General features: G+C 57.6%; 2 protein-coding genes across 2 annotated transcripts; one reads left to right on the top strand and one right to left on the bottom strand.

Annotated features, from left to right (window-relative positions):
* Positions 1–13,357: 13,357 nt before the first annotated feature.
* LOC134387503 (MAPK-interacting and spindle-stabilizing protein-like) lies at positions 13,358–14,293 on the bottom strand. Its single transcript, XM_063109959.1, has one exon. It carries the CDS (start codon positions 14,291–14,293, stop codon positions 13,358–13,360), a length of 936 nt encoding a protein of 311 aa, XP_062966029.1.
* A 20,154-nt stretch (positions 14,294–34,447) lies between these two features.
* On the top strand, positions 34,448–52,016 carry ONECUT3 (one cut homeobox 3). Its single transcript, XM_063108939.1, has 2 exons — positions 34,448–35,630; positions 51,724–52,016. The coding sequence occupies exons 1-2, from the start codon at positions 34,448–34,450 to the stop codon at positions 52,014–52,016; spliced, it is 1,476 nt and encodes a 491-aa protein (XP_062965009.1).
* The last annotated feature ends 3,755 nt before the right edge of the window (positions 52,017–55,771 follow it).

Below are 55,771 nucleotides of genomic sequence, written 5' to 3'. Positions count from 1 at the left end.
TGTGTCATGGAAGCTTGCAGAGGGTTTATGAAGAAGTGTCCGTGTGCTCGAGATGGTTACAATGTGATCTCCAAAACCAACAGCTTTCTGCAAACTGGCAATAACCAGTGCAAAAATATATTAGGGGAAAAAAAGAACTCATCCCCAATAGCCAGGAGAACAAAACAAATGCTCAAAAGGCTTCAAAAAAACCCCAAACCAAACTAAACCTTAAGACATATGCAGGACTGAAAAAAGAAAAATACAGGTATGTTCATTAGCTTGGTTGTGGTAATCAATTCCCCATGTACGAGGGCACTTCAAAAAGCTCATGGAAAAATTTGAATTCTCTTAATTCTGTTTTTCCATGAACTTTCGAAGTACCCTCATATATGTATATAAAAGCATCACATGTAGACCTTAAATATATACAATGTTTATTTCTCAATTATACTTCAATAAAGCTGGAGGGGAGAAAAATGCAAAACTGTTGAAGGACAAAAAAAAGAACACAGAATAAATGGAGACACATCCCAGTTTCTGGTTGAAAAAGACCCGATACTGTAAAAAGGTCGGTTTCCTCTATATTAATCCATAAATTTTTATTTCAATACCAATCAAAATTCCCATCAGATTTTTTTTCACAGAGTGAAAGAGAACAGAATAAAATTATTGTAAAATTCATGAAACAGAATACACATTTGGGGACTTGCCAGTTTTTCGTTTTTTTTTTTTTTTAAGAATAGAGTGGCAGGGACACTTGTTCTTACAAGAATTTGAAATGTATTGTGAAATTACAATGATTTATAAAGTTATCATATTGTTGACCTAAATGCTAACCAACATATATCTTTTTTTGTATTTATCTTATTTTTATTGATTATACATATTCATGGGGCACAGAGCTGACCGTGAGCACCTGTGCCCAGTATGTAACCAGCATATATCTTAACTTCGAGTGTGATTGAGGCGTCTTCTCATTTGCAGCAGGGAGGCTGCTGTTGGCACAGCAGGGTACCATAAAACATATAATAACGTGGGTTGTCTAGTCCCTTTCTTACACCAAAGAAAGCATATTCCTGGGGTCCGAAAACCTCTCTCACAACTGTACAGAGATATTCATAAGATGTCTGCTGCAGCAATCTTTGACTTATTTTTTTTTTTCTTTTTCGTGACCGGCACTCAGCCAGTGAGTGTACCGGCCATTCCTATATAGGATCCGAACCCGCGGCCGCTGGGAGCGTTGCCGCGCTCCCAGCGCAGCACCCTCCCGAGTGCGCCACAGGCTCGGCCCTGACTTATTTTTTAAAATTGGAAATAATCTAAATGTCTGTATCAATCAGGGTCTCTGCTGGGTAAATTGATTGCAAAACTGGCCTTAACTCTTCATGCCTTCCTTTGCAGCAACTTTGCAGTGATGGGGGAGGGATGCTATTTCACCCCTGGGCTCAGCAGGTGACTTGCTCTGGCCTGTGGGATGTCAACAGTTGTATCCAAGCGGAGCCCTGAAATAAACTTTAATGATGCCAGGACCTCACCATGCTCAGGTGTATTTGTTGTGCTTTGCTGTGTCACAGATGACCACAAACTTGGCAGCTGAAAGCAACAACCATTTATTATCTTGCAGTTTCTATAGGTCACAATTTAGGGTACAGATTAACTGCATTGTCTGTAGAGGATCTCACAAGGCTGCAGCCAAGGTGTCAGCTGGGCTGCATTCATTTCTGGAATTTGAGGACCTCTTACAAGCTCGGGTGGTTGTTGATAGCATTCAGTTTCCTGCAGCTGCAGAATCTGTGACAGCTTGATTCTTCAAAGTCAGCAACTGAGAGAGAGAGAATCTCGGCTGCTTGACTCTGGCCTGGTTAGGTCAGGCCCACCCAGGGTAATCTCCCTGTTAATTAACTCAAAGTCAACTGCGTAGGGACCTTCGTGACATCTGCAAAATCCCTTCACCTTTGCTATATTCTGTGTGTGAGAAGCAAGTCCCAGGTAATGCCCACGCTCAAGGGAACGGGGGACCATACAAGGGCGAATCCCCAAGTACAAGGCTACCCTCTAGTCCCAGGAGTGGGTGAGGAAATTGGGTCACCCCAATTGTCCAGAGAACTTCATCTCAATCAGCCAGCAACTCACCAACCCCAGACATGCAAGCCCAGTCAAGACACACAGAGCCAGCAGGTCAACTATCCGCGTCCCGTGAGCAGTGTGTACACCTGCTGTGTGTCTATATTGCTGTGTGTGTACACACTGCTGTATGCCAGCGAGGTTTTGCAGTGTTTTTTATGCAGCATTATTACGGAACCTGATGAAAAATGCATTTTACATCAAATAGGCTCTTAACAAGTGTAATAAACTTCTTAATAAGCTTCATAAAGAGGATTTTTACAGCGATGTGGACAAGTTGAGAAGCCATGGGGATGGCACGGTCCCACAAGGAGAGACACATTTGAGAGCCATTACGCCCTTATCGGAGACTGAAGGGGTCGGGGAGAAAGCAGCTTCCAGAAATTCCCCCACTCTCCTGCAAGAGCTCCTTGTTGGTCAAACTCAACTGGAAACCGGGGAACAAGGAAATCACATAGGTCATCCACCCGGGCACAGAGCAGGGGCTGGGGAGCGGGGAACAGAACGCATCCAGCACAGTGTCTATCAATGCAAGAGTGGTCACATTCTCAAGAGAACGTCAACACACACGTGTGTGTGGAATGTGATAAAGCTGTCAAAAAGAACGAGGCTGCTCTGTGTGTGTACGGGCGTAGAGAGCTGCCCGGCTTCTAGGGCCAAGGTGTGTGTACCAGGCTCTCTGGGCAAAAGCCACACACATCCACAGAATTCTATGGACAAGTAGGAAGTCTGGAAGGATGCCTTCCCAGCTCGTAGCACAGGTCATATGGGGAGTGACAGTAAACACAGACTCAAGGGCAGCACGGCACCTGTGAGCAAAGCTGGGTTCACCGCGTACCAGCTGTGTGACCATGAGAAAGTGGCTTAACCTCTCTGTGCCGGTTTCCACATCTGGAAGATAATGAGTCTGACCCGCACCACGGGGTTGCTATGGAGATGAACTGAGCGATAATATGAGAAAAGGACCTAGAACAGCACCTGACACCCAGCAGGCACTCGGTAAATACGTGTTTACTTCTTACTGAATGCACTTCTTTTGTTTGATATTTTTCATGACAAACATGCAAAAGACAATAAAATGTAGATAAGCACATCCCAGGAGGGATAGAGTTTGCAGCGAAAGTAATGAGGTACAGATGTTATTGGTAGTACAAGTAATAATCTGAAGATCATCAAGTTTATATAACTTGGCGTGAGCAAGACATTGTTAGCAAAAATCCAAAGGCAGAAAGTATAAAAGGAAGATGGATAAATTTGGATCCATGAAAATTAAAATACCATAAGCAAAAACAGAAAGCAAAGAATAAACCTAGAAAATTATCTACAACAAAAATGGCACAATTAATGTCCTCAGAACATAAGGAGATCTTACAAATTGTTAAGGAAAAAACCCAGGCAGGAAAAAAAAAAAGGGCCGGCCGGTGGCTCACTTGGGAGAGTGTGGTGCTGATAACACCAAGGACACGGGTTCGGATCCCAATATAGGGATGGCCGGTTAGCTCACTGGGAGAGCGTGGTGCTGGCAACACCAAGTCAAGGGGTAAGATCCCATTACTGGTCATCTTTAAAAAAATAAAAATAAAAATAAAAAAACCCAGGCAGACTAATTGAAAAACGGGCCAAAGTCTCGACAAGTAATTCACAAAAGCTATGACAAATGGTCAAAATGAGATAAGGTGATAAAAATGAGATACTATATTCTACTTAGATCAGGGAAATTAAAAGAATAGTAATACCCATTGCTGGAGTCAGTGCGGGTGTCTCCTGCTCTCTGAGAGTATACATTGGGCCACCTTTCAATAAGGGGATTTGGTGACAAGTATCAGAAGGCTTCGTTTCACGTGACTATTCTTTAACTTACGAACAATCAGTGCCCAAAGATTTGGTGCAAAGTGTTCATCACAGTGTTGCTCATGACAAGAGGAAACTGTAAAGACTTAAATGATAGGTGGTTGACTAAATAAACTTGGATAGTCAAAAAGTTAAACATAGAATTACCATAACACCCAACAATTCCACTCCTGGATATATATCCCAAAAAATGGAAAAGAGGGATTCAAACAAATACAGGTACAAGCACGTTCATAGCAGCACTATTCACAATGGGCAAAAGGTGGAAACAGCCTGAAAACCTATCCACATATGAACACAGTGTGGTCCATCCACGCAGTGAAATATGACTCAGTCATGCACAGGAACGAGGCTCTGACACACGCTGCCACGTGGATGGACCTTGAACACATCACGCTCAGTGACAGGCGCCAGACACAAAAGGCCACAGAGTGTGTGACTCCATTTACATGAAATGCCCAGAACAGGCCAATCCACAGAGACAGAAAGTGGATCTGTGGTTGCCAGGGGCTGGGGGAGGGGGAATAGAAATTGATGACTAATGAGTTTCTAACTGTTGTGATTAAAAACTTTTGAGACTCGAGAGAAGTGTTGGTTGTACAAGATTATGAATGAACTCAATACCATTGAATTACACACTTTAAAATGGTTAATTTTATGGTATGTGAATTTCACCTCAATCCCCAATCAAAAAAAAAAAAGAAAGAAAAGAAAAGAAAAAGAAAAAAAAGCTCAATTATATTGACAGACACTGTACAGCTGTCAAAAACTGTGGAAAAGGCACATATCCACTGACCTAAAAATGTTCACGATATGACTTTAAGAGAAGAAAAATGCAGGGGGGTTGAAAACAGCCTTTTGATCTTCTGTTTATGAAATAGACACATTCATATCTCTAAGTACATCCGCATGAAAAAAGCCTGAACTCTTATGGATCAAAATAAGAGATATTCATGCAGTGTGGAGCCTGGAACAGAAAAAGGACATTAGTGAAAAACCCAGTGAAATCCAGATAAAGTCTGTAAGGTACAAAATAGTGTTCTGCCCATGTCAATGTCGTAATTACGACTGTGTACTGCGGTTTTATGAAACATGACCAGGAGGGAGAGCTGAGTGAATCAGAAAGAACTACTAACCTTGTGCTGCAAATCACAACTAACGTATTATGCTGTTTTTGTAAACATCTTCAATATGTAGGCGTCATCATTTGACACGTACGTACTTGTTGGCATGCAAGAAACATCAAAAGGTTTCTCTCTGGAACAGTGCCATGGGTATTTTTTTGCAGCAGTGTTTGATTAATTTCATTTTGCTACACGTTTACCACCATAGACATGTATTGTTTGTGTAATAAGAAAATAATAAGGGAATTAATTTTTCTACCCCCTAAACTTCCCCCATGGCCTAGTGTGAATTTGCCCAGTGACCTTTTCCAACCCCCACAATAATTGATCCTTAATCAAATATTCAAATGGGGGCTTTGAGGAAAGCTACAGTGATTTGGCAACTTTTATGATAAATAATATTTCTTTGCCTCATGCCACCCCTATCCCCCCTTTTCGCAGCCCAGGCCCAACATCACCCCCCACCCACCCCACCGCCCCACTGGAGTCTTGCAAATATCTTTTGGTTTTAAGAGTTCCCCGGGGAAGCCTTGTTCTAAATGAGGTGTAAAAATCTAAGCCGCACAAAAAAAATAGCGCGAGCCTGAGATCAATATTCTCTTCACAGCTCCATCGATTAACAACCATATTCTTCATTTATTAATTATGAAGGGGGATTTCAGAGCCTCCGTCTCCTTCTTTTGCTGTGACATGGCGGCTTCTCCCCCTCTCAGTCTCCCCAGGTCTGGGGCCTGTGGTACCCCGATGCTGGGGAGAGGACGGGAGGTGGCTTTCTGCCCTCACCTGCAGTCCCGCCAGAGAGCTGCGTCTGGCTTTGCAAACTGCCTCACAGTGATTGATTCTATTTCTTTGCTTTGGTGAAGCTGCTTCCTGTCTCCCCCACTAGAACATAAGCTCCATGCGGGACCCCGCCTGCTTGCCCCTGGCTGCAGTTCTAACGCTGGGCACACATGCTCGGGAAAGCTTTCCTCAGTGAGAGATGCAACACCAGAGACCCAGAGAGAGGGCAGCCCAGGAAAAGAGCTTTAACCATGGTCAATTCTCATGGGCTGGCTCATGGAAGTCTTGCCCAGGCTACCACGGAAGTGACAGCTGACTGTGGGGCCAGACCATCCTGGTGTCCCCCTCCCTCTGTGGGCTGAGCCTCTTTTTTTATATGGGGGTGAAACGTCTTTGGTCTGGGAATTCGCTGGGTCAGAGGCGAGGTTAGACACCTTTACACCCAGAACAGAGCATTGGGATGGCCCAGAGTGGCCACAGAAAATGCTTGCGGGAGGATGAATAGGTGATAAATCCATAGATAGATGGGTGGGTGGGTGGATGGGTGGATGGGTGGGTGGGTGGGTGGATGAGTGAATGGAAGGGACGGATAGTGGTTAAATGGATAAATGGATGGATGGACGAGTGGGTGCATAGATGGGTGGATGGGTGGATGGATGGGTGGATGGATGGTTTTATGGGTGGATGGATGGGTGGATGGGTGGATGGATGGGTGGATGGGTGGGTGGATAGGTGGATGGATGGGTGGGTGGATGGTTTTATGGGTGGATGGGTGGATGGATGGGTGGATGGATGGGTGGATGGGTGGGTGGATGGGTGGATGGGTGGGTGGATGGGTGGGTGGGTGGATACGTGGATGGGTGGATGGATGGGTGGATGGGTGGATGGATGGGTGGATGGATGGGTGGATGGGTGGATGGGTGGATGGATGGGTGGGTGGATGGATGGGTGGGTGGATGGATGGGTGGGTGGGTGGATGGGTGGGTGGATGGATGGGTGGGTGGGTGGATGGGTGGGTGGATGGGTGGATGGATGGGTGGGTGGATGGATGGATGGGTGGGTGGGTGGGTGGGTGGATGGATGGGTGGATGGGTGGGTGGATGGGTGGATGGATGGGTGGGTGGGTGGATGGGTGGATGGGTGGATGGGTGGGTGGGTGGATGGGTGGATGGGTGGATGGGTGGGTGGGTGGGTGGATGGGTGGGTGGGTGGGTGGGTGGATGGGTGGGTGGATAGGTGGATGGATGGGTGGGTGGATGGTTTTATGGGTGGATGGGTGGATGGATGGGTGGATGGGTGGGTGGATGGGTGGATGGTTGGGTGGATGGGTGGGTGGATAGGTGGATGGATGGGTGGGTGGATGGTTTTATGGGTGGATGGGTGGATGGATGGGTGGATGGATGGGTGGATGGATGGTTTTATGGGTGGATGGATGGGTGGATGGGTGGATGGATGGGTGGATGGGTGGGTGGATAGGTGGATGGATGGGTGGGTGGATGGTTTTATGGGTGGATGGGTGGATGGATGGGTGGATGGATGGGTGGATGGGTGGGTGGATGGGTGGATGGGTGGGTGGATGGGTGGATGGATGGGTGGATGGATGGTTTTATGGGTGGATGGGTGGATGGGTGGATGGATGGGTGGATGGATGGGTGGATGGGTGGGTGGATGGGTGGGTGGGTGGGTGGGTGGGTGGATGGATGGATGGTTGAATGGGTGGATAAATAGGTATGTTGGTAGATATATGGCTTTTGACTGTGTGGGTGGATGGGTGGATGGATGGCAAGTCTTGGGAAAAAGGCATATGGACGCATAAGTTGGTGAGTGTATCTATGGGTGGTGGATGGATGAATTCGTGGACGGGCATGTTGGTGAGCCATGGATGATTGGGATTACACAGGTGCATGAATAAAGGGCTTAAGTGGGATTATTTTGCACAGGTTACCTGTGCAGAATTTAAGCTTTCTGGGACTTTCTAAGTATTTCTTGTACTTGTGCAGGTGCTATGGGGGGAAACCTAGTCCAGGCTCAGGAGCAAGCCCAGGACTACACACATGGATCTGGGGAAGGCAGGGAGCACTATGGGAGAGTCTCACAGCAGCAGAAAGAGCTGCTGAACTTGGAGCTGAGGTCAGGCCACCTCCTGGCGTGGGAAGAGCAGGATTCTGGGCAAGAAGGGACTCTTGGATAGGTAGGGAGCCCGGAGACCTGGCCTCTGCCCTCCTTCATAAGGGACCCTCCAGCACCGGGAGCTGGCCCCTCTCCTCCCTGCCTGCCACCTCCCAGGGCTCCCAATGCCCTCTGCCCATCCCTCATCCCAGCCCACCGCCCCGTCCACACCCCACCTGCCCCCTCCCTTACCCTGTCTTTGCCTCCCCCACCCCCCTTCTCTCCGTGGCTTCCTGGGAGGAGAGGGGGCGGCTCTGTGCGGGGCGCCGGGGGCGCAGGGCCGGCAGCAGGAGCTGTCAGCACCACGGATTGTGGGGAGGGGGCTCCTCTGCCCGAGGTCGATGGGAGCGGGGGCCCAGGCTGCGGTTTACACTGAATCCACAAAAATCACCGAAGCTTGAAAAGTGCTCAATACGCCATCGATCGCTCTCTGCTGATCGGTGCTGGCCGCCACAGCGGGGCTGGGAGGAAAGGGGGGTGCGCAGACCCGGTCTCCCCAGCCTGGGCCCCACGCGGGGGGCGGCCGGGCACCTGCCCCCACCCACCCCAGGCTCCAGCCCCAGGGGCCTGGGGAATTGCATCCCCATCGTGTGCATGCAGGCTTGGGCTCTAGGCACAAGGGGAGGAAGGACGCCCCCTCCTCTACACGGCTGCTCAAACCCACTCCCTTGGCCCTCCCAGTGTGCCGTGTGGCCCTGGGCCTTCAAAATCCTCTCCCAGCTGTTTTGGGTGACCTGAAAGTAAGACAGAAAACCTGGCTGGTCCACTGCTGTGCTCTGTGACCTTGAGTGCATTTCTTAACCTCTCTGTGCCTCCATAGCCCTGTCTGTAAAATGGGTATTGTGGTGTTTACCCTGGATGGAATTCTTGGCTTCCCTAGTGTCTCTCCTCCTCACTTTCTCCTGCCTTTTGGGGGCGCCTTCTTTTATTCTCAGCTGGAGGAGATGTCTCCCAGGCAGAGGAAACAGCTGTGCAGAGATTGCAGGCTGGACACAGCACAGGGCATTCAGGGAACGTGAGGACAAATGGCCTCGACACGTATTTGGAAGGAGGTGCAAGGGGACAGGTGAGATCAGAGGGCGGGCCACAATGGAATGACTCGTTTGGTGCAGCATTTAGCTTTTCTTTGCAACTGGCCAGTTCGGAGATCTGAACTTGTGACCTTGGTGTTACAAGGCTGCACACTAACCAACTGAGCTAGCCGGCCAGCCAGTATTTGGTTTTTAATCCCAGAGTAGTAGGGAGCCATGGGGGCATTTAGAGTAAGGGAGTGACCTCAGTCGGTTAGCATCCTTCCCCAGAGCTCTGTCCTGGTGTGGCATCGGTGTTGACCTCTCCTCCTTTTCCCACCCCCCACGGCCCATTGGTCACTGCTTCCTGCCTTTCGCACTCTGGGGTCTTTTCTGGCTGACCCCAGTCAGGCCCCCCTAGGGACCTTTCAAGTCCAGATCTGAGCTCACCTCTCCCCTGCTCTAAGCTTTCCCATAGCTCCCCACCGCTGATCCGAGCCCTGGGCCTAGTGCTCCATCCACCCCGTGACCTGGCCCAGGGCAAGTCTAACCCACGCTGGAGTTCTATTCCCCTCACATCTCATCTGCTAAACCCCTCCTCGTCCTCCAAGCCCCTTCCCCAGGGCCCCCCCAGGCAGAGTCTCCTGGAGACCCCCAGCCCTGGGGCCCTCCTTTGGGCTCTGTCTGGCTCCATCTCCCCCAGGGCAGATTCAGGGACTCCCTGGGGCTGGACATCATCCTCCGCAGGGTCAGGCGTGTGGGGCGATGAGCTGCGAGTTTTGGGGGATAATCAAGGATGCAGAAGGTACAGGCACGAAGCATTTGTAGCAGAGGCTGGGACAGGGCCCAGAGAGACACGACGCCAGAACCTTCCTCCAACACCTGTGGAGACTGAGGCCCAGCTGGGGGGTCTTCTGCCTCTCTCACCTCCCTCTTGCCTGTGAGCCCAGTCCCCAACCCACAGCCAGAAAGACACACCCCCCCCCAGTTCCCAAAGAGAAGGAAAAAAGAAGAGAAAAAGGTAAGGTCAGCCATTTGCCTCCCCTCCCCCTTTCAGCCCCCTTTGGACCCCTCCCCGCAGCCCCCCCAGGCCTCCCATCTGACCTGCACCAGGGGAGGGGCCGGAGCAGAGGAGCCCCCGCAGACTCAGCCCCTCCCCAAAGGTCAGGGAGCTAATTCCATTCCTGTGTATCTCTCACCTCTATGATTAATAATTGAAGAAAATGTATTTCTTTGGGGGCTCAGGATAAATCAGAAATAACTACAGCATTCGCATGCTGCCGGAGCGTTGGGGACGCCCGTGGGCAAGGAGGAGCCAGGAGAGGGGGCCCGGGCTGCTGAGGGGTCCCTGGTAGTGCCAGAGTCATCTCAGAACCGTAGTCACAGCAGCCACGGCAAGAAGGGCTGGCTGAGGGCTTGCTGCGTGTCACGGGGGCACTGTGCGCAGGCTTTGCAAGTAACTGATCTCACTGTCACCCTTTTACAGATGGGGAAACTGAGGCACGAATGGGGGAAGTGACTTGCCCAAAGTCACATAGTTGGGATGTAAACAAAGACTGCCCCCCCGCTACGGCTTTACACTGTTCACATCACCGGTCCCCACTTCCTGCACCCAGGTCCCCTGCAGTCCTGCAGCAGGGAAGCAGAAACGGGGCTCAGAGATGCCTCCCTCCTGCACCACGTAACCTGCTGTGCACACATCCTGGGCCTGAGTCCCCACTACCCCTGAGTGTCTTGAAAATCTCAGGTCCGCTCTTAAGTTCTGAGTGATTGCCTGATGTTTAACCAGAACAACACCTCCCACCCCGCCCCGGTTCACGAATAGGAAGACTGAAGCTCACACGTAGAGCTGCCTGCCCAGGGTCCCACCTACAGTGATAGAAATCCAGGTGAGCCCCCCACACACCTGGGGCTCCATCCACAACCCTCCTGGCATCCCTCCTCGCTCTGGGATCTTGAGGCTCAGCGCCATGTGAGGAAGGGGATGGAGTTGTCTGACCCTACATGGGACCTGTCCATCACCCCAAGATCTACTTCATGGAAAGTGATGAGGTCAAAAGACATTGAGGGACACACACGTCCACAAACGCCAAAAAGAGGACACAGCCCAAGTGCCCACCCATGGACAAATGGACACACACAGCGTGGTCCATCCACACGCTGGGACATCACTCAGCCATGAAAAGGAACGAGGCTCTGACACACGCTGTGATGTGGACGGAGCTTGAACACATCACGCTCAGAGACAGATGCCAGACACCAAAAGCCACACAGTGTGTGACTCCATTTACATGAAGTGTCCAGAACAGGCCAATCCACAGAGACAGAAAGTGGATTCATGGTTGACGGGGCGGGAGGGAGGGGGTGGGGAGAGACTGCTGATGGGAATGGGGCTTCATTTTAGGCTGATAGAATGTTCTGGAACTAGACAGTGGTGAAAGTCACACAGCATTGTGAATGTAGCAAACACCACTGAGTCTCACTTTGAAATTGTTACTTTTGTGTTATGTGAGTTTCACCTCAATGAAAAGGAAGAAATAGGAGGAGAGAGCAGCAGCCCATCCCTGTCACCGGGTGTCTGTCTGAGTTTCGGGGACGCTGGCTCCCATCAGGTGGGGTAGCAAACTTTAAATGCTTTTTATCCGGTTGTAGGCATGCAGGCGCCCGCCTTCTCATCCCCAGCTGACTTCAACGTGTTATCTCACCTCGTGCTATTTTGCTGTTTGCCAGAACAAAATGCTCTGGGCCTAGCCTTGCTGCCCAAGCGAGGGGGATTGATAAACAGCAGATACCTTTTCCTTGGGTAGAATGCTGGGTGGTCATGAAACACAATGGAGAAGAAATTTTAATAACATGGGAAGTTTCCCATGTAATAATGGGAAACACAAACCACAAGACAGCTGGAGATCATGTGAGCCCATTTTGGTAACCTCCTTATCTGTTGGGTTTTAAAGCCCCAGGCGTCTTCCAGCGTTTTCCTGGAACCTGGCCCACATCCAGCTGTACTGAGCAATATGCTGGGATCCTGGATAAGTCCATCCACTATCTGCTCCTTCCTCCACGCCCACCCCCGAGTACTGTATAGTGTCCCTCCCAAAGTCATGTCTACCAGGTACCACAGCACGGAGACTTTTTTGGAAATATAGTCTCTGTAGATGTAATCAAGTTAAGATAGGGTCATCCCGCATCAGGGTGGGCCCTAAATCCAATGACCCGGGTCTTTATAAAAAGAGGAGAGGAGACACCGAGACACAGAGATACGAAGGCCACAGGAAAACAGAGGCAGAGATCGGAGTGAAGCTGCCACAAGCCAAGGATTGCCGGCAGCCACCAGAAGCTGGGCGAGGCAGGAAAGGTCCCCCCTTGACATTTAGGAGGGAGCGTGGCCCTGCTGATACCTTGATTTGAAATTTCTGGCCTCCAGAACTCAGGAGAAGAAACCTCTGTTGTTTTAAGTGGCCCAGTTCGTGGCACTTTGCTATGGCTGCCCCAGGACATGAAAACATCACCCCAACTGGGAAAAAGAGAAGGGCAGAGTGGGGCAGGAGGGTGCAGGCTCCTGGCATCTCCCGCCATGTGCCCACCTCCTCAAGACCCTTCATTCAACAGGTGTTGCTGCCCCTGTTTTGAAAGGCGGAAGGCCAGAGGTGGATCGGAGGGGGCGTGCGGCAACTCAGAGCCCACAGCAGGCTGGGGCAGGCCCGGAAGACCTTTGCGGTACTGGTGGCAGGTGCGGGGGCTGCAGGGGCACCGCACAGACCCTGCATCTCCTCCCCATGACAGGTAGGGCTGCCCCCATCCTCGGGGACCTCACCCCCCAGCCATCTATGGCTGATCTGAAGTTCAAGGACTTTCTTCTTTATGCCACCCCTGGAACAATCTCCTGGCTTTAAAACCCAACTCAGGTGAATGAGTAGAAGGGGAGCTGGACCGAGGAGAGAAGACGGTGGAAGAGTGCGGGGCACGGGGCAGAGAGGAGCCCAGGGCGGTGAGCAGGGGACAGCAGAGAAAGCCCGCCCCCGTCAGCAGACATCGGTAAAATGGGGATAGTTACCCGATTCACAGGATTTTGAGGGACCCACGAGGGAATGCGTGCGGGACAATTAGCACGGTGCGCAGCGCTCGGCAGCTACTCAGTAAATATGAGGAAGGCGGTAAATCGGGGGCAGAAAGAAAAAGCAAAAAAAAAAAAAGAAGAAGAAGAAAAGCGAGGAGGAGAAAGAACAGAAACCACCCTGCTCTGTCCCAGCTGCGCGTCTCTGAGCCCGCGATGCCCCTCTGTGGGCCCTGGTGGCCTCATCTGACAACAAAGTGCCCTCAGGCCACTGGCTGCCCGCCATGGCCCCACGGGGTAGGTGTCGTCCTGGCCCCACGGGGCAGGTGCATCTTGGCCCCATGGGACAGGTGTCCTCTCGGCCCCACAGGGCAGGTGCCGTCCTGACCCCACGGGGCAGGTACATCCTGGCCCCACGGGACAGGTGTCCTCTCGGCCCCACGGGGCAGTTGCCGTCCTGGACCCACGGAGCAGGTGTCCTCCTGGCCCCACGGGGCAGGTGTTGTCCTGGCCTCACGGGACAGGTGCATCTTGCCACGGGGCAGGTGTCCTGTTGGCCCCACAGGGCAGGTGTCGTTCTGGCCCCACAGGCCAGGTGCAGTCCTAGCTCCACGGGCCAGGTGCATCTTGGCCCCACGGGGCAGGTGCATCTTGCCACGGGGCAGGTGTCCTGTTGGCCCCACAGGGCAGGTGTCGTTCTGGCCCCACGGGCCAGGTGCATCTTGGCCCCACGGAGCAGGTGTCCTGGACCCACGGGGCAGGCGTCCTGTTAGCCCCGCGGGACAGGTGTCCTGTTGGCCCCACGGGGCAGGTGTCCCCTGTTGACCCCACGGGGCAGGTGCCGTCCTGGCCTCACGGGACAGGTGAGGCTCAGAGGCAGCAGCCGGGGGCCCGGGCTGGTGAGGGGTGGGCGCAGGATTCGAGCCGGGCGACCCGGCCCCTGCGCCCCCCCCCCCCGGGATGAAGCTCCCGGGCCCTCCCCCGGACGGAGGGAGACTTTCCGCGGATTGGCGGGTCGCTGGCATCGCTCTTACGGAAAGGAGCGGGAGGGCGGCGGCGGGGTGCGCGCGGGCCCCTCCCGCCAGCCCCTCTCCGAGCTTCTTAAGCGCCTCGGGCCGCGGCGATCGATGGCCCCCGGCCGCCGCCGCAGCATCTCCCGGCCGGCCGCAGCCTCCTGCCCCCGCCGCGGGCCGGCGCATGCGCGCGGGCGCCCCATTGATCCCCGCGCCGCCGGTCCCTCGCCGCGCCGGCCCCGCCCCTCCTCCCGCGCGCGTTGCCCGGCAACCGCGGCCCGGCGCGCTCCCATTGGCGGGCGGTGCGGCCCCGGCCGCGCGTGGTCAGCCGGTCAGTGCGGCCGCGGCGTGGCCGGGGGCCTGGCTCCGGGCGCGGGTCGATGCCGCCTCGCATCTGACCTTTCCCGGCGCGGAAAGCCGGACCGTCTTGGAAAAAAAAGAAAAAAAGGGTATCGACCCGTTTCTTATCTCGGGGACGCACGGCTTCCCCGACGTGCACCGGCCCACCCTGCCAGCTCCACCTGGCCACCTCCCTGGGCTGGCTGGTCCTCACCCCGCAGGCGGGAACAGCACGCCCCGGGGACCAGTGGGCTGCCCAGGTCACCCAGGATGGACCCAGGGGTGTGGCTGGTCCCCCGATGGGGTGGCTCGGGGGCGTCGGATTGTCTCTGCCGCCCCAGGCTGACCGCTGCACCCCCAAAGAAAGCCAGAACATGCATCCGGCCGTGCTGCAGCCCACACAGGCGCTGCCCGAAGCCCACGGCCCTAGAAGGAGGGGTCATTATTTAGATCAAAATGCTGTGTTGAAATGAAAGGGCTTAGGGAAGCTGGGAGATCTTCGTGCCCAGATGACACCCCCACCTCATGGAAATCCAGAGAGCGGGAGGCCCCGACTCCAGGCTCCAGACTCCAGAAAAGCCACTGGTTATTTCGAAGGGGGTGTGGTGGTGCCTTAAGTCTTCCAATTTAGTTAAAGTAAATAAATTAATTAATTTAAAAAATTAAAAACCCCCAAAGCCCCAAACAACTAATTCGATTTGTTAAAACAGGACCTGGGTTTTGTCAAAGGAAGATTTATTGTAAGAATAAAGGTGCTGTTTACAAAATGTTAGGATTCCCAGGGTGGAGTCAAAATCTTCTTCTTTGACGGTGAAAAATAAGACTATTTAATGCAAATGTATATATTTTTAAAATTTTCGCATGCAATATAGTTTTAATATGCATGCCACGCCAAGCCCAGTGCTGAGAGATTTGTTTAAATGATCTCAATGAGTCCCACACACCCCCAGAATTGCTGTGGTTTTGCAGAGGAAGAAACTCGCAATGTAATTCTATGACCGCCTTAAAGAAAATAGAAAAGCACAGAACAGCCGATCACATCCTCCCCCAGCTAAACTCGACTGTGGTCACCCTGCTCGGGCCTCCCTGGCCTCTGTCCCCTGCACAGACATACTTTACAGAGCCTCGGTCTTCGTGCCTGCCCCCCCCCCCAATATTAGCATTTATTTCATATTTTTCGCACAGCACCGTGTGCGATATCTGCAGTTTCCTTCCTCGGCCTTTGCGTTTCTAATTCTTAACAGCGGAGGAAGGTTGCATTGACCGGCGGATCGTGTGGGGGTTATTTTTGAAAGCAGATGCTGGAATCCAATTTTTATTTTAACCTGGTTATTGAGTGGGGAGGGGGAGGGAGGCAGAGGTTGGCCGATTCCTGTGCAAGATGAAAAAGCTGGATTTTATCAAAGGATGAGCTATCTTGAAAACGGCTGCTTGGGTTTTAAATGTGTGAATGGCTAAATGACAGCCCTGAGAGAGACAGTGCGTGTGTGAGTGTGTGTGCCTCAGTGTGCGTGTGTAAATGGATCGCCAGAGTGCATGTGGACAAGTGTGCCACGGGAAAGTGCTCGTCTGTGTGCGTGTGAGTGGGTGCGTGAGGTGGCTGTACACGTGTGTGTGTGAGCACGTATGTGAGTGTGTGTATTTTTTAGTGTGTGACCGGCTGTGTGCGCGAGTGTACACATTCATGAGTGTGTGTGTGTCGTGTGAGTACATGTATGTGTGTGCATCTGTGTGTGTGCATGAGTGGGTTCGCAGTGTGTGCGCATGCACGTGTGCGTCTGTGTGTGTGAGCGTGTGCATTTGAGAGTGTGAGTGTGTGTGTGGGAGCGGGTCTGCAAGAGTGCATGCCTGTGTATATTTGTGTGTTTGTGTGTGTTCGTGCGCATGTGAGCGTGTGAGGGTGTGTGAGTGGGCACACACGTGTGTGTGCATGTGTGAGCATGTCAGAATGTATTAGTGTACATGTGGGTGTGAGTGTGTGCAGACGTTTGTGCATGCATGCAAGAGTGTTGCGAGTGTGCGTGTGCACCCTTGTGCCTGCATCTGTAGTGACACACACACACACACACCCCGGTGCTCAGCCTCCCGGCCTCCCCACTGCTGCAGGGACACCGGTTCACCCTCCCCCCAGCTCATCTCGTCACCCGGTGCCATCTCCTCGGGAGCCCTCCCAGATCCACCAGCCCCACGTGCTTCTTCTCCTTGGGAGAACGCACCCCAGACGCTGCTTCTGCATTTACTCCATAAATGCTGGCCTCCCTTGGGAGCCATACTAGGGCAGAGGCCTGTCTGCCTTGTGCATTGCTTGGTCCCCAGAACCTAGGATGGAACAACTGAGGGAGACATGGCCGTGAGGATATGGGGTGCCCAGGACAGTGCAGAGTGGAAACCCCCTGGGCAGGTGAAGAAGCTGAGACCCAGACAACAGGTCCCAACCGTGTGTCCCCGCCCAATCCAGGCAGGGACCCTGATGGGCGTCAACTGTGTCCTGGCACGTTGTCCCCATTGGACATGGCCGGGAGTATGGATTTCCGAAGCCATCTCTCCATCTGGCAGCTTTATTAACCCAATTCGAAGGATCGAGTGATTGACGTGTTTGCTTATTGGCTCCTCCGCCTCTCCAGGGACCTGGGCTGAGGTGTCCCCACCACAGTTCCATCAGCCCTGGAGGAGAGGGGGCACCAAAACCCCTCAGAGCCATGGGATCAACACGCACACATGCACACGCACACGCGCACACACATGCACACACACGCACGCACGCACAAGCGCACGCACGCACACACGTGCACGCACGCACGCACGCACACGCACACGTGCACACACGCACGCACACACACGCGCGCGCGCACACACACAAGCACGCACACACGTGCACGCACATTCACAATTACTTACAAGTATACACTCTCCGTGATTGGATCAATTCAAGTGGATCTTTCCAGAAATGGATGTGCCAACGTCTAACAAAATTTGTAAGTGCAGACTTAAAATTTGAGCTCGGTGAGGGCCAGATCTTTTATCTGTCACCTTCCCCATGGTGTCTGAAGCCCCTTAAAACCATGCTTGGCACGCAGTAGGTAAATTAATTCCCATGGCTCCAGTGTTCCCACAGCTAGAAACATAACATGTGTGTACACACAAAAGTATGCCAGTATTCACCTAAAGAGATGTTCCTCGTGGCATTCATAGTTCCGGAAAAAAATCTGAAACATCCTAAATACCCAACAATGGAATTCTACCTAAATAAGCTACACACCGTCCATACTGCAGAGCACGCCACAGCCGCACACCAGGAAATCTCTCTCCAGGTATCAACATTAAATATTCCTAAGATCTAGGGCCGGCCCGTGGCTCACTTGGGGGAGCGTGGTGCTGACAACACCAAGTCAAGGGTTAAGATCCCCTTACCGATCATCTTTAAAAAAGAAAAAAAATTCTATGATCTATTCAGTGAAGAGATTAGGTGCCCCGAATGGGTTGGCAACACACATCCACCCAAAACTCTGCGGGCAAATACTTCTAGCAGTTCTGTGCATAACTGCCCAAATCTGGAAGCAACCAAGATGTCCTGCAACTGGTCCATGGATGAATGAACCATGGTGCACTCAGACAACGCTGTATTACGCCATCATGAGAAGAAATGAGGTCTCCAGCCACGAAAAGATAATGAGGAAGCTCAAACGCATGTTACTAACTGAAAGAAGGCAATCTGGAAAGGCTCCACGCTGTGAGGTTCCCACTACAGGACCTTCTGGAAAATGCAGATCTATGGAGACAGCAAGAGATCAGTGTTGCCAGGGGCAGGGGGGAGGGAGGGAGGGATGATGGGGGAGCTCAGGGGGTTGGGGGAGGGGAAACTACTGTGTATGATCCTATAATGTGGATGTGTGACATGCAATTAGAACCCCTAGAATGTGCAACACCAGGAGTGAACCTTAATGCAAATTATGGACTTTAGTCAATGTATTAGTTTTCCTGGGGATGCCATGACAAAGTGACACACACCGTGGGCTTAAACAACAGAAGTTTATTCTCTTACAGTTCTGGAGGCCAGAAGTCTGAGATCAAGGCAGGGCAGGGCTGGCTCCCTCTGAGGCTGAGGGAGAATCTGCCCCAGGCCTGTCCCCAGCTCCTGGTGGCTGCAGCACTCCTTGGCTTCTGGAAGCATCGCCCCGATCTCTGTCCCTGTCTTCACACGGCCTTCTCCTTGTGCACATGTCCATGTCTAGATCATCCCTTTTTATGAAGACCTCAGTCATACTGGATGGGGACCCACCCTAAGGACCTCATCTTACCTTATCATCTGCAAAGACTCTATTTCCAAATAGGGTCCCATTCATAGGTACCGGAGCTTAGGATTTCAACGTCTTTTGGGGGGATGCAATTCAACCCCTAACAGTTAGTGGATTAACATTAACTTCAGCAGATGTACCCCACTGATGTTAATAGCACAGGAAAGTGTATGTGCTTGTGGGGGGCATAATGTGGAATTGCTTAATTTTTCTGTAAATCTAAAACTATTGTAAAAAGTAGAGTCTATTTATTTATTTTTTTTAAAAGTAATTACTTTACCTGATTTAAGAAAAATAATAAAAGCTTATTATTATTTTTTTAAAGATGACCGGTAAGGGGATCTTAACCCTTGACTTGGTGTTGTCAGCACCACACTCTCCCAAGTGAGCTAACTGGCCATCCCTATATAGGGATCCGAACCCGTGGCCTTGGTGTTATCAGCACCGCACTCTCCTGAGTGAGCCACGGGCTGGCCCAAAAAGTAGTCGATTAAAAAAAAAAAAAGTTGGGTGCGGAACAATGAGGAGAGAGAATGATCACACTTGGGTGAGAAGTAAGCACACATGCATGCGAGCGTGTCTATGCTCTTTACGATGTGCAGGGAGACCTGGGAACAGGTGTCAGAGGCCGCAGGAGGGAGCAGAGTGCCCAGGTGGGTGGGGAGGAGGCTTATTTCTCACTGGGGCTGCTGTTGTAAGGCTTGTCTCCCATGCATATATGACTTGCTCCAATACACATGGAAAATGTAACAGACAGTATAGATGTCCCTATGTCGTAACTCAGCTTTTCTGAAGTTTGTCACGACAGAGGAACCTCATCCTCTCACCGGGAGGACGGGGCTCCAGGTGACTCGGATCAGAGCAGGTGGGTGGAGTGCGCGGCTCATGTCTGCACAACTCAGTCCCCCTTCTACGAGGTAAAACTACACCACCAATGTCACCAGCTTGTCCTGAAAACAGTGCTCATTTTCATTTAAAAAAAATCATGTCCCACCTTTGCTTACAGCCCTCCTCGCCCGGCTGCCCCATCCCCTCAAGATCATGACGGAGCCCCTCGCCAGACCCCGGGCCCTGCCTGACCCAGGCCGCTCTCCTCACCGCCCGGCCTCTGGACATGCTGTTCCCAGTGCCCGGATGCTGTTCCCGCAACTCATCAAACAAGCTCCTGCACCACCTACAGCTTTCAGGACAAATGTGCCCTCCTCAGGGGTTCCCAGCCCCTCTCCCAGCCATGACTGAACGTCTGCCACCCTTAGACTGTGAGCCCCCCGCTTACTGCTGGGCATTGCACACCCAGCTCAGGCCTGGCCCACGGTAGGTGCAGGAGAAGGTCTGTTGGACAATAGCACGTCTAAGATATGGCTCATAAAATTAAAATAAATGGAGACTGCACAGCTGCAGGCAGGCAGCAGGAGCCCAGCGCAGGGAGGACTGCTGCAAGGGTTATTACCAGACGCCTGGAAAACGCCCCCCAGCCCCCCAAAGCGGGGGAGGGCGGCAGAGGCCCTTTTAAGGGCCCAGCGCCACCTTCTTTTCTCAGCCGGCTGGGGCACCCACCCACCTGAGCGAGACTCAAGCAGCCCATTAAGCGATTTTTTTCTTCCACTTACAGCTAGCGGCATCGACAAGGATACTCGATATCTGACGAGGCGCTGGCCTTGGAAGAGAACTCACAGCCGCCTCGATAAAATATTCCCTCTTGTCAGCGCCTGCCCCCGCCCCAGCCTGACGCTTCGTGTTTGATCCCCCCCGAGTGAGTTCGGTTCTCTCCCTCCCAGGCCGATGAGACGCTGCCCCCACCCTCAGCCTTTCAAGTCCAGCTAGGCTGACATTCAAGGTAGGGGTGGGGGTGCAGGGAGAATCATTTCCAGGTTCTGATGGGGTCACCTCCCCCCAGGAAGTCCTCCTGGATCACTCCGGGCCGGGCTCAGAATTCCTACAGTCCGGTGGTCCTGTGCATGTAAAGAGGGAGGGGTTGGGGTCCAGAGAGGAACTGGGACCTATGTCCAGATGCTGAGATTCTCATCTGTCCACTCATTCAACGGAGGGGAGGCAGAGCTGGGCACAGGTCCTCCCAGCCCCGCGGGGCCGGGACTGAGCCAAAGCGAGGGGCTGGGCAGGATGGGGTGGGGGGCCCAAGGAGGCATCGGGCCGGGGAGGGATGAGACAGCTTGCAGGGCTGGAGACGGACCACCAAGATAAAATGGTGGCAAACAGGATGGCAGACAGACACAGAGTGACCGGCCCTGGCTCATCCAGCCTGCCCAGAGATGGGGGACATGGAGTCTGCCCCTCGTCAGGGGGAAGGGGCTCAGGGCTGGCAGGTGGCTGGGTTGGGAGGGAAGCCCCCTTTCCCAGACAAGAGACCCTTCAGTTCTGGCTTCAGCACCAAGAACAGTTCCCGCTCCTCTAGGGAACTCCAGAGGAGCCCATTAGTCAGGGCATCTACAGCCGGGGACCCCATGACAGATGTCTCCCAGATAGACACAACTTCCTCCTGGTGGGGACTTGGGGGGCTCCTAGGGCTTCCTTGGGCTCCCATATCTTCAATAAAATGAGAATAATGCCCCGCCCTCGGGGTGGGTGGGGCTGGGGGTGAACATAGACGCCAACGCTGTGTGTAAACTGTGAGTCCCTGGGCCCCACTGGCGACTTTTCTTGGTATCTGCGTTGCAAAGTCTGCCTATAGGAGGCACTCGGCGAGGGCTGGGGGGATGCGTGAGTAAATAAATGATTGCAAAATGTAAAATCCGATCCAAGCCCCTTGTTTTACAAAAAGGGAAACTAAGACCTGAAAAGAATGTGGTTTTGCCCCTCCCGCCAGCAGATTCCAGAATCTTCTCTCCAGGACTAATGGCTTAATGGGCCAGGGGACACAGGGGAGGGAAGGGCCCCCCCCAGAAAGACTGCTGCCAACAGAAATGAGCCTCATTATTCAAACAATAATAACCCACCGTGTGGGGTGGTGCTGGGGTCCTGGAGGAAGTCTGGAGCTCTCAGGGAGCGCCCTCCGCACACCCAGGCTGGGGGAAGACAGAAAGGGCACACAGGGATGAGCCAGAGGGAGGGAACCAGGGCTAGGAGAGCCCCCGGGGCAGGGAGAAGCCAGGACACTGTGGTGGGTGTGCTGGGGACAGGCAAGGAGGGGAGGGCCAGCTGTCTAGAGGAGGGGACACTGGAGCGGGGCTCTGCAGGTAGTGTAGGAGTTTCCTGAGGAGAGGTGGCAGAACAGGGCCCGTCTGGGCACAGTTGGGAGGGGCTCAGCAGGGGAGCACACCCCCTCCTCAGAGTGGGGGCGGGTGGGTCGGGAAGGTGCAGACCTGGAGCCAGGCTGGGGGCTCGGCCAGGACAAGGAGCAGATGGTGGCAGATCAGACACGGGCTGGAAGGGCTGGGCGTGCTCAGAGGGACCCAGGCACCCACCGGGGGGGAGAGCAAAGCCCCATCCCCCTCCGCTCGCCAGACACCAAACCCCATCTCCCCCCTTCCAGGTTATTAATTTTTCAGAGAAGAAAATGCTTTCTGTATTTTTTCCAGGCAAAATATTGATAATGGGCTTAATGTGCCTTTCCTGCTTTTGTGTGTGGAGAGAGCTTTTCTGTCCTGGTTGCCGCAGAGGCAGCCCCCCTCCCCGCGACCCCGCAGCCCCCCATCGGCAGACCCCACGCTCGGCTGCTGAGGCCCAGGCGTCTGCAGGGACGGGCTGGCGCGGCCCCCTCCCCACCTCGAGCCCCCACCTCCGCCGCCACAAAGCCAGACGCCCGCCCGCCGCACCGTGGGTCGATGCGCCCTGCCAGGGCGGCCGGCGCTTCCGGCGGCTCAGGCTGAGATACGTCTTCCAGTTGCTCGAAATCTTGCTTCCTTTCTCTCCTGGTGATGGGGAGGCAGGAAGGTGGGGGCCCCGCGCTTCCTTCATTCATTCACTCACTCATCATTCATTCACACATCCTCCAGCTACCATGCACCTATTACGCACCAGGCCCTGTGCTGGGGCCACAGCCACCACCAAGACAGACCTGGCTCCTGCCTCCTCGGAGCTCACAGCCTGGTAGAGCAGAAGAACAGACACTGTGCGAATCTTTCAGGGAAAAATGCGTCAGATCCCTGTAAGATCCGAGACCCAGAAGTGTGAGACAGCAAAACAGGGGAGAGTCTGGATACTGGGGGACTTCCCTGAAGCAGTGACCCCAGCTGAGACATGAAGGATGAGGGTGAGTGGGGACCGTGCCCTTCCTCGGGAGGAAACAGCCTGTGCAAAGGCCCAGAGGCACGAAACTGCACAACCAGCCCATTCTGTGGCTCTCAACCTTCAGCGGGCATCAGGATTCCCTGCGGGGCTCGTTGAAGTAGTTCGCTCCCCCACCACACATTGGGAGGCCCCCCATCTCAGGAGGCACTGATTCAGAGCAGGTAGAGTCTGAGAATTTGCATTTCTGACAAGTTCCCAGGTCATACTGAGACTACTGACCTGGAGACCCCACACTAAGAATCACTGAGCCACTGTCTTGGCAAAATGAAGACACCAGCCAAACTTAGACCTCGGGGGGCAGACAAGGGGGCTGGAGCGCTGGAGCCAGACAACCCCAGAGTCCCCACTTATCCTCTGTGTGCTCTGGAGGAACTCACTTGACATCTGGGCCTCAGTTTTCACATCTGGAAAATGGGCATGATTGGCTGGGTGCCTGAGACTGGTGAGGGAATGAGATGTCACAGGTGGAGTGCTTAGTGCAGACCCTGGCACATGGTAGGTGCTGAATCAATGCGAGCACTGAGTACAAACGCCCGTGATGACCACATATGTGGTTGATCAAGGGGTGGGAGGCCTTTGCTGAACTGATGGCAGGTCAAAATGCAGAAAGCAAGGGCGTGCCACCTCTCGTGCCAGTCATCTACAGCTGCACAACACACGACCACAAGTCCGCTGGCTTCAAACCGCACACATTGATCATCTCACCATTTCTATGGGTCGGAGGCCAAGACCTCTGCTCAGGGTCACACAAGGCTGCCATCAAGGTGTTGTCTGGGCTGAGTTCCTCTCTGGAGCCCAAGGTCCCTGGCCAACTTCAGGTGGTTGTTGGCAGAATTCTAGTCCCCACAGTTGCTGGACCAAAGTCCCTGTTTTCTGGGTGGCTGTTGGCCAGGAGCTGCTGTCAGCAACCAGAGGCCGCCCACTGTTTCCTGCCATGTGGCCCCCTCCAGGGACCCACTCAGCAGGAGAATCTCACTCCAGTCTGCTGGGATGGAGTCTTGCATAACAAAAAGTCATCGTGGAGGGACACACACACCTCTGCCATATTCCACTGGCTGCAGGCAACTCATGGGTCCTGCTCACATTCAAGGGGAGGGGATTACACAGGATGAAACACCAGAGGACTGAGGTCATGGGGCCACTTTGGAATTCTGCCAAGCGTACTGCTTGGGCAGGCACACGCGTGCACACAGGCCAAGGCCCACACTGACAAGTGGTCACAAAAGTGTGCATGGCATGTATATGTACATACTCACACTTGCAAGTACTTCTCTTTTTGCATTGCCTGCTGGGGAGCTCAGAGCCAAAACTGTGGCCCGTGCACAGCAAGGGTTTAGAACCACCCAGTGTGGGTTTTAGGCTAACTTCTCTTTCAGCCACATCTCCTCTCCACCTTGATTCTAATGTATCTTCTCTGGTTGCCTTGTTTCTTTGCAGTCCCTGAACCCCAATCTCTCTGGATCCCAAACAGGCTGATAATGACAGCTCAGCATTAGGGTACTGTCTTAAGGGCTTTACAGAGAGGTTGTGAGAATAAGAGGTGGGAGGACCAGGATTAGACCCTGGGCCCAGTTCCAGGTGACTGGGTTCAAGAACTTGGGCTGTTGGCCTCTGCACACTGTACACCTCAGATCAAAACACACACAAGGAAATGAGCCAGCAAAGCAAACTCTGAGCAAGTTGTATCCTCCAGCAGGAGGCCTACACACGAGCAGCCCCTCGCCTGATTCTGAGCCCCGCGTTTGAATGTGGGGCCGTCACAGGCATAAATAACCATTTACAAACACGCCCCACCACACATTGATCCACCGGCAGGACAGAAAGTGCTGCTTCAGGGAAACATGGTCCCCTTCAGCCACTGCACAACAGCCTGGCTCAGCTCTGCACCCATCCCAGACTCCCCCAAAGAGAAGATCAGGGGCCCAAGACATTATCACAAACTCAGCAGGCCCCAGGCTCAGTGCTTTAGACTTGATTGCATAGATGTTTTCTGCATGGGTCCCTGAGTGTCTGCTGGCCTGAGCTGGGTGACAGGGACACCAGCTCATCCTAAACTCTGTGTCTTCCAGGGGCTCCCAGGCTGGGAGGGAGACAACAGGGTGCAGGAGAAGCTGTGCTGTGAGCATGGGCACATAGTAGGTACTCAGGCAGGGCGAACAGGAGAAGACACCTCACGGGGCAGAGGAGAAGCACAGTAGGGCCCCCTCAAGGATGCCAACCTCTGACTCAGTTCCTCATTCGTGCAGCCTTTCTGTGGCTTTGCTCAGGCCCAGGGTACTGCGGCTCCGGAACACAGATCTGAGTCCACCACTGGCCGCCCTCATGTTAGAAAAACAGCCAGCATGGCTGAGCCCCTGCTGTGCCATTGTGCCAGGGCCTGGTCCTAGCACTCGACATATATTAATTCATGATAATTCAATGAGATCTCCAGTCTACAGAGGGGGAAACCGAGGCACAAATTGAGTGAGCTGCCCAGAGTTCGTCAGCTGGGGAGTGAGGCCAGTTGGACTCCAGAGCTCTGGCCCAAACAGTTGCAGACCCCACGGCCCAAGTCCACACCCCAGGGCTGTAATTGTCAAGGTAGCCAGGCAGCTGGAGCCTCCGTTTGCTGACCTATAAAATGGGAGTGATTTCTCTTGGCCTCCCCACCTGCCTGGAGTTGGAGGAAGTGACCCGAGGCCAACATTCTGAGGATTCTCAAAGACACTGAAGCCGGGCTCCCTGCCCTCGGTGACCCCCAAGAGATTTTGACTCTGCCTCAGTTTCCCCCATTCATGCCTCTCTGGCAGCTCTGCCATTTTTCCCTAGTGAGAGGAATCAGGAAAGAAAGAAAAAGCCCCAGCCCTGGGAAGGTCTCAGGAACAGAAAATCAAGGTATTGGTGCACAGAGGCCAACCCAGGGGCTCCAGACAAACCCATAAAACCAAAGCTGGTTAACCCCAGGCCGCCTACACCCACCAGCCACGGAGTCCCGGGCCTCAGTTTGCTCAGCTGTGAAGTGGGAGCCTGTATTGTCCAGTTCAGTTGTTTCTGCAGGGACTGGCAGGGACCTGCAGGGCCTGGAGGGAGAAGGGGCCTCCCGCTCTCTCTGTCTCCTGCCTCCTCCCGGCCTCGCCGGCTCCAGCGCCCCCAGGATCGATGTGAGGATCAATCCCAGCTGCAGGACGGAGGCTGGGTGGGGGCTGGGTGGGGACCTTCCTCTGAGGAGCCTCCTCCCCCTCCCCCTCGCCCCTCCCCAGCGACGTCCTCTCGTCCTCAGGGCCCTTGCTCAGGGTCTCTCAGCTCTCCCAGCTCTCCCTCCCCCCACCCCGCTTTGCTCCTGCTCTTTGAGGGGGTGGGCAAAGCTTGGTGGCTCCACCTGCCACGAGACTTTCCTGAGCACTACGAGGTGTCCTTGAGTGTGAACTGCATGTGTGTTTTATCCCCATTCCATGGATGGGGAAACTGAGTCTCCAGAAGAGTCAGTGATGCAGGTAAGGTGGGGGTGTGGCAATTCAAATCCAGAACCCGAACATAACCTGGTGGGGTCAAAGCTCCTGACACCAACTAGGTGCTCAGGGATAAGGCAGCCACAGGGGGATGGAGCCCAGGAGGCCAGCTGCCCACAGCCAGCCCCACTCAGAACAGCTCTGAGCAGCCCTCGTGGGGCTCAGTCTCCCCACCTGTGAAATGGGCCCGTGTGGAGGCCATCCCTCAAGGATGCGGGAGGCTTCCTCATCTGTAAAACAAGCAAGGTGTCAGCCAGATGACCCCTCAGTCCGTCCCCAACTCCTTCCTCTTCCTGCCGGTGCTGGGACCCCCAAGGAAGCCCTGTGCCCGATCAGCCTGGCAGCCTCCCAGGGGACCCTCCTAATGGGGTCTGTGACATGAAGGACAATGTCCCTGGTTTCTCACTCCCCACGGACCCCCGTCCAGTCTCATCTCCGGGCTGAGGGTGGGGGTGAGGAGGGGGACAAAGGAGGTCACCCCCCAATTCCCTAGGGAAATGCTACCATCTTAGCCCCCAATGATGCACGGGGAGTGCAACTAACAACAGAAAAGCCTTGTTTAAAGCGGGGACGGGACGAGGAAGACACGGGGGTGGCTCCTCCCCAGCCAAGGTGCAGGGATTTATGACGGAGGCGATTCCTGAGTGGAGCCATCGAGGACGGCTGGGAAGGCCGGGTGCTTGGCAGGGGGGTGGGCCGCGCAGCAATTACAGCTGTGAGCACCGAGCCTAGCCCGAGGCCAGGGGAGGCGGAGGGGACGGGAGGAGCGGGGGGGGGGGGGGGGGGGCAAGGAGGGGGGACGGGAGGGGGGAGGTCTCCCAACTCACCCTCACCCTTAAAGAGCATCGCGTCCCCCTTTCCCAGTGGGAGAAACTGAGGCCCGGAGAGGAGCCCCAGCTCTGACCTCCCACAGTCGGTCCTACTGAGCCACCCGTCCCCTCTAGGACTCCCGCTGGGCCAGGCCCTGGCTCCCGCAGCCCCTCCCCAGCCCCACGGTGCTGTCCCTGCTCGGGGCCTGGGAGCTCCCAGAGGCTCGGGCCCTGGAGTTTGGGGTGCGGAGGCCACAGCCAGGTTCAGGAGGCTGCCAGTCCCCAGTGCCTTTAATGATTAACCAGTGTGGGTTGGAGCGAGGCGAGGACCCAGGAGCTGGTGCCTCAAATCCCTTCCACACTGAGAGCAGCCCACTGCCTAGTGGCCGGGTCATGGCCCGGAACAGGGGGTGCCCCTCAAGGGCAGGCTGAATGGCCCTTCCAGTCTCCTTGTCATTGCCCCCCACCCACTGCTAGGGGCTGGGGGATCCTGGGTTCCCTGGGATTGCCTGCAGGGCTGGGTCGCGGGGTGGGGAGGGAACCCTGGAATCCCCGTCATCCAGCCAGGGATTCAACCAAGACTTCAGCATTGCTGACCAGCCATCAGCAGCCAGAGACCGAGTCCACCGCTGGCCAGACTGGACGCACGAGCATGTCCCTGCAACACACGCACATTGGACGCATGTGGGACTCAGGTGGAGGCCACCCACCCCTGCAGATCTGAGCTCAGCTTACTGGCTGGGGGCCTGGGGCAAATCTCAGAACATCCCATGCCTCGGTTTCTTCAACTGAAAAATGGGACTGGTTAATTGCTCCTTCATAGCGCACCCCCCCAGCTCACAGCAGGCATAGCGAGGGGCGGGGGACCTACTGCGCACATCCTCCCCCCAGGGAATCGGGACTCCCGCCCGTTGGGGAGGAAGAATGAGGCTGCTGCTGACTGAACAAAGAGAGAAAAGCAGTTTCCTTCCTGCACACGGTGACTCACCTGCTGGGCTCAGGAACAAACAGCCCCCCCCAACGTGCACACGCAGACACTGGCACACGCATGCCTGGCCCCACAGCACGGGGGGAGGGGGTTTGAGGCAATCCACATACTACACTGGGGGTGGGATTGTTGTAAAGGCCACCTGGGACCCTCCCCAGTTTGGCCTCCTAGCCAGGGAAAGCCCAACCCTCTCTTAGCCTGGTATTTGGGGCCTGGTTTTGAAAACCCACCCCCCAACTCAGCTCTGTTCCCAGCTTTATCTCATTGACTCATTCAACAAATATTTCCTTAATGAAGGCCTATGAGCTTCATTAATGCCAGACTCTTGCCCCCTCCCCACCCGCTTCTCCCTCAAATTACAAGCAATCTTTTCACCCTTTGGCTTAGGTACCTGACCCGAACTCCTACGCATCCTACAAAACCCAGCCTCAAGGTCCCCTCCTCCAGGAAAGGTGAGACTAAGCCCACCCCCCACCCCTGTCCCGACCTCAGGGGGATGAGGGTGACAGTGCAGTCTTTGTCTTCGCCCCCCCACCCCGGGCGTGGGAGCTACAGAGGCCGGTGCAGGGGTTGAGGCCCCAGCTCCAGGGAGGGGGGCACAGAGAGGTTTGTTGAGTCAAGCGAACGGCCCCGCTCCCTTCCCGCACCCTCTGCAGGCGGATTCTGCCTGGGAAGGCTGCGCCCCCGTCCTCCAGTCCCAGCAATCCCCACTCAGAGGTACAGAAGGGACAAGGATGTGAAGGTTGGTCGGTCTTGGGGACAGAGGGCTCTCCCCTCCCCCCTTCCAGGTGAGCGGAAAGGGCGCGGTGTGTTCAGATAAGTGGCTTGTTCATGGGGCGCCAGCCCCGCCCTGAACGCGCCGGGCCTAGGCGAGGCTCCCGGCCAGATGCGGCCCAGGGTACCCTACCTGGGCTTGCGCTCGTCGGTCCCTCGCCGGGCTGGGACCTCGGTCTCCACGTCTGCTAAGTGGGCGCTCTCCCAGGCCTCTGTCGTCCCGTCCTGGGCTCGCACGGTCTGGACAGTCCGGGCTGTCGAAGCCGGCGAGTTCGGGTCCCGCAGAGCCAGCAGCCGGGACCGGGGCGAAGGCGGCGCCTGGAGACGCCCAAGGACAGCCCCGCGGCAGCGTCGCCCGGGTCCCCCAGCCTGGGGCCTCGCAAACCCACCCGCCGCGTCGCGTCCGACCCGGCTCCAGGATCCGCGGGCGGCTTTTCTGCGAGGAGAGCCCTGAGAATTAAACACACAGATTTCCATTTTTAATTGTCCAAGGCGCCTCCCTTCCAGGAAGGGCGCAGGGGGGCACTCGGGTGGTTGAACGGAGGGCCGCGGCCTCGAGGAGGAGCAGCCCGGGGTCTCGCCCAGCTGCCGGGGCCGCGGACCCCTCGGCGGGGGCGGCGGCCGGGTCCCTGCGCAGCACCGCGCGCCACGCGGGTTTCGTTGCGCCGGGGAAGTCCGCGGCCTGCGGTGCGCGGCCAGCCGCGTCGGGGGTGGGGGCGTCCTCCAGCCGCGCCACCTGCCCCCACGCCGCCGTCGGTCCCGTTCCCCTCCCGCACCCTCCAGGAGGCCGCAGCCCCGCCCCACCTCGCCCGGCCTCAGTTTCCCAGACTGCCAACGGCAGCGCGAACTCCTAATTTTCCCATGAGCGCGCGCTGCGGGGAGATGATCTCCATGGAGCCAACAGAGGAGGGGTCTGGGCCTGGAGGAGGGGGCGCACGTCTGTCCCCAGCCACATCTGGTGGAGCCTCAGACTCGGCCTTACCACAGTGACAACCTCGGCGTCCGAAGTTCCAGCCCCAAGCCCAGCTCCGGGACCCGCCGCGCACAGGCCGCGCGCAGAGGAAGCGAAAGCAGGCGGAGGTGCAGGCGCAGAGAAGGCGGACCTCGGGCGTGAGTCCAGACCCTTCTGCTCCCCTCGGATGCACCAACTCCAGCGTGTCATTTTCTAGATGGGGAAACTGAGGCGCCGGCTCAGAGGTACCGGTTGAAGCCCCGCGGCCCGAGCGTCCCCGCGCCTGCCCAGCCCGGAGTGGAGGTGGCGGGGAGCAGCATTTCCTCTGATTGTGTCTCTCGAACTCCCTACGACGGAGGCCGAGCTGCTGAGGGAGAGGGGACAAGGACGCGGGGCCCCAGAGACCCCGGCCCAGCACAGCCACCCAGCCCAGGTGCCCGCTCGCACGCCAGCACGGTGTCTGCCCAGAGCTCGGCGGAGCCGCGCGCCGCGGCGGGGGCAACGGAGCCCGGGCGGGCGCGGGGATCGATCGGGAGCAGCTGTCGCCGAACAGCCCACGGGAGCATCCCCCCCCGCGGGCCAGCGGTGCCCGGGCGCCCCCCAACTGCGGGCAGGAAATCTCGGGACTTTGGGCCCTGCAGGAGCGAAACCCCAACGTCACAGGACCCCGAATCCGGCGCTCGGGACCTCCCAGCGCCCAGCGTCCCAAAGTGGCACCTTCGGGCGCCGCGTGCTCAGCCCCGCCGGGACCCCCACCAGGCCGGAAAAACCCAGCCCCTTCCCCCCAATCTAAATAAAGTCCCCTGACCCCGCCAGAACGAAGGCGGCTGGAGTCCAGCGGGAGGACATGGGCCGTGCCAGGCGCGTGCTGTCCGGGATTTGGGGCGTCTGCAGGTTTGGGGGGCTCGGGGAGGGGTCGCCCCGGATCTTGGGCTCGGGTGGGGCCAGAGAGGGTGTTAATTGCCATCATTTATTAAAACCTCGCTCTAATAAAATGGGGGAGGGGTGCTCAGCGGCCAGTGACTTTCATTTCCGTGGGAGACAAATCGAATCTGAGAAGCAGTTGCGGACCGTGCAGGGACCTGGGGGAGGCCAGAAAAGGGACAACTTTGGGAATCTTCCCCGTTCCCAATACGTTTAGTTGCGATGGAAGAGCCCAGAACAACCAGAAAGGCAGCGTGTCCAAAACCAGCAGGGGTGGAGGATACTGATTAAAGGGGGCTGGGGGCTTGGGTTGGGGGTGGCTTATGGAGGTTGAGGTGACAGAGGCTGCTTGACCCCCCGGGGCAGGGTGGGGGGAGGATGAAACTCGAGCCCGAGCCTCCAGTCCTCCCCTCTGCCTGCCAGCCTCGCCAAGCCCTCAGGTTAGCGGGGCCGGAGGCTGCTCTTCGCTTCTCCCAGGCCCGGGCTGGGCACCGAGAGGGTGGGCATGTGGCCTGGGGCAGCCCAGCGCGTTCTGAGGAACCCGGAGGCGCAGACTCGGGCTCTGGGAGTCAAACTCCAATTTTCCTGGAAGGGATACTGAGGCCAGAGGGCTCTGGCGACTTGGCCAAGTTCCCGGCTGGGGCAGGGATGGGGGGTGCCCTGCCCCCATCCAGCCCACCCCTCCCCCTCCAGCAATTTGCCTAATGACCCGAGATCGATCAAGGCCCGAGCAGCCAACCTGCCCCGTGGCTGGCTCAATCCTATTTTACTAATTACTAAGGCCGCTGGTAGGGGGAAGCTGGCTCTGGGGCTCGAGGGGCCACATTTCCAATCCGGGGGCCGGCAAATTTCTGGTCAGTGTCCCAGTGGGAGCGCAGCCTCTGCGAGAAGCCCGATCTCCATCTCTGGGGGGTCCCTGTCCCCACCAGCCTAAGGGAGGGGTGGGGGCTGCGCACACATGGATGGGGTCGGTTCCACCCAGCTAGGCGGCCCCTTCTAAGTATGGGAAGCTTGGGGGAGCCTGTGGCCGCCTGAGGGTGTCCTGAGGCAGCAGGGGGGGGGGCTTCATCTTAAAGCTGATGACACACCTCTCTTCTTTCAAAATGGACATTTTCCCCATAAGAAAATCCACATGGGCTTGTTATAAAAATGAAAATGATAATCGAGCTGTAGAAAATATACAAAGAAGGAAGCCCGCAGAATTCCACATGCCTGGCACCCATGGAGCTCCCAGCAGTTGGCATTCAAGAGAAATTCCTGCCTCCTCTGTTTTCCCACCATACAGACCCCAACCCCGGCTCCCCAGCCCCCACCTGGTCTGCACTTCCTTGAGCACGGCTGCTATCATTTTATGGTGGCTGATTGATTTTTAGATCCCACGATTATTTTTAATTATGTGTGGTTGTTGGAAGGTGGGATTGGGGAGCCCAGGTGCAGCCAGACTCCCCCGCGCCCCCCACCCCTAGACTCGGAATCTGCGTGGGGCGGAGGATACTTGGTTGTCCAGACCTGCCCTCTCCCTACCTCTGTCTTCCCACCTGGGAGATGGGTGTAATTATGTATATAACCTGAGATTAGACATAAACCCTGGAACTGAAAAGTCCAAGGACCCAGACTTGGCGGCGCAGGGTGGGGTGGGAGCTGGGTGTTAGCACTAGCATGGGACATAGGAGCGAAGGGGACAGCGCCACCAGCCCCTACCTCAGGCCTGAGGCATATGCAAACGCGGTGCAACCCCCTCCCTGGGGTTGGGTGAGGAGAGTGTGTGTGTGGTAAACAGTAGGCACTTACTAAATGCTGAGTCCTAAGCACCAAGTACTAACAGGGGTCCCCTTTATACCCCCAACACTTGGATCAGAACACTCTCCTGTCTGCTCCTCCCAGGCTGGGGTTCCAGATCTTCCAACCACCCCCCACACACGTACCCTCAGACTCAGAGACAGACCCCCTCCACCTCCGGCTATTGTCATCAGAGACACAGAAAGAACCCAGCCTAGTCACAGTGCAGAAAATCACATCTCCAATGTGTAGCCACGTCTGCAGGAGCCCGGGAATCGTGTTGAAGGTCCAAGGCGGGTTGGGGAGTGGGGGCAGCAAACGGTTTGTGGGTGGGGGAGTGGGTCCCTGAACAGGTCCTCCCTACTGTCAGCTTAGAGCCAGCACTTGGCTCTCCCCTCTGAGATGGGGTGACTGGGGACTCCAGAGAAAGTCGGGATAACTATCCGTCTCCCTTTCCTCTGTGGAAAATGGGCAAGGCTTACCCTGGGGGCAGACGGAATGGGGAAGAAGGAAGGGGCCAGGGCTGGTGACTCTAGCCCCGACATGGGAACATCCTTTAGAGTCTGGCCTGGCCACTCTGGACCCACCGCCCTGATGTGCATCTTAACCCACTGGAGTGATCTTGTCCTCTGGGGGTCTCTGGCATTATAGGAGGCTGCCCCCATTCATCCCAATTCCCGGGGGTGCCTGGGCCCCACCTGTCTGCAGGTTATGAGAAGTGCCTTGGCTCCCCCCATCCAAAGGAGACACAGACAAGGACGAGTTTGCAACAGGGACTTCTCAAGGACCGAGAGGAGAGGCTTGCTCAGCCAGGTCCTCGGGCTCGAGCGAGCATGACGGGGGCTCCTTAACGGTCACCCCCAGGCTCCTGGCACACTGAGGCTGGAGGGTGGCAGAAGGACCCCAGAATTGGGAGGGCCTTTGCACCCCTGAGGCCAGTCACTCCATTGTAAAGTTGGGGAAACTGAGGCTCAGGTGTTCACATATGGGGCAGATCCTGACACCTGGGGCGAATGTAGGCTCCGACCCAGCCTGAGGATCTCTCTCTTCCCCCCACATCCCCCCCCCAAGAGGTCGTGTGAGGGGGACTGTGGCTCCCTATATGAGCTTGCAGAGGGGACCCACCTCCTGGGGGGGTCTGTGTGAGTGGGGGGGGGCGGGGGACACTTGGATCTTAGGCGCTGGTCCAGCCGCACTCCCTGGGGATTGACTCGGGGTCGCCAGGCAGGAAAGTAACACTTGGGACTCTCTGGAGAGAACCACAAAGACAGACGCGAAATCAGAGACGCAGCGACAAGGCCCCCAGCCCCACCTAGCTGGAGTCTGTCCTCGGATCCCCGCCCGCTGTCCCCCGGGTACGGCCAGCCCCAGGAGGTACAGGCACGCGCAGAGGCAGGGGACCCCAGAGCCCCCGACTCCGGCCACTCCGGCCCGCCTGGCGCTCGAGGGGGCCGGGGCGGGAGAAGAGCTGGGCGGCGGGAGGCAGCGGCTACGGGAGCAGGTGGGCGGGGGCGCTGACGTCAGACCCGGGCCCGGGCGCCAGCGGCCGCTCCCCCGCCACATCCTGGTGGCCGCGCTCGCAGCCGGGCCGGGCCGTGCGCCGCGCAGCCGAGCAGCCTCGCGCGCAGCCACCGGGGAGCAGGCGGGGGCCATGCGGCGGCCTTGAGAGCGCCGGGCCGGCGCCGAGGAGCGCGCGGCGGGCGGGCGGCCGAGCCGGCGAGGGGCCCGCGCGCAGCGGCCGAGCATGGAGCTGAGCCTGGAGAGCCTGGGGGGCCTGCACGGCGTGACCCACGCGCAGGCGGGCGAGCTGCTGAGCCCCGGCCACGCGCGCTCGGCGGCGGCGCAGCACCGAGGCCTGGTGGCGCCCGGGCGCTCGGGCCTGGTGGCCGGCATGGCGAGCCTGCTGGACGGCGGCGGCGGCGGGGGAGCCGGGGGCGCGGGCGGCGCGGGCGGCTCCGGCGGCGGCGCCGACTTCCGCGGGGAGCTGGCCGGCCCGCTGCACCCGGCCATGGGCATGGCCTGCGAGGCGCCCGGCTTGGGTGGCACCTACACGACGCTCACGCCCCTGCAGCACCTGCCGCCGCTGGCGGCCGTGGCTGACAAGTTCCACCAGCACGCGGCGGCCGCGGCCGTGGCCGGGGCGCACGGCGGCCACCCCCACGCGCACCCGCATCCGGCGGCCGCGCCGCCCCCGCCACCCCCGCCGCAGCGCCTGGCGGCCAGCGTGAGCGGCAGCTTCACCCTCATGCGCGACGAGCGCGCGGCACTCGCCTCCGTGGGCCACCTCTACGGGCCCTACGGCAAGGAGCTGCCCGCCATGGGGTCGCCGCTGTCGCCGCTGCCCAACGCGCTCCCCCCCGCGCTGCACGGCGCCCCGCAGCCCCCGCCGCCACCGCCTCCCCCACCGCTGGCCGCCTATGGTGCGCCGGGCCACCTGGCCGGGGACAAGCTGCTGCCGCCTGCCGCCTTCGAGCCGCACGCAGCGCTGCTGGGGCGCGCCGAGGACGCGCTGGCCCGTGGGCTGCCCGGAGGTGGCGGCGGCGCGGGCGGCGGCGGCGCGGGCGGCGGGGGCGCCTCTGGGCTGCTGGCGCCGCTGGGCGGGCTGACGGCGGCCGGGGCGCACGGGCCGCACGCGGGCAGCGGCGGCCCCGGCGGGGGCGGCGGCGGCCCCGGCTCGAGCGCGGCGGCCGAGGAGATCAACACCAAGGAAGTGGCGCAGCGCATCACGGCGGAGCTGAAGCGCTACAGCATCCCGCAGGCCATCTTTGCGCAGCGCATCCTGTGCCGCTCGCAGGGCACGCTCTCCGACCTGCTGCGCAACCCCAAGCCGTGGAGCAAGCTCAAGTCCGGCCGCGAGACCTTCCGCAGGATGTGGAAGTGGCTGCAGGAGCCCGAGTTCCAGCGCATGTCGGCACTGCGCCTTGCAGGTAGGAGCGCGGCGCGCAACGCCAGCCCCGGGGGCGCTAAGCGCGGCGGCGGCCAGGCGCCCCGGTCCCCTCCCCATGCCCCTACCGTGCGCCTCACCAGCCCGGGACCCCCTCGCAGGCGGCTAACCGTGATCTGCGCCCCTGACATTTGTACCGTCGCCAAAAGGGAGAAAGGGGTTGTGCCTTCTCCCCGCCTCCTCCAGTCGCCACCCCTGCCCCTTCGGGAATGGGTAGAGGGCCCTTAGTGCCTTTTAGACTGTTGGGAGGGTCGGGCGCTCCCCGAAGCAGCCCTCAAGGTAGCTCATTGTGCGTGTGTGTCTGCGTGTGTGTGCGTGTGTGCGTGTGTGTGCGCGTGTGTGTGCGTGTGTGTGTGTGTGTGTGCGCGTGTGTGCGCGTGTGTGTGCGTGTGTGTGTGTGTGCGCGTGTGTGCGTGTGTGTGTGTGTGTGTGTGTGCGTGTGTGTGTGTGTGTGTGTACGCGCGCATGGAGGGGGGGTGTTGAGTCCTCGGACTAGCGGCTGCTATCAGCTCCGGGTGCCATTATTCTCCCCCGACCCCAGAACAGCCGAACAGCCCTGGAGAGGGGCCGCGGAGCCTCCAGTCCCGGGCCACGGAGCGTTGGGACCGTGCGCCGGGCGCTGCGCCGCAGCAGCAAAGGCCCGGCCTGCGCCCCGCGCCCGGCCCCAGCGCGCGCTTCTTTGTAGCTCGGCCCCGCGATCGATAGCCCCCTCCCCCGCTCCGGCCGCTGGCAAAGGTCACCCGAGAATGGGCGGGGGAGGGGCGGCCCGGGGGACCCTCGGGCCGCGCTGCCCGGAGGCCTTCACACCCCGGCCGCCTCCCGCTCCGCGCGGGCGCGCGCCCCGGCCAGCCTCGCTTCTCGGCTTGTGTTTCCCTCGTGCCGACTCTCTCTGTCCCGACAAACTGGGATCTATTTTCCCCTCGCTCTCCGTCCCCCCCATGTTCCTCTCTATTCTTTCTTCTCTCTATTCGTCTCTTGGCCTCTGTGTCTCTGTCTCTCTCACCACACTCAGCCACCAGCCCCCTGGGGACCCCGCTCCCTCCTCCGTCCCAGCTGACAGCAGCTGGGTTCACACCTGCCCCCAGCGAGGCAGCCCCACCAGGCCCCCATTTCCTGGGGGGCTGCGGGGGGGTGCAGGGGAGCCCCTGGACTTAGGTGGGGGGGGTATTTCTCTGGCTGTTCTGGGGAGGGGGCTGTGCACCCCAGCCACAGGGACAATAGCCGCCGCTGGCGCCGATCGATTGCTTCTCAGAGCACAAGGGCGAGGAGGGAGGGGGCTGGCGGGGGCTCGAGCAAGGCGCCCCACTAGCAGGGAGGGGTTTGGCTTGTCCCCAGCTGGCTCAGCGAGGCAGGGGGGCTGGGGAAGAGGGGTCATCAGTTGGGGGATGGAGAGGGTTCCATATTGTTCCCCCCGCCACGAACCACTCCCTGCCTCCACCCCAGGCAGACTGGACAATGTCCAGGAGCCTGCACCTGCAGATGGGCCTCGGTTTCCCACTTCTGCCGAGCAAGGTGACAGCCGGAGGCTCCTGTGGGATTCTTAGATTCTGCGCTTTGGGGCATGGGAGATTGTCTTTCGCATGCGGCGGGTAACTGGGTGCCCAGCGAGGTCGTGTGGCATGTCAGAAATGGCTACCTGAACCTGGACAGTTTCATGGAAGGAAAGGAGCCGCTCCATTCTGCTCCCTGTGACACACGCTATGATATTCGTGTGCTCAACGTGGACACTCAGTCACCAACACTCAGCCTCGGCCAGCAATGTGCAGAGTAGGTGGCCTCAGGTGGCAGAGAGCACCCCCATGTGCTCGAGCTGAAAGCATAGCTCTAAGCCCTTAGGTACTAAGTGGCAGTCACCAGATGGGCAACCCCGGCCTTTTTCCGTGTCGCCATAACCACTACCTGCTGCTTTCTCTCCAGCGCACATATTTGGGGGACATTGTGTCCGCCGTGGGTGTACCCTGAATCCACACCACTCTCCATTTTTCTCACTGTAATATTATGTAAATAATATGACCCATTAGTGGTATTTGAATCGCACATTTCGGGAACCATGGCTAGAGCGACACCGAACGACAACCTAAGGCGAGAAGTCCCGTGGGGGGTGCCGATTGCGGGGTGAGCAGCGCCACCCGGGGGTGGAGACCCTGGGGCACCGGGTGCCCTCGGTGTGCGCTCGCTTCCGCCCACCCCACGGCCGCGCAGGCCTTAGTGTTCCCCTTCCTGGAGCCAGGATAGTTCCCAGTGGAGAAACTGAGGCCCCACTCACGTGCCAGCTTCGCCTCCCTGACTTCTGCGACAATGAGGAACAGTCTCACCTGTCTGAGCCTGGGTTTTTCCATTTAGGAAACGGGAGTTAGAATAGTCGCGGTCTCAGGGGAGCGCGGGGGATCGGAGGGGTGAGCACGAGGCCTGGGACACACTTAGCCTCGGGCGGGGCGCTGGCGTGTTGAGGGTCACGGGCCGGGAACGCCCGGGTGCACCTCGCTCTGGGCCCCTGCCGCGCCTCCTGCGCGCTCCGGGCCTCGTCTACACCTGCGGACTCCGCCTGGGATGTTAGAGGTGGCGGGGCCAGGGCCCCAAGGCCAAGGCCTTCAGTTCCGGTCGCTGCGCAAATGAAAAGCGGTTAAGTGGCAGCAAATCGCGGTGGCCAAGGGGAGGCGGCGGGGTGCGTCCCCACTGCCCAGCGAGCCGACCCGCACAGCGACATCCCGATGTTCGTGCAGGTGGCCCGACCCGCTCGCGCTCAGAACGAGAAACCGCCCCTGTGCACAGCTCACACCGGCGGGGGGGACTGGCAGTCCCTCCTCCTCGGCTCGGTCTGTCGCATCCCGGGCGCAGCGAAACCCGCCGGCCACCCCTGTCGCCGCCTCCCCACGCGACGCCCAGAACTTTCCGCCCGAGTCCGCCCCTCGCGCGCTTGCCCGCCTCGGCCTCGACACTCGTCCCAAAGCTGCCGGGTGTCCCTCCCGACGCAGAGGACAAGAGGGACAAAGACACGCGTACAGACAGACAGCGAGACAGAGGCAGAGACGGGGAGGGAGAGGAATGGAGAGAGAAAAAGAAACCAGAACAGGAAAGTAAAGACAAAAGGAGAGAGAGAGAAAGGGACAGACAGAAAGGGACAGACAGAGCTCCCGTGGCTGGAGGACCCTCTGCCCCATGAAGTGCGACCCGGGGCAGGGTGGGCGAGAGAAGGGAACTGATGGTTTCTTTGTTTCACCAAATCACCCAAGAAATCTCACCACAGACCTCAGAGTCCCCCAGCTTGCTGCGTAGTCTGTGTGCCTCAGTTTACCCATCTGTAAAATGTGTGTGGGGAGGGGCAAGCCGGGCTCTGGTCTGACACTGGGATCCTGGGCCCTGCTTGTGTGGCCAGGCCAGGTGCCTTCCGCAGCCCGCGACCCCACTCAAGGCCTGGGGGCCTCACCCACCCCCAGCCCGGAGTGCGCAGCTTCGGAGCCGCCTCCCCGTCGAAACCCCTCCCCCAGCCCCGTCTGAAACAGTAATTATGGGAGAGGGGCTGGGGGAGGGGCTGGGGGAGGGGCGGGCGGGCGCCTCGGCGGGGGTGGGGGCGGTCGATGGATTCGAATTACCGTCTCTAATTCATCACCGACGCCGGGTCGATAGCTTCGGCCGTCTTCAAATATTGTTTAAATTGCAACTCCGGAGGAAAAGTATTTTTTGTAACTGATCAGAAAAAAATAGATAGATAGATAGATAGATATAAAATAAAATATCAGATGGAGGCGGTTGAAAGACTGGCCGGTCTCCTCCTGGGCCCATGGTGACGTAGAGGCCCAGAAGCCCTGAGGGATGGTCCCTGGCCCAGAGCCCAGGAGACCAGCGTAGGGGAAACTGAGGCAGGGAGGAACTCAGGGTGCATGGGGGGCTTTGTCCCTAAAGGCAACGAATTGTCCTAAAGACAAAACCCGGAGCTGATCGTGGACCCGGATGCTTCTGGCCTGGTACAGTAAAGGCACACGTCCGGTTGGGGGGGTGGGCAGAGCAGTGGCCAGGGTCCGGGGTTTAGGGGGGTTGGTGATGGGAAGGAAAAAGAGGTGGAACGATCTCCAACACCATCCCCGACAGGGGCTGAAATGGTGGTGGGGAGTGTCTGAGGCCGAGGGGACCAGCCCATGAGGCCCAATCTGGGAGTCCCACTTGGAAGAACAGCTGTCCGTCCCCCCATAAGCACGCTGTCCTCACTGACTCTTAAAGACCCCTGTACCTTTGCAAAATCCCCACCTCCCACCACAAGAGGCCTACACCTCGTCCAGACACCCCCAGAAAAGACTCCCAGGCCTCCCCAGGCAGTACAGAGAACTGATGTCAGGGGCTTGGAGACCTGGGCTTGACCTGGGCTCTGTCCCTGACTCGTCCTGGGCAAAAGGGTCTGAGCCTGTTTTCTCACCTGAGAAATGCACAGAATTAAATGATACCTAGGACAGTGGGTAGAGGGTGGGGGAGGGGGCGGGGTCAGGAGGGGTCACCGTGGGTCCCCTCAGAGATGCACAGAGTCGGGGGAGACTGTGTCCAGGGCTGTGAGTGCCAGACCATGTGGAGTTGGGCATGATGCCCAGGGTGACTCTGGGTGACCCCCTAAACCAGGCCCCCTCCATGTAGACCACATGACCCTGATCAGGGCAGCCCAGGACCCTGCCCAGAATCAGTGAGCCAGGCTCCTTGCTTCAGGAGCAGGTGGGAGGGGAGAAGGGGCCAGGCTCCGAGATGGGGTGGGGCCAGCTGGGATGCCCAAGGCCTCCTGTTCTTCTGGGCTCATCCACCAGGAATAAGAGATGGAATTATCTAGAATGACTCTTTATTTATTTGTTTGTTTGTTTATGTATTTATTTATTTTTTAAAAGATGACTGGTAAGGGGATCTTAACCCTCAACTTGGTGTTGTCAGCACCACACTCTCCCGAGTGAGCTAACCGGCCATCCCTATATGGGATCTGAACCCGTGGCCTTGGTGTCATCAGCACCACACTCTCCCGAGTGAGCCACGGGCCGGCCCTACAATGATCTTTTAAATGATGTGGTTATTGTGCCCACTTAACAGATCAGGAATCTGAGGCTGAGAGAAAGAAAGGCACTTGCCAAAGCCACACACCATTCATGAGCCGACAGCAGGACAAACAGCCTCGGCTTCCCAGGCAGGAAGGGGGCGGCCAGGCGTTTCAGCCCCTAACCTAGACCAGAGATGCCCTGGCTCCCGCAGAGATGTGGGGAGGGGGTCACATTCCAGACAGGTGGCACTGCAGAGACAAAGGCTGGGAAGTGGGAAGCCCAGTGGATTAAGGCCAAGGACAGCAGCCGAGTGCCTCTCAGAGTGGAAGGGGCAAGGAGGTCATACCCAGCACTTTCCAGTTTACAAGTGGCTTGGGTGACCCTTGGGTGGGTGGAGCTGGTGACCAGCTCGCTGTTCCACCTTGCAGGAGCCGCACGTTGCAGGCGCTGCAGGTTTCTCCTTCCAGCCCCTCCAGGGCTAACAGTATTGTGGGCACGAGTGAGCCCCCCTGCCCTGTCCCCTTGGAGACTACCCCTGCCCCTCCCCTGTGACACCCTCAGGGAGGGTGGGTGGGGGCCAGGTTCCAGCTTCCTCACGTCCAATTCTGAGCAACCAGGATCTCCCCAATTCTGCTTTTTCTGGGGGACCTCTCCCTCCTGGTGCCAGCCCCCCCCAGGGTGAGCCTGGGCCCAGCATTGGAGGTCCGGTCCCCCCACCCCACCCCATCCCCCCATGCCCAATAATCCCTTTCTGTAATCATATCAGAGCTTGAGAGACAGGCAAGATCGCCCCCACATCACAGATGAACCCACAGAGGAGTCTGGGGGAGTCGCTCGCCTGGTGAGGGACTGGGGCTGGCATGGGGCTCCTGCATTCTGAAGTCTGCTTAGCCTACCGTCCTAGAACTAACTCAGACCCATCCGTGTCCCTCCCTAAGTCCCTCTCCCACTCCTGTGCTTTCCTATCAACCATTCCCACTCTAGTCTGAACCAGCTGTCCCTGCACTGCCGTGGACTCCTTGCTTCTCTTCCAGCTCCACTCCCACGCCTTGCTGCCCTCTGCCCCGGCCTAAGGGGGCTTTTTAGGGTCGCTTTGGAGCTCGTCCCTGTTTAGCACCCTGCCTCAGAGGCTCCTCAGAGCCCTTAAGATGTAGGAACAGCTCTCTGTGACAGGTGACAGCTCTAACTCCGCATTCTCCTCCTTCGTGGGTGCAGGAGGGTTCTTCTGGCTGTTGGGAACGACAGGGACAAAGACTGAGAGGTGAGAAAGTCCAGAGCGGCGGGAGGGGTGAGGCTGGGCCCCCGCGGTCTCTTTGTATGTAGCCGGCAAGCACCCAGCTTAACCGGGGGAGCCCGAGCTGCTGTGAATCAAGTTTTTAATTAAATATGGACCCTGATCAATGAGGAAGCCAGCTCCAGTGGGGGGAGGGGAGGCTGGGCGGGGAGCCGGGGGCCTGGGAGACCCACAAGACCCTGGGCAGTCCCTGGACACCAGCGGCCTCAGTTTACCCTCTGCAAACTACATGTAGATATGGGTGGGACTAGGAAACAAACGGGACCCTCCTCCCTTTGGAGTCTTGCTGCGTGGGCAGATGTGGGGAGCGGTGGGGGAACCACTCGGACCTACGGGGTCACTCGCACAATGGCAGATTCATACAGAGGGGGACAAACACAGAGAGATGCGTCCATGGTCGGGAGCAGCCCACCATGCCCCGACCCTGGTGCACATTCACCCTAGGACACGTACGCGCAGACCCCGACTCGGGACCTGCGTCCACCCTCGGCCCGGGTCTGACACTTGCGAGGTGGCACAGGGGCGTGAGGACATCTGGGAGAACGGCCTCTCTCTCCCAGCGCGCAGGGCCGTTTTGGAGACCTGTGCTGGCGGCTGGGGGTCGTCCGTGTGGCCCGAGCTGCGCCCGCCAGGCCACCTCTCCAGGCATCTGAGTAGATACCGCAAGAGCCTGCTCCCTAGTGCTGGGGGGTTGGAGAGGGTCGCGCCTGCCCACGGAGAGAGGGGATGCGTGAACAGAGAACGCTGGGTGCAGGGGAAGAGGGGTCCCCGCGCCTGCAAGCACTCTTGTGCCTCCGCCGGCGGGGTGGGGGGATGTCTGTGCCCCAGTTTCGGGAGAAGCCACCGAGTCCAGCTGCGGCTGCCACGTTCCTCGGTCCACCCTTGGGAGGTGTGAAGATCCCCAACCCGAAAGCACCCAGCGCGCACCGGCCCTGCACAGTCTGGCGGGACCCGGGCGCGCACGGCCTGACACCGAGAGATCCGGGCCACCCACCCGCACTCCCGCGGCCCCCGAGCCTCAGCGTGGGGTCGAAGGCAGAGCGCAGCCCCCAGCAGGCGCCCACATCCCAGCGCCGAGAAGCCACAGCTCGCCCGGCCGGCGGGAGCAGCCTCGGGCCGCGGCGCCCTGGGGCGCGCTGGCTCCTTACGCAGCAGCAGGAGCGCGACGAACGCTCCTGTCCTCTTCTCACCTCCCTTCTGTGTTTCTCTCCCCCGTTCGTAAAAGACTCCACGTTATTGGTTTTTTTCTCTACATTTATTTTTTGCTTTGTCTTGTTTGCGTCTGGCCGGTTCGGGGAGCCGGCACCGCGCTCTAACCAGTGGGCTCGCCGGCCCGCCCTGTGCGTGGCTTTTGTGTCTGTCTGGTTGGGCGGTTGGCAGGTGCAGGGATCTCAGGCCTCCGCTATGTCGCTTTAAGACAGCTGCCACATTCACCCGCTTCTGCAAATGAGTTTTCACTTTTCCTGCAGGGAGGCCGCACCTCAAGCAGCTACAGGGGCAAGTTTTTATTTTTCTTGGCCTTGAAATAATTTTTTAACATAAGCGAGAGCCCCTGTTCTGCGTCCCCCCACCCCCGCCACCCCCGACCCAACCATCCCACCCCGGCCCAGGGGCCGTCGTTGCCACCTGCCGAGTAGTCCACGCTCTGGTCGTTTCATTCTTTCTTTGACGACGTCCCGGCCCCACCGACATTTAAGTTGTTTTAAATTGTTTGCGGTCACCATAGGGCTGCGGCGAATACGTCAAGGGGGCGGGTCACTTTGCCTGTGCGAGTTTATCTGTGGATTAATGTCCCGATAATTGAAATGCTGGGTCAGCCCCTCCCTTTTCTGGGTTGGCCTCTGTCCTTTTTCTTATCCCTGGTTCCTTTCCTGTCATCTTTTTCGAATCCATTTCCAACCACTGGCTGCTTTGTCTCCTGCACATTTTTTGAAAATCAGAGCTCTGTGTGTGTGTTTGGCAACTCGGCTTGCCCCTGTTTGAGGGGGCCTGAATGGGGGTCTCCTTAGCTGAATGTCCCAGCTGAGAGCTGTCCCCGGACACACACACACCCCCCCCCAGCGGTACAACCTCCAGATGGAGCCACTGGGGAGGGGCGGGCTCGGAGTCGAGGTGGAAACGCTCATTTCCCTGATAAGTCTTTGAAAGGCTCAGAACTAATTTGAAAATGCGGCTATTAAAATCCCATCAGGGGAGGTTGGCGGGGAGAGACGGAGACAGAGGGGGAGGGAAGGAGGGAGGCGGGCAGGGACAAGGTGGGGACCAATGAGGGGCTCTGGAGGCCTCTGGGGGTCCTCATCTGGGGGCCGCGTCCTCTCCCTGGAGAGGACTCCGTGGACCCCACCTATGGGAACCTCTTTTCTGGCACCCCCTGGGGTGCAGGGTGTAGACAAAGAGGATCCAGCTTTGTGCTCCAGCCCTCCCTCCCCCACTGTGACTCGATGTGTGACCTTGGGCAAGTCACCCACCACCCACCATTTCTGGTCTGTAGAGGCCACTGGGGATGCTCAGAGCAGCCCAGGCCAGCGGGGACAAGATACCAGGGCGGGTGAAGGCATTGGTGTTCCCCACATCTGGGGCCAGGCTGCTGGTGGCTGGGGCAGGACGTGTTACCAAGGAAACCAGTCATCATCCCAGCTGGGGACCAGGCTCCGTATTGAATTGTGTGCTCCGTGATGCCAGAGGCCAGGGCCAGGGGACAACCGGCTCCAGCTATTGCTCCTGCACCCGCACCCCGTGTCCATTCCTTAGCCCACCTGGGAGCATCGTCCAGCCATTTTCCTTCCCTGCAGGCCCAGCCTTCAGGGGCTTGGTCCTCCTGGTGCCCCCCAGGCTGACGTCTCCCCTGGCTGGGGCACACCCACTTCACCAACCCTCCCCCAACTGTCCCCAATGCCTGTGCTTGGTCTCCAGTTCCATCCTCTGTGCCCAGGCGTGTCCCCACATGGAGGCCTCCCCCCACCTCAAATACCCCTCCGAGTGCCACGTCCATACCCCACCTCCGTGTTGGGGAACTGAGTCACAGTCCTCGCTTTCCACTTACCCACGATTGTTAGAGGGACGCCTCTTCCCCGCCGGTTCTGGCTGTGAGAAGCCAGGGCTGCCTCTGACTTGCCTCGCACACAGTAGGTGCTTGATAAATGTGGAATGACTGAGTGAGTGAGTGAGTGAGTGAGCGAGCGAGCGGGCTGCAGGGCCCGAGGCTGGCATTCATTCACAGCTTGCTTCACAGATGCTCCTGACCCCTGTGTGCTGGCACCATCACCTCCACTTACAGACGGGGACACCAGGGTCCTGGGTCACTGCGTCGACTTGATAAACTGGGAAGTTGATGTCCACAGAGACCAGGTTGTGGGTTTAAGGCCACTCGGCCCACGGAGCCTGGCCTGGTGTCCCCATTGGCCAGGAGTGGTGAAGGTGGCCAGGCAGGCAGACAGGAGCTGCATTCCACGTGCTGGGACACGGCAGCGACATCCACACCCGCACCGAGACTCTCCTGCACCCCACCAGGGCCAGCCGCACATGAATGACACGCTGCGGTCTGCTGGCCCTGGGTCTTCCCCCATTGCTCATGGCCACATCCTCGGAGCCACTCCCATCCAGCGCCCCTCCAGGTCCCCATGCAGCCACCCATCCCACGTGCCATACGAATGGCTCTTGCTGCAGTTACAGGTTCTCCCGGTCTCTCACACGCATGTGGTTTGCATGTGCGTGGCCGCCTCCTCCGCTGCAACCAGCGCGACGGCTCGTGCGCACACAGACCCCCACTGACCCGCCGCGGGACCCGGGGGAGGCAGACACCCCCGTCACACGCCCAGCCGTGGGAGGGCTTCTGCATGGTGAGGGGATGGGAAGTGGGGGGGGGGAGAGAGAAGGGAGGAGGGGGGAGGGGAGAAGGGGGAAGGGGGAGGGGCCAGGAGGACAGGTGTCTTTCAGAGGCCACCTGTCAGAGGATGATGCGGGGTATCGGGTGCGACTCCAGCTCTGGCTGCAGCCACTGAGGGGTGACTGAGCCCAGGGGCTGCTCCCTTGCTGACTCGGATGTGTACTCCCTGCTGAGGGTGCTCCGGGGGTCCTGCTGTCCTGCCCAGCCCTCCAGGTCATGGCCACCTGGTTCTCCCTCGGCAGGGTCCTCGAGTCTGGGCCGAGACCCTTCAGTGCCCCACCACCTGCACAGGGGGGTAACCCAGGGGCGTGTTAGTCATTGGACAAACACACTCAGCCACTGCCATCGACCTGTGCTGTGCTGGGCAACAAGGGGTCTCAGGCCCGATGGAGTCAGGGCCAGAAGGAGGAACGTGGGGCAGGGGGTGTCTCAGAGGAGAGAGACAGGGCTCTGCTGTGGGTGAGGGAAAGGACTTCCTGGGGAAGGGGCCATTGCGGCTGGGCTTTGAGGGATGTGTAGGAGTTCTCTGGCTGGGGCAGTCCAGCTCCCCACTCCTGACTTCAATTTCTCCTTCCCTCCTCTCTCCAGGAAGATTCTGGAGAGGTGCTGAGGCTTGAGACGTGCCCGGAAAGGGAGGGGTGCTTTATGGCCACACAATAATGGGGCCCAGAACCCAGCTCGCCTCAGGGACCCCCAAAGGAGCTCAGGAGCCTCATCTCAGCTCCTCTATATTCAGGACTTTTGTGGCTAAACCCCTTTCCACATCCTGGCAAGGCAGAGACCATGATTAAGACCTTCTTACAGCTGAGGAAACTGAGGTTCAGAGGGTCCTACACCCAGCAGTGATCGGGGGCAGCCAGTCTGACCACCCTCTTGGGCCCCTGGGTGGTCTGCAGGCCCCAGCAATTTTCTAGGAAGGGAGGAAGCAGGAGGGAGGGGGTGCTGTGGGGCAAGTCCTGGGGGTTTTGAAAAGGGTGGGCTTTCATCCTGAACTTGAGAGGCCCCCCAGTTCACCTCCCTTTGCTGTCCCCACCCCCAACACAGCCCTTTCTGGGCTGGGGCAGAGACGGCTGCCCCCTGCCGGACACCGCGGGAACTGCAGGGACAATTGAGTGTTCCCCATACTCCTGGGGACACCTCCCCAGAGATTTCCTGATCCTGCGCCTGCAGAGAATAAAATGACCGGCTGCACTGGTGTTAGAGCTAGTGGGACAGACCCGGGGACAACCACTCTGGGAGGTCAGACACTGCAGAAAGGCCCACCATCAGCACGTTTGCTGGGTGCCTTGCGCACGGGCTCAGGTTTGGGGATGGGGTCTCAATCTCTTCTGGATGGCCTTTGATCTCCTCCCAGGGCCTCTGGGACACTCCCTTGCAAGAACCAGCCTCGGATCCTCCTCATCCCTCGACTCCAAAAAACACTGATCACGGTGGGGAAGACAGGCTGGGTGGGGGCGAGCATCCTGGGATTATTCGTTCTCAGTAGCAGAGCCTCAGGCCCTGGGGTCGTCAAGGAAGGGGGGCAGAGTGGGTAGAGAGTGGGCATCTTGTCGGACACAAACCGTCCCTCGGTGGGGCCCCTGGGTAGAGCGGGTTAATTGTTGTATGTGCTGTGGTGAAAATAAAAAGAATGAAGGTGGGGGGGGAGGGTGCAGTATTAAACTGGGGGCGGGGTCAGGGTTGGCCTCACAAGGAAGAAGCTTGAGCAAAGACCAGAAGGTCAGGGAGCCAAGAGGAGGCTCGGAGAAGAGCGACCGGCAGGGACAGCACCAGTGCAAAGGTCCTGGGGTTGGGCTGTGCAGGGCGAGGCCAGCCTGGCAGGGAGGAGGGATGACAGAGAGGGGCTGGGTGGGGAGGGGAGGGCCTCCCAAGATAAGGAGCTGAAAAACGCTTGAGGGAGGCAGGCCTATTGCCCCAGTTTTGCAAGAAAAGGGACTGAGGCTCACCCAGTGTCCTGGGAAGTGCGATCCCCCCACCCCAACCCAGTCCCAACAGTCCCACAAGCCCACCCAGCCGGATGTGGTGGGAAGGGTCTGTGTCTGGGGCCACCCTCCACCCCCACCCCCCCACAGGCTGGGAGCCCCTGGTGATGAGACCCGGGGCTGTGTCCCCCCATGCTGGGCACATCCGCGGTGGAGCCCAGGGTAGGGTTAGTACATGGGGACAGTGGAGGAGTCGGACGCCGGTGGAGGTCACGGTGAGAGAGGTGACCACGGGTGTCCTGGCTGTACGAGGCTGGTGGTTGGTGCTGGGTGACGTCCAGGGCTCTGCGCCCCTCGGTTCTTCTCTCCCAGCCTCAGTTTCCACTTCAGCGAAAGGGGCCCATAGCCGGCTTCTCGGGCTGGCTCGGGGACCGCGGTGGCCCTCAGGGCGGGCGCAGGGGTGGCCATGGGGGCTCACGGAGGGGACGTTTGGGCGGCTGCGGGGGATGGGAGCGATGGCCCGGGCGGCTCGTGGTAAACAGCTCCGACTGGAGCCCGGATCGATTCGGGCTGCGAGGAGCTGTAATTAGATTGAACGCCGGGAAGGGGGGCGAGCGGAGCCTCTTTTTGCTGCGATCGACAAAATGCGAAGTTTTTTTTTTTTTTTCACGACTCTGCTTCGCCGGCTCCTCCCCCAGCCTCTGCCTCTGGGGCCCCCATTAGGCACTTGATTGGGGACGGGGGCGTGGGGGAGGTGGGGTGAGAAAGGGACGACCCTCGTCTTTCCCTCCCCCCTCTGTCTGGGCCATGCAGCTCTGGTTGCTGTCCTGTCCCTGGCGGGACGCGCTGGGCAGCCTTGGGCAATGGGTCATTGCCCGGCGGGAGACTCAGCTTTCTTTTTGAAAGAAGGAGGTCCTGGTCTCATCCCGTGACCCTCACAGGGTGGCCAAGTCCCAAAGAGATGGGAGGTAAAGGCAGTTCCTTATTTTCTTCTAGTGTTTCTTTATGCACACAAAGTATGAATATATGTTCTTGTCGCCCCTTTCGTGCACAAAAGGCTGCCTGGTACACCATTTATCCTCTAGGCTTTGCTTTGCCGGCTTTCTATATCCAGCTCTCTTTTGACTAAATCAATTTCCAGTAATTAACATTATCGTGGTTTGGGGGAATAGTGTCCCCAGCTGAGCCCTGTGGAGTACTAGGATTGCATTTCCTTTCTTGCACAACTGTCTGATTTTCCAGGAGTTACTAGTTGCCAATCACGAATTTTTCCCATACTCCCAAACAAAATGCAAAAACAACTCTATAATATTTTCCACACATATCAGGTCATCTCCCCTTAACACTTCCCTTGGTGCTCCTGCACCCGTCTGGGTGGACTGCCCTCCATGCCTTCAGTGCCTTTGTCTAGCTGTCTTCCAGGGTCTCCCCTTCCTCATCATTTGGGGAACCCCTTTTCTATTTCTCCTAGGTTGGAGAACATTTCCTGAATCCCACCATTCCCTTTTTTGATTTAACTCCTCATTTGGATGGAGCACATCCTGCAGAGGCCTTCTGAGAAAGGGTGTGCAGAAAGTCAACATTTGGAGTCCATGAATGTCTGACTCTATTTTTACTCCAGCTTCATGCTTGGTGTCTGGATATCTGGTAATTCTAGCTGAATAAAAATTTAAAAAGCATTGCTCCACTGTTTCCTAGTTTTTGAGAAACCCAAAGCTGCTCTGGTTCTTGATCCTTCTTATGACATCCGTCTTTCTTCTCTGGAAGCTTTTAGGATCTTCTCTTTATTCCTGGTGCTCTGAAATTTCACAAGGAGGAGCCTCACCGAGTCTCTTTTTTCGTTCATTGAGCTGAGCACTTAATGAGTTCTTTTAACCTGGAAACTCATGTCCTTCCATCCTAGTTCTTTATTATTATTATTTATTTGACCATCTCTTCCTCCAGTTTTGGATTGTCCCTTGATCAGATGACAAACCTGCTGAATTCATTCTCTAACTTTATTATCATCTTTCTCTCCTTTCCCATATATACTTTGTTCTGTGTTCTGCGATATTTGCTTAACTTTATCTTCCATTTCTTACATTGAATTATTTTATGCTGGCTATTAGATATTTAAATTCTAAGAGCATTTTTGTACTCTTTGTTTATTTATTGGTGACTGGCCAGTACAGGATCCAAACCCTCGACTCTGGTGCTTGGTATTATCAGCACTGGCTCTAACCAAGTGAGCTAAGCAGCCAGCCCTTTCTTACTCTTTAATTGTCCCTTTTAGGAGGCTGGCCGGTTACTAAGTGGTTAGAGCACAGTGTTATAAGACCAAGGTCAAGGGTTTTGATCCTAGTACTGGCCAGCTGCCCTCCCCTCCCCTCAAAAAACCTGTCCCTTTTATTTAACAGCACCCTGTTCTTGTTTCATGGGTGCAATATGTTTTTCTTACCCTTCTGGGAATATTAATTATAGCTTTGCCTCCTTTGTTGGTTTCTTCTCAGTTTTTATCCCCCCTCCTCCCCCGCTCTCTCCTTCTCTCTCTTTTATGTTAGATGCTTTTCTAAGAGTCCAGTAACCTGAAGACATCACTCTTATTTAATCATAAAACCTGCAACAGCTGATTAGAAGCTCCACGCATCCCAGGTCAGAGGGAGTGAAGTGGTATGTCAGCTCACACACTAGACAGGGGGCCTGTTGTCCCTGAGAAATGAGTCACCTCACAGGAACATTCATTTATTTTTGCAGACGTGTATGGTCATTGATCTAGTATGCCACCTGGTCCGGACTGTTTGGAACCAAAAAAAGCAAGCTCTCTGTGTGGTCCCAGTAGGCCACCAGGGCTGGTACAGAGGAGAGGCTGGCTGCAGGGACCTGCTCTACCACCTGCAGCACCTGCCGCTTCTGGGGGTGACCAAGTAGCTGGGGCAAAGGGTTGGGGAGAGAAATTGGGATTCTGATCGAATTCAAGCTGATGCCATAACCTCCCCAAGCCCCTGGGTGGGGGAGCCAACCGTGAAGCCCATTCTGTCCACCCACTGCTCCTTGCTGCATTGAGGGGAGGGGTCTGCTTTGCAGCTGGGGCAGGGAGCAGCACTCAGCTACTGCTTGTTTCCCCTTTACAAGCCTCCTGTAGCCCCAGAGGAAGGGCGACCTACTCCCCTGGGGGAGGGCGGGTGGTCCCTGCACCTTCACTTCCTCCTCCAAAGTCTCCTTCCTTAGATCCTCTCAGCTCCAGAGGGTCCACTGGGTGCTTGAGGGAGGCCAAGTCTAGGTAGGTCTCAGCCTGCTGATGGGAGTGGGAGCAGATCCCAGACTCAGGCTGCAGACTCTAATGTCAGCCTGATAGGGGGTCCCCACGCTCCTTAGTCTTCCCAGGGACAGGCCAGGGGAGGAGGCATGCTCTGTCTCTGCCATTCTTAGAACCTGGCTGCCGGGGTCTGGGACACACCCCAGGTCCTATTAACCAAGCTGTTCTTTCACCCAAGTCTACACTGAGCTGAATAACTCACATGTAGAGTTCCCATGTTATTTCCCCAGCGTCCCCCAGGCTGGGGCTGCAGAAAGCCACCTACACCAATTTTTGTAGTCTTTGGGGTTGGGAGCCTTTGCAGGGGGGAAAGGATGGACCAGGGGGTTGGGAGGGAGGCGCCCGGGATGGACTCCACGGTGGGGGTGGGAGCCATGTCTCCAGAGCTGTGCTCACACCGTGTCCCCTCTCCCCCCGCCCCTGCCTGCTTCCCCACGTCGGTCCCCCCACGCACGACTCTCTGCCCTGCCTCGTTTTCCATTCCTGGCTCTCCACCGCCCTCTGGTCCTTGTCCATGTCGCCCTTTCTCTTGACGTTTCTGTGTTTCCCTGTGTCTGTCGCCCCTTGCTTCTCTGTCCCCCCGTGTGGTCTGTCTCCCGCCCTCCGCGTCCTGCCTTTCCCCGACCTGCCGCGCGGTGGCGCTGCCTCCCGCTCGCCCGCTCGCCCGCAGCCTGCAAGCGCAAGGAGCAGGAGCAGCAGAAGGAGCGCGCGCTGCAGCCCAAGAAGCAGCGCCTGGTGTTCACCGACCTGCAGCGGCGCACGCTCATCGCCATCTTCAAGGAGAACAAGCGGCCGTCCAAGGAGATGCAGGTCACCATCTCGCAGCAGCTCGGCCTGGAGCTCAACACCGTCAGCAACTTCTTCATGAACGCGCGGCGCCGCTGCATGAACCGCTGGGCCGAGGAGCCCGGCACGGCCCCCGGGGGCCCGGCGGGCACCGCCGCCACCTTCTCCAAGGCCTGAGGCGCCGCAGCCCCGCGCCCCCCGCCTCCGCGGCGCGGGCGCCTCCCTCCCACCTGTCCCACCCCACCCAGCCGGCCCGGAGACCCGCCCCAGCGCATCCCCCAGCCCAAGTGCACAAGAGGGCCCCCTCCCCCTCCAGGCCAAAGGCAGCCCCCAGCCCCCAGAGGAGGGGGTGACAGGTGGGGGCTCCCCAGCTTCCTCTCAATTCAGGACGCCCAGGGGGCCTCGTGGAAAACCAGGGCTCACTGTGTTGTCCCCTAAAGCGGGTCAAGAAGCACATACTAGAAATGTAAACCGGGTATTTAAAGAAAAAGGAATTTTAAGAATAACCACCCCCGCCTTCGCCAGCCCCCGCCACCCCGGGAGGTCCCCTGTGGTCCCCTTGACGCCCCCGCTTCCCCCAGAGCTCAGCCCCTTCCGAAGTGGCCAAAGCCCGCGTCGGGCTGGATCCTCCGGGGCCCCGCCCCCCCCAAGCCACCCGCTCCGCGGGCAGAGCTGAGCCGCCCCCGCAGCGCCAGGACCCCTTGTGCCAAGAAGCGCCTGCCTTAAAGTCTGGGGAGGGCGTGCGCGGCCAGCCCAGACGGAGGGGACGGAGGGGACGGAGCGGGCGGAGGGGGCGGAGGGGACGGAGCGGGCGGAGCGGGCGGAGCGGGCGGAGGGGGCGGCCGGCTCCGGCGCGACGTGCGGGCCAACTGCGGACGCCCCCCGCCCCGGCTCCCCCTCGGCCGAGTTCACTTTACCTTTAGGCACCTTGAGGAAGGGCACGCAGGGAAAGACGCAAGCCGGGAAACCGGGCGACGCTCAGGCTCTGCAGAGACGGGGACCGGGGCGCGCCCCTCCCGGCGTCGCCGTGCGGGGACCGTGCGGTCGCCGTCCGGCTGGAACCCGCTGGGACCCACCGCCCCACCTGCCGGCCCCCGCGGTGGCGCTGAGCTGGGGCTGAAGGCGGGCGACAGGGGGAACCTGTGTTTGTGACGTGTGTCCCCAAGGAGAGAAAGAAGAGACTGAACAACGTGGAATCTGCTTGCTCCGTTTTTTGCCAAAAAAATTTAAAAGATTGACAAGGGGGAGGGGTCGGAAGTGAAGAGGAGCACGGCCCGCCCGCCCCCGCGGGTCCCGTCTGGTCCGGGTCACCTGCAGGACTGGCCGCAGCTGGGGGACCCCCTCGTCGGCTGCCTCCCAGGGAGGGGCCACCGCACCCTCCCCCCTTGAGAATGCAAAAGACACTTCGAGTGAAATGCCCCCCCCCGTAAAGGCTACCTCACTCAGACGGTCACGTCTGTGACTGGAAAAATCACGCTGATACCAAAGATTCTCCCCAAGGACGTGTGCTGGACGCTGGGAGTCCCTGCCCGCCGGTGCCACCCCTGCCCCGCCAGAGAGCGAGAGAATGAGAGGGACAGAGAGAGACAGCACAGGGAGGCGGCGAGTGCCTTGTCACTGAACCAAAGATGGGGGGTTCTCTTGTCCTAGCACTCGCTGTTCTTCCATCTGAGTGATGCTTCTAGAACCTTCGGGTGTTGGGGCAGAATCCTAAAAGAGACCCCAGTTCCCGCTCAGCAACCAACCCCTCCCCCACACACACACAGACATGAAGACACACAGAGACATGCACAGAAACACACATGCACACTCACGCAGACACGCAGGCAGACACAGAGACACGCAGACACACATGCAGACACACACATGCAGACACACACGCACACACATGCAGACACACACACAGACAGACACACACGCACACACATGCAGACAGAGACACACACGCAGACACAGACACACACAGACAAACATAGGCAGACACAGAGATACACAGACACAAGCAGACACACATGTAGACACACACATGCAGACACACACACAGACACATGCAGAGACACACACGCAGACAGACACACACAGACAAACATAGGCAGACACAGAGATACACAGACACACGCAGACACACATGCAGACACACACACGCAGACACACATGCAGACACACGCACACACATGCAGACACAGACACACACGCAGAGACAGACACACAGACATGAAGACACACAGAGACATGCACAGAAACACACATGCACACTCACGCAGACACGCAGGCAGACACAGAGACACGCAGACACACATGCAGACACACACACGCAGACACACACGCAGACACACACATGCAGACACACACACAGACACATGCAGACACACACGCACACACATGCAGACAGAGACACACACGCAGACACAGACACACACACACAAACATAGGCAGACACAGAGATACACAGACACACGCAGACACACATGTAGACACAGAGACACAGACAAACATGTGCAGACACACACATGCAGACACACGCACACACGTGCAGACACACACACACATGCAGACACAAACACACACAAGTAGACACACACGGAGACAAACACGCAGACATACATGCAGACACAGACACACGTGCAGACATACGTGGGTTCCTCTTCTTTCTGTGGTGTCTCTGGGTGCTGGGAGCTCAGTGCTGGGAGAACACACTCCCCTCCTCCCACCTCCCACTAAAACCTGGATCCTTTTCAAACACCCTCCTAACACACGCACATGCACACACAGACATGCGCACACACACACGCACACACACACAGACGTGCGTGCGCGCACACACATGCAGACGCACACACAGACACGCACACGCACACAGACATATGCACACGCACGCACACGCACACACAGACATGCGTGCGCGCACACACATGCAGACGCACACACAGACATGCACACGCACATGCACACGCACACAGACATACGCACACACAGACACGCACACACACGCACGCAGACGCACACAGACACACGCACACACTGACATGCACACGCGCACGCACAGAGACATGCACAGACATGCACACACATGTACACGCACACAGAGACACACGCACACACAGACACGTGCACACACACGCACACGCACCCCAGCTCCTGTACCCGTCCCCCCACCCCAAGCCCAGCCAGCCCCCCAGCAGGCTCCTACCCCAACCTGCCCCAGAGTCCCCTTGCCCCTGCCCGATACCCAGTGGTCGTCAGATACCAAAGACCATTCTCCACACAGGGAACGACACCTCCAGCACACTTCCTTCGAGCCTTTGACAATTTTCTCTGAAATACCTCAAAATATTTAATGTATAGTTTATGTGATTTAAAAAAAAAAATTCCTTAGCTAGTTTTTGGAACACGTGACTTGAAGCTTTATACTGTTAAATTATAATTTTGCAGACGATGGCATGTCGTTTCTTTGACGAGTTCCGTGGGAGACGTATTGAATGTCCCGGCAGCGAAAGCTGGAAGTTGGGGGGTGGTAGGAGAAGGTCGCGGGAGCGTGAGCGTGAGACTGAGCGAGAGAGCAAGGAAGGACCAGCGGCGTTTACAGATTTCTTATTTAAACGAGTCCTTTAGGAGAGAGAGAGAGAGAGAGAGAGGGAGAGAGGGAGAGAGAGAGAGAGGGAGAGGGGTGCACCTTTCTGTTCTGCTTTGTTCTGTTTCTTGTTTTTTGGAGTCATGTCTTATAAGAGTATTTATTATTCTATGTGTTCTGTGTCCAAATGTAATTTAAGAAAAAAAAAAAGGAAGAAAAATGAAAAAAAAAAGACAAAATGGAATTTGATTTGCTGCATGAATAATGTACTCCTTTCTTGACGCTAATGTAATAAGTGGACGGGGTGGGGGGCGCGGGATCCCATTTGCATCGTGTGTTTCGTACCCGAGTTGGTGCTGTT

The sequence above is a fragment of the Cynocephalus volans genome, chromosome 10, assembly GCF_027409185.1.
Source record: "Cynocephalus volans isolate mCynVol1 chromosome 10, mCynVol1.pri, whole genome shotgun sequence".
Taxonomy (NCBI): Eukaryota; Metazoa; Chordata; class Mammalia; order Dermoptera; family Cynocephalidae; genus Cynocephalus; species Cynocephalus volans.
This window is presented reverse-complemented; position numbering and strand designations above follow the sequence as displayed.

Bases quoted from the DNA above. Each gene is read 5' to 3' on its own strand.
- LOC134387503 (XM_063109959.1), bottom strand. From the start codon at position 14,293: ATGCGCCGGCCCGCGGCGGGGGCAGGAGGCTGCGGCCGGCCGGGAGAT.
- ONECUT3 (XM_063108939.1), top strand. From the start codon at position 34,448: ATGGAGCTGAGCCTGGAGAGCCTGGGGGGCCTGCACGGCGTGACCCAC. The intron at 35,631-51,723 runs GTAGGAGCGCGG...GCTCGCCCGCAG, and splicing joins GTCGGCACTGCGCCTTGCAG to CCTGCAAGCGCAAGGAGCAG.